Here is a 72089-nt window from a genome sequence, read left to right on the forward strand (position 1 = left end):
CCCCAAATATTCAGTAGTTGATCAAGTAACGCCAGAGATGGCGAGTCAAGCGAATATTGTTTTTAAACATAGCAGCTTTAGCAAGTTTTTCGAAAAACGAATCTATATTTTTGTAGATGCATTTTTTAATTAAAAAAATTCGCTTTCGTAATATAGCAAATTCAACAAAGGGCATCATTGTTGAACTATTTAAGTAAAACATCGATATACATACAGTTTTAAGGGCATTAATCATATATTTATCTAAAACAGAAGCACTATATCGTATAGTTTCAAAATTGGATTTACTACGGCTTCTTAAAGACACTTTTGTGAAACATATTGATTAGTTTGCAAAATATTCAAACTGAAAACATCTCCAGTCGGACATTATATTATAAAAACCGAAATGAGCTTGTGTCTAAAGTTCCAGTCTAATATTAATTAATAATTTCAATGCACTATATTTGCTACTAATAGAATATAATCGACTGTTTGCATAGATTTTGTTTGGATCTAGCTACAGAAAGTTATTTCATAAAGTTGAATTACGATTGAAGAACCCAAAAATTTGTCGCCGCAACTACATTTGGTCATGAAGTCTATATCACTGATTGGCCATAAATTCGGTAGTCACAACCAAACTGTTTTCTCTGTGAGATAAATCTCATTTAATTGCAAAATTCCAAAATGCTAATTTGTCATTTGATTTCACATAAAGTCACCAAAACATTATTTTACAGAAATGGCACTGGAAATTTTAATAATTTTTCCAATTCTTTAGAACTCACTTTTTCACATTTTCTCGTAAATTACAAACACTTTTTCATTTAATATTTTTGCACTTTTAGTTTCTAATATTCCAATTTTTTGTCGTATACCATCCGAGCCCTGTCTTTCTAGGCTAAATTCTAATTTGTTATCGTTTCTATGGCTTAAAATTTAAATTAAGCTTAAATATATTTTAATTTTTTTTTTGTTTCTAGTTGTCTTTGAAATTCGTTCGCTAAACTTTTGAAATTAATTAAAGAAAACACAAAAAAATTGCACTAAATTAGTTAGAAAGGTAAGAGAGGTTAAAGGAACGTATAGCTAGCTATCAAACTAAACTGCCTAACGTCTCTTTCTTTGAGGATAGGTGGTGCCATATGAAGTAACACTGTTGGGTATTGAGGTGTAGGGAGCACCAGCCTGCAAAGGCAAGGGGGCAATGTTAAGGGGAGTAATGCCAATGGGTAGAGGTAATTTCACATTAAGTGAAGTTAGAGGTGGTAATGAGGCTGATGGACCAGACGATGAGGGTGCTGCAGAAGCTGTTGATGCTGCTGATGTTTTGCTTGATCTGGAGCTACTGGCCGCTGCAGTATTACCACCTAACGTATAACCTTGATTGCTCAAGGCCAAGTTGAAAGCAGCATTATCCAAAGCTGGTGAGGTAAATTGTTTTGTAATGGCTGTGGCTGAACGATAATTGCTGGCATATTGTTGTTGTGGCTGTGTGTTGCCATGATATTGGTATTGATTCTGATAGGTCTGGGCAGCACCCTGTTGTGTTGCTGCTGGTGCTATGGTGGGTATGGGTAGCGAGCTTAGTGTTTTCGCTGAGGGATCATGGAATTGTTGTGATTTGGGTGGAGCTGGATAATGATAGTAGGCCACTTGATTACTGGGTGTTATACTGTATTCCGAAAATAAATTTGTTTGTCCAGCTTGCACTGTGGCCAATATTAGGCTTAATGTAGCACACTAAAAAATTATTTAAAGATAGATTTGTTTTAATTTTTATTTTAAAATTTTTGTTTATTTATTTTTTTTTTTGTATAAAAACTCACTAATTTCCACATATTTAGTTTTAGTTAGGATTTTTTGGTTTGCTCTAATTGAGGTATCTATCTAATCTGGCACAGTTATTTTTATGTTCTTTTTATGAAACTTAATTGCTTTTAAATTTGTTAATTAGTTTTTGTCTTTGTTATTTAAATCACTTTAGTTGTTATTTTTTATTTTTATTTTTGATAAACCATAAAAAATTCTTTTGTTTTTTTGAAGTAGTTTTTTTTTTAATAATAATTTTTTATACTTATTTTGAGTGGCTTAATTTTGAAATATTTTTGAATTATATTTTGTTTATAGGTTGTCGTTCGTTTAAGCTTAGTTAACTGATTAAACCGGCTTCCCTAACTAAAGATGCTTTTTATAGAAATTGATTGCGTCCATTGACGTTTCGGACAGTCACAAACCGAAAATAAACAACAACAACACAAAACAACAAATAAAACAACAACTGCTACAACATCAATAAACAGCAGAAATGAAATACAACAAATTGTTTGTTTTTTAATACCCACCATCGCAAAAGATGAGCGGTATATTGAAGTCGTTGTTGTGTTTGTAACAGATTGAAAAATTGTTTGGTCATACTGAGATCACATCTTCGAGTTCACGGTAAAATTAAACGGAAATGGGGCACTAAATTAAAGTCGCCCATTAACGACCTTTGACCCCTTTATACGAACAATCCAAAATCGTCGTGAATTGATGTTTTAGTCGGCCAAAAAAGCCAAGAACTGTAGGCATTACACTATAAAGATTGTTGTAAAACTCAACCGGAGTTTGCAAAATCATTGGCAGCTACTCCGCAGCAATTTATATATGTTTGAGAGCAGGTGGCTTCATCCAAAAGCAGGGATCATACTTGAAGACGAGAGACCTTGAAAGATGATTTTGCATATCCGAAATGATGCTTAAACGCTATAAAAGAAAATCATTTTCGCACCGAATCATTACATGCACAGAGAAAACAGATTCGTGATAGCAACCAAATTTGTTGCCAATCGAATGATTCTGTCTTAGTCACCGAATTTTACAGTTGTGGCTACAATATTTTGGAAGGGGCAACTAAAGTTTGGTTGCCTCAACTGAAATTCTTCTTTATCAACTGACTTTCTGTTGTTAGAACTGAAAAATTCTATGTGTGCAACCGAATCATTCGATTGGCAACAAATTCGGTTGCTATCACGAATCTGTTTTCTCTGTGTGGGATAAAAAATCAATCCATTACGATAAACCGAAGCGTAAGAGATCGTACGTGAAGCCCGATCAACCAGCCGAATCGACACCAAAGCCAAATATTCGTGGAGCTAAGGCAATTGTCTGTATTTGGTAGGAGCAAAAGGGTCCTATCTATTATGAGCTGCTGAACTCAGATCAGACCATCACAAGAAACCTATATGATGATGATATGATTCGTTTGAAGGCAGCATTGGTCGAAAAATGCCCAGAATATGCGGCCAGACAGAAACCATAATATTCCATCATGACAACGCTCGGCCATATATTGCAATACCTTTTAATAGTTATAGAACGTATTGTTCATTGAGAGCTCTTAGCTAGCATCGCTTATAGCAGCCTGACTGTCCATGAATTTGATGATATTGTTTAAATATATCGGCCTCATGGCAAATATTTAAATAAAAGACAAGAATTACCATCAAAGCAGTGGTCGGCATAATAATACATGAAGAATTGATTATAAAAACAAATAATGCACTTACTTTCTCTGTTGTAATCTGGAAAGCTATTAATAGATTATTTTCGTATTGTTTAAAGGTAAGTATCTGATCAATTTTTGCCCCTGGTTGCTTTGAGTGCCGACCACTATACATACTTAAATTCCATATTTCAATTACTATTATTCAACTCTGTCAATTACAAAATTCTAATTACACTATGCAACAAATGAAGACTTTTGAAAAAACACAAGATCATGACAGTATAGGTTCGACTCTACTACCAAAGGGTAGTAAAACCCTATACTCAGTTTGTCCATTTTGGTGACCGGTTTTTTTTCTGGGCCCCCAAAGTTTCTGAAAATCAGTGGGCCTCTAAAAAAGGTGACATCAGTTTTTGTTTAACAGCTAATTCAGACTTTGTGATACGGCTTAACTTTATATGGCAATAATATAGCTAAGAGTCCCACAAATAAATTTTCTTCAAATTTTTTTCATAAAAATTTAATTTTTGTGCACTTTTGTTGAAAAAATATAGGAAGAAACATTTTTTTTTTTACTTTTTTTAGAATAACTTCCAGGGACTTCAAATTTTTCAATAAAAATATTTAGCAAAGTTGTAGCTACGGTAAATCTAAATAACTCTTGTGAACATATCAATGCAATCTGAACATATCTAAGCACTCCAAATGGCTGTCAAAAATCACTTTATAGCTTAAAAATTTTAGTTTTTGACTATTTTTTGACTCTAAAACAAAATTTTTGTGTTAAGAATGTATGTTCGAGTGTATACTTCTCTATTGTGCTGGAATAACGAAGAATGGGAAAATCATTATCTGTATGATCCGGGCTCATCACTTTATCCAATCTTGATCACGCAAGACCGGCTTGATGCAAGATATGAAAAAACATTAAAATTTTTGAAAGTGGGCATGGTTTGTGGAGCTTCTGAAGAGTAAATATAAGCTTTTTATATAAGTGGAAACCTTATGACTTGTAGATTGACATTTTAATGCAACGAATTAATTTTGTGTTTTTTCGGATGTGATTTACCTTAAAAACTAACAATATTATAAAATGGTGATTTTCCAACAAGAAAAAAAAACTTTGAATTAATGAAAAATTTGAACAGTTACAGATATCATAATAAAATTCGGAAGTAATATAGATCTAAATGTTCTTAAGTCGATGGCATCACTAATGTTGCCATTCTTTGTTTTCAAACATCGAAATTTCTAAAACGGGGAAAATGTGTTCCAAAAACTGAGTTCTTTTTATAAAATAGCCCACTTTGACGTTATTTAAAGTATGATAGTAAAAACCTTTTGTATGTATATAAACAACATATAGGGCTATACAAATGTGATAAGTTTTTGAGGATCGGTGCTTTGCGTTTTTAAAATTTTTTAATCAAACCTAAAATTTTGTTTCAAAATTGGCCAAGTTTGGATAGGGGGGGTACAATGTCCGCTTAAGTTAGTCAGATTTTACTTTTTTGCATTAAGTTCTCTTTCCAGATCATAAAAAAATTTATATAGTCCCGAAGAAAATTAGTTTTTTAAAAAATATGGGGACTTTTTTGGGATAAAAACTTAAAAAACATACGCATACAAAGTTGAAATATATAAAAAGATGCTTAAACTTTGGATGCGTGTAACTTTTTATAGGGACGAAATAATAGTTATCAGGTTTGTTTTATTTTCTTTAGAATTTTATCGCAAATATACGTCATATATAAAAAAAAAATTTCGAATTTTCGTATATAAAATACAAAAAAAAAAGATCAAGCTAAATTTAAAAAAAAAAAATTAAACCTAAATAACTCTTGAACTAAAAAAGATAACCTACACACCTGTAGACCTTCTCAAGGACTATCTATATTTTAAATTTCAGCTCATTCGGATCATAAATGGCTTTTTGGCGATTTTTTTTTTAATGTGTGACATTGATGGTCCACTCACTGATCCCCATTCCGAACACCTCAGCCGAGTAAATAATACAGCACAACATAGAAGTGTAGACTTGATCATACTATTTTAACAACAAATCTTTGTTTTAGCCTCAAAAAAAAGTAAAAACGAAAATTGTTAAGGTACAAAGTGATCTTTATGTGCTATTTAGAGTGACTAAGGAGTGAGATCGAAAAATTCTTAACATACATATATGTTTATAAAAAAGAAACCACTAAACTTACAGCTTTAATTTTTTTTTTATTTGATTGAAATTATTATTACAATTTACAAAAAAAATTATTTTTATAGTTTTAATCACTAGTGATGAAATTTTGAACCTTTTTCGGAAACCCTTCCATTAATGTTTTTATAGTGCTTTCTGTCACTTTGCTCGAACATGTAGTCCATCTCCGTTTAAAATCTACCACACTTTTGGACACCTTTTTTGTACTCTTCAATTCTCTTTTAACAAGAGCCCAATATCTCTCCACTGGCCTTAGCTCCGGGCAGTTTGGAGGATTTGCCTCTCTTGGTACAAATACCACATTATTGTTCTTGTACCACTCAAGGGCTTGTTTGCCATAGTGACAGGATGCCAAGTCAGGCCAAAAATAAGTGGACACATTATGAAGTCTTATGAATGGAAGCAGCCTTTTTTGTAAACATTCCTTGATGTAAATTTCGGTATTTATAGAGCCCGTTGTAACAAATGAGTGGCTTCTTTTGCCGCAACTGCATATTGCTTGCCATACCAAGAACTTTCTGGGAAATTTTGTCTGCTTTTGGGTCCTAAACTTTTCTTCAACATTCCCTCGAGCATCAGCAACATAAAATTTTTGACCTGGAAGTTGCGAAAAATCTGCCAGAACATACGTTTCGTCATCCATTATGCAGCAAGAATATTTTTTTATAAAACTTGACTTCAATTTCCGTGCTCTGTTTTTGGCCTCTAAATTTTTAGTAGCGTTCCTGTCAGGAACTTTTTGAGCCTTGTATGTTTTTAAACCTGCATTAGCTTTAACTTTTCGTACCAAATAGTCCGAGCACTGAGCTAACCGGGCTGCTTTCCTACCGGATGTGTTGGGAGCTCTTTTGAAAATGCGTTCTATTTTTTTGGCTTTAGAAACATCATGTGGACCATTCCTTCTACCTGAACCAGGTTTTCTATCAACTGACAAGTTCTCCCGGTACTGTTTAATAACATTGGAAACAGTTTGACGGCAGACCTTTGTATGCTTGGCCAACTTTTTGTAAGACCAAGTTGGGTTTTGTTGAAAATATTTAATAATTTCAGTACGCACTTTTTTCTGGTCACTCATTTTAATCAGATTAACAAAAAAATTAATATAATTGACATTACACATAATAACTGACATGTTTTTCAAAGGTAACTTGATCAAAAAAAAATTCAAATAATACTTGGGTTAAAAAATGTAATGAAAAACGTGTGTTAAGAATTTTTCGATCTCACTCCTTAGACACGTTCAGAATGCATTGATATGTTCTCAAGAGTTGTTCAACTTTACCGTAGCTACAACTTTGCTAAATATTGTTAGTGAAAAATTAGGAGACCCTGGAAGTTATTCTAAAAAAAGTAAAAAAAAAAATTTTTTCTTCCTATATTTTTTCAACAAAAGTGCACGAAAAAGCTATATTTTGGAAAAAATGTTTAACAAAATTTATTTGGCGGACTCTTAGCTATATTATTGCTATATAAAGTTAAGCCGTATCACAAAGTCTGAATTAGCTGTTAACCAAAAACTGATGACACCTTTTTTAGAGGCCCCACTGATTTTCAGAAACTTTGGGGGCCCATAAAAAAATTGGTCACCAAAATGGACAAACTGAGTATAGGGTTTTACTACCCTTTGGTAGTAGACTCAAACCTATATAGTCATGATCGTGTGTTTTTTTCACTTCTTAAATAAAGGTGAGTGTTTAAAATTCGTTTTAACTCAATAAAAAAAATTCCTACTTGTTTTATTAAAGATTTTCAAAATATTTTATTGTCTTGAGTTGGTTGTTTGTTTGGTTGGCCTCTTCGTTTTGGTCTTTAAGTCTTAAACATTTGATTTTGCTGTTAATTTGTTTTAGGAATATTTTAATTTAATTTTTTTTTTAATTTTCAGTTTGCGTTTTTAGAGGCTTCTTTTTTTAATATTCGTACATATTTGCTTTTGATTTCTAGTTTTTTTTCTGTTAATAATTTTTAGCCGCTTATTAGGGTTTTTATACACGTCTTAAATTTGTGTGTAATATCTCAAACATATTAATTTTGTTGTATAGTATTTTTTAAAAACTTGTATAATTAAATTATTGGCATCACTTAAACATTATATGCAGTTGCTGCCTTTTTAAGGCTGGTGGCAGTGGTTTGTTGTTTAATTTTCTTCTTTTTTTTCGTTTAGCAATTAATAAATCTAGGAAATTTAAAATTAAAATCGTATTAATTTGCTCATCTTTTTAATTCATTCTTAATTAGACAAGTATACAATTGATGTTAGTTAAGAATCATGATATTTGTATTAATTTGCATGTTTATATTTGTTTTAATTCTTAAGTTACGCCCTCTGGCGGTATAGTTTGATTTTTCTTTATTATTTGAAAAGACAATAGCTGTCAGATTCTGATGATGGCTGTCAGAATGACAGTGTATATGAGACAAGAATGGAATGGTTTATGACAACTAATTTCTTATAATATTGGGTGTATGACTTAAAAATGCGGGATTCTTTCTAATGTGTAGCTCTTATTTTGAAACAATTGTACAATATAAATTTATTTAAAGTATTGGTCATTGTTTGCTATGACGCTTCCCCATCTTTCGGGCAAAATACGGATTCTACAAGTGGGGCAGAATGAAATTTTTTTGAAAATAAACTGGCATTTATAAACGGCTTTTATGGCATTTATAAACGTAGCCAAGAAGCATTCGTGTTTAAGTTCTTAAAATGGGCCTTACAAATGCTCCGGAAGCGGCGCTATGGGGTCTCAAAGTAGGGTACCTTCGACATGTAAAATATTTAAACACGTGCCATTTTTTTTTGTTTCCCATCCGATTTCAAAGATTTTTATAATTTTGAAAATCTTATAATTTCCGAGGCATTTCATAATTGAAATTTAAAAATTTTGCGTACTTTTTTAAAAATATAGGGCGTACTGTTGGACCGAATGGAATCGAATTTTTTTGTTAGTTAGACAACTAAATTATCAATAACAAACAAAATATCGATTACGGATCTAAAAATAAACGATTTTCAATTTAAAAATTAAAAAAATAGTAGATTTTTGTTATTTTTTGGGCAAAAGAAAAACTTTCTTTAAGAATATATAACAATTTTATGTTTTTCTGTAAGGTATCTTTACGGAGAACACTTTGGTATGAAAAACATGTCCTATTTTTCGCATACGTCGCCCACACGTCTTTCGGAATTTGACCTGTTTTTTTATCAGAATTTCAAGTTTGGGCCACATGTTCTAAAATCCCAAAGCCAAAGTATCAGAAAACGGAAAGCTGCTTCGGAAACCTTGATGTGTTCCCTATTTATCACCAAAGAATTTTCCCACCCCAAAGGAAATGTTCAAGTTCATTGGCAAAATGGTAAAAAATACCATTTTTGGGATTTTCGCTCCAATTTTTAAGAATTGCGGGATTCCTTTTGAAAAGTTTTTTTACACATTATTATTTAGAATGACAAATTTAAAAAAACGTTGAAAATTTCATAGAGTTTTGTTAATAAATAATGATTTTATTAACAGAGAAAACAGATTCGTAATAGCAAACGAATTTGTTGCCAATAGAATGATTCTACCTTAATGACCGAATTTTACAGTTGTACTACAAAAATTTAGAAGGAGTAACAAAATTTGGGTTGCTTTAACCGAAATTCTTCATTAACATCTGAATTTTTGTTAACAGAACCGAAAAATTCTATGTGTGCAACCCAATCATTCGATTGGCAACAAATTTGGTTGCTACTACACGCAGAGAAAAAATATAATTGGGCATGGTTACTGTAACCATTTAAATAGTGTTACAAGTTTTTTAACAATATTATAGTCACAGTAACCATTTACATGATTGTGATAACCATAATATGGTTAGTTTATGATTCACATAATTGTATCAACCATATATATGGTTACAGTAAACAAATATATGTTTGTGGCAACCATATTTATGATGAATAATTTTATCATAATATGTTGTTCTCAGATAAGCCTTAAGCCGAGAGCAACATAATATGATAAGTCCTTCATCATATGAATGGTTGTCACAAACATGTATTTGTTTACTGTAACCATATATATGGTTGATACAATCATGTGAATCATAAACTAACCATATTATGGTTACCACAATCATGTAAATGGTTACTGTGACTATAATATAGTTACAAAATTTTTAACAATATTGAAATGGTTACAGTAACCATGACCAACTATATTTTTTCTCTGCGTGTACGAATCTGCATTTTCTGTGTACATTTTTATTGAGTTTCTTAAACTAAAATTTGTATCAAAAATTTATTGCATTGATTGAACATAGGATTGCAAATATTACGAACAATTTGATCCAAATTTATTCCGAACTAATTTTTGTTTTGTTTATATAATTTAAAATTCAAAAAAATTTCAAGTCACTATCTCAATTAGATTCAAAAATATGCCACTTTAAATCTCCGTTCCTCAAAAATATGGCACTTTTTAACTCGATTACTTCTTGGCTACGCCCGATTTACTACTTTATCGATTACTACTTTATCCCGATCGGGCCAGCCGTTTAGAAATGCCAGATTTATTTCCAATAATTTTTTATTCTGCCCCACTGTGCAAGCCAATATCGGATACTCTGTTCCAAAGTGAAGCGTATCCCAGATAGAGCGTTCTGTAGCGATAGAAACACATTGTAGTCGGACGGGGCATGGTCTGCACTATAAAGCGGTTGATGCAAAACTTCCCAACCACTTCATTCTAAATAGTTTTTAACAGGTATTGCAACAGCGTTGTCATGATGGAATATTATTCTGGTCGATTTTCGACCAATTCTCGCTTCAAACGAATCAGTTGCGTTCGGTAAAGGATCCTGTGCAGCTCAAAATAGATACGATCCTTTTGCTTCCACCAAATACCTTAGCACCATGGATACTTAGCTTTGGTGTCGATTCGACTGGTTGGCCGGGCTCAACATACGATCTCTTACGCTTCGGGTTATCGTAATAGATCCATTTTTCATGGCAGGTAATGATTCGGTGCAAAAATGTTTTTCTTTTATAGCGTTCAAGCAGAATTTCAGGCATACAAAAAAGTCTTTCAATGTCTATTTGCTTCAATATGGTATCCGATTTCCCTGCTTTTGCTGCTTGAGTAGTTCCCTATGATTTTGCAAGCTCATGTTGAGTTTGACAACAATCTTCGTGGAGTAATGCCTCTAATTTTTGGTCGTCAAACTGCTTTGGATGGCCTGGGCGATCTTCAAAAGATATGCCATCTATTGTAAATCCCAATATAATTTTTCGAAAGCTCAAACTCGACTCTATAATTTTTATATACAAGGCTTCGTAACTGGGTCTGATGATGGGCACAAGTATTCGATCGAAGTTAGGTATCAGAGCAACTAGTCGATGAGTCAGTTTAGAATTTCTTGTTTTCGAATGTGAACAAAAGAGCGTAAAAATAAACACAATTCATTCAGTTTCTTGATGTTGTTGTGGATATTTTATTTTTTACCCAAAAGAGCACACAAATTAAATGCCTATTTTTGCGTACCACTGGTTTAGATTAAAGCATGTTCGGTTACAGCATTTATTATACCCTTCACCTTCGTGAGAAGGTTATATATAAGTTTGTCATTCCGTTTGTAATTTCTACATTTTTCATTTCCGACCCTTCTGGATCCTTATAGATAGCGGAGTCGATTAAGCCATGTCCGTCTGTCTGTCTTTCCGTCTGTCTGTTGAAATCAATTTTCTGAAGACCCCAGATATCTTCGGGATCCAAATCTTCAATAATTCTGTCAGACATGCTTTCGAGAATTTTGCTATTTAAAATCAGCAAAATCGGTCCACAAATGACTGAGATTTGAGGAAAAAACCAAGACAACCTCGATTTTTGACCTATTTTTGACATATATATGGATTACAAGACATTAATATAGACAATATGGATATCTAATGATAGATATTTCAAAGACATTTGCAACGACGTATATAAGACAATAGTAAGATGGACCTACAATGGGTCAAAATCGGAAAAAAAAATTTTAACCCGAATTTTTTTTCACAAAAAAAATTGAAAAAACAAAAAAAAAATTTTTAAATTTAAAAAAAAAAAATTAAATTTAAAAAAAAAAATTTAAAATAACAATCGAAAATTTTTTTTTCCAAAAAATGAAAAAAACAACTGGAAAAAAAATTAAATTTTGTTTACCTAAAAATATTTAAAATTTTGAAGTATAATTTAGTGAAGGGTATATAAGATTCGGCACAGCCGAATATAGCACTCTTACTTGTTTTTTGTTGGCTTTGAAAATTGACAGTTTTATTTTGGTACTGTGTTCAAAAATTGTGGAAAAATGTTTTTAAATGTAAAACTGATTTTTTAAATTTTATATTGCGATAAATATTAGGCCTGGTAATGCATTTTTGTTTAAAAAGTTATGTAGATTTGCACTTTACGACCAAAATTCCATTAAATCCGTTAAAAATATGTTTGTTTTAATTTCAAAATATGTTTTCTTGGGGCTAACTGATTCACATTAAATAGACAAAATGATTACTTTTATCCAAATAGTCTTATGGTCGTGAAAGGGTTAATCCTAATTTTTTTGGTTTATTAAAATTGGAAATATATACTATACTAAACAATTTAAAAGAGGAAGCGTTTTCTTATCGAAAAAATCGTTTAACATCAAATAAAGCCGGGTGGTATCAATCAATGATAAAAATCTAATTAATATAATTTTGTATAACTATTTTCGCCAGTTGGTTGTTTGGTTATTTAGGCCGGAATTTGAAATGTTTCAAAAATTTCGAGCAGAGTTCAAACTACTTTACATTATAAAGCAGTTAAAATGACAATTTAACTAATTTGTTAAATATTTTATGGAATTTTTCTCAAAACACATGTGCTGGTGTTTTCACAAACTATTTAATCTGATTAGCTTACAAAAACAGTAACAAATTATACAAAAATATTTCTATATATTTGCCCAATTCACAACTGGTGTTGTAGCGTTGTATCGTTGTATGTCGTAAATATTTTTCAAACAAATTTTTCGAAACAAAAACAAAACATTAATAAAAAAAATTACGACATACAACGATACAACGCTACAACACCAGTTGTGAATTGGGCAATTGTTTTTAAAAAATATTGAACATAAAATTTAATGAATTAATAATTTACTTAGATGAAATCGAAACAAGCTTCTGTTTGGGTTTTTAATTTAAAATTTTAATTTGCATAATACCACGAAATATTTCATATGTTAGTATAAATAATTTGTTTAATTTAATTTTTTATAATTTCAAAGCAGTAATACCACAATTAATGGGAAATTAAATTTAAAGGTTTTTTTTATATTTACGTAATTTTCAATTGAAGACGGTGGACGTTTATTTCTTGCAAATACTGTAGCTATCAGCTGTAAATATTGATTGGTAGTGATGTGGATTTTATGTGACATTCATTAATATGGCTGGATATTCAGGGCTATTCCTGTTATCATTTTTAAAATATTCTGTTATTTGGAAATAATTAATCACAAAAAATGTTAACATTATTTAAACGAATTTGCTTCACAATTAGAAATTAAAGAAAGACATTTTAAGACTTATTAATTGCTTGTTTTTTCCCCGAATAGGGCAGAATATTAGTTTCATGTTTAAATATTTGAACTATTTAATTATGTTTAAAGTCAAATACAACAAGGGTACTTGTATATTTATAAATTTAACCACAACTAATATTTGTTTTGCCAGTAGTTGATACATGCTGTTGTTTGCAGGCCATCCTCCTGCTCGGGGCAGAAGATTTTAGAAACAAATCGAAAACTTGTACCAACAAATTCATTGAAATACTTGAATTTTGAGGTTTGGTTAAACGAGCACGTTATTTGTTAAATATACACAAATATTTGTTGTTTTTTCATCTATCACAAAATTTTTTTTTATTTTTTGTCATTAATTAAGTGCATACCAAAACGTTAAAATATTTAAAAACAAAATACAGTTTTAATGTATGAAAACTTTTTTTTCGTGTGTTTTTTTGGCTAAAAAAGTAACGTTTATACAAAAAAAATAACAAGTTCAAAAAACCTAATTTATGTTTGCCCGTTTTTTTTTGTTTGTTTGAAAAACAAAAATAAAAACAAAATAAAAGACCAGTTATACAAATGGCCCTACAGAGTTGGGTTTTAAACAAATTAATGATTTAATTTAAATAAATAGGTTGTTGGCTATTGTGTGTGACCTCTTCCTTAGCTTAAAGGCATTTACATGGGAATCTTCCGCACATTTCTAATTAAATATAAATAGTTTTTGTTTGGTGATTTAACGGTTTAGAAGACCGTTTTATTACACTTTATGTTTCTGGATTGGTAAAGGTTTCAGTTAGAGAAAAATATTCTAAGAAAGGGGATTTTGTGTTCCAAACAATTTAAGTATACAGAGAAAACGGATTGGTGATAGCAACCGAATTTTTTTGCCAAACGAATGATTCTACTTTAGTGATCGAATTTTACAGTTGTGGCTATAACATTTTAGAAGGGGTAACAAAAGTTTGGTTGCTTCAACCGAAATTCTGCTTTATTAAATAGCTACCACAAATCTGTTTTCTCTGTATACTTATAATGCTCAAAAATGTTTTTAATTTGTTTGCATTTTGATTGTAAGATCTTTTAGAAGCGGGAATAATGTAACTTCTTATGTAGAAAAAAATTACTGACAAAATGAGAATCATATTGAATCTTTGTTTGACATGTTTTCAGTTGTAGGTTCATTTAAGTGTTCATTTATATTTACAGATCTCCAGTAAATAAGTACTTACATTATAAGTACACTCAGGTCTCGTTTTATGCGATAGATGCGTTCCAAAAAAAATCGCATAAATTGAATTCGCATAAAACGATACTCTAGCTTCATACAAAAACTAATTATTCGTTCCAAAATTCTGAAAACCCGCATAAATTCAGATTTTAATTAAAAAATCAGAAAAAAATCGCATAAAAAAATCAACAAAAATATATTTATTTAATTTACTTAAACAATAAAAACAAAATACGTTAAAAAAAATAAACAAAAATATTTATAATTACAGAAAAAGTGAAAATGATCCAAAAAAAATGAGCTAACAAATTTTTTAAGGAAATTCTGTAAATATTCATGATTAATCTGAATCACTGAATAATTGTCTGCATAGGTTTGGAATTGGTTTAACGTCACTTTGATCACTACATGAGATAATCATATTGTCATCATATGGTAAAATATCATTTTCATCACTAGAATTAATCTAGTGAATAGGGGACGAAATCGAAGAATTTTTAGGAGCTTAAACTTTGCGATTTTGAATTTTTAAGTTGCTTATGTAACTCTTGATATCCGGAAAACAGATCAGTCAGCCCGCGATGAATCATCAATTCTATTTCCGTATCTGAATCTATATTAAGAATTTGATTTTGTAAAAAACATTATATCAGTGATGCAAAGTTGGTTTAATTTAAAAATGGTAAAAAGGTAAGGCCCTTAAGGGCTCGGTTATGTAAATGAAGAATTAAAAAAAACTTTAAAAACCATCTAAAATTTCAAAAACTTTTAGAATTCTACAAAAAAAAATTTATTTAAAAATCGCATAAATTTTAATCCGCATAAAACGAGACCTGAGTGTACTTACATTATAACGATTATAATCCAGCCATTATTAAACTACTTCTAAGTAATACAGATGGAATGAAGTAGTAATTGAAAATAATTTTAATAATTTCCAAAGTTTTGCTGCGTCCTACGCCGTTAATATTGGATATGTCTTATATCGTCAATATAAAAGGAATTACATGAGGAATTTTGAACGCAGTTCTTGTTTTTAATAAATTATATGTCATTTTGATGAGCACACATCTGTCATCTGTTTCCACGTAGTTAATGAACATTATAATATAAACAATATAGTCTTTTTTGCTTTGAAAATGTCGACTTTTTAACCAACAAAACGTCAGTGCCGCTGAAGCACACCGATTGCTCACCAAAGCTTATGGTGAAAGTTTTCCGTAGGTATCAACGTGCGAGAAATGGTTTGTGCGGTTCTAAAGTGCACAGTCGGGCAGAATCAAATTTTTTTGGAAATAAATCTGGCATTTCTAAACGGCTAGTCCAATCGTGATAAGATTTGATTTGGCGTAGGCAAGGAAATGCTTCAGGGGCGACGCCATTTTGGTTCAAAGTAGGGTACCTTCAACACGTACAATTTTTAAACACATGGCACGTGTTTAAAAATTGTACGTTTGTTCGCCATCTGTTTCTATTTATCTCTTATAATTTCCGAGTTATAGACATTTCAAAACTGAAATTTTGAAATACCTTGGTCGGCGTTTTTAAAAATGTAGGTCGAACTTTTGGGTCGAACTTGTTTGTGTTAGTTAGACAACTAAATTACCAATAATATACAAAACCAATACAAAATTGACAGCAATATCGATTATAGACCAAAAAATAAACGGTTTTCAATATATAAATTAAAAAAAAATAGATTTTTGCTGTTTTTTTTTAGCGAAAAGGTGATTTAACTCTATTTTTATTAAAAAAAAAATTCTTTAAGAACATTTAACCATTTTATGTTTTTCTGTAAGGTATCTTATAGGGCATGTTTTTTTATACTTAAAACATGTCCTATTTTTCGAATATGTCGCCCCTACGCCCTTCGAAATTTGACCTATTTTTGATAAAAATTTCAACTTTGGGCCACATGTTCTAAAATCCAAAGCTGGGATCAGACAACGGAAAACAGCTTTGGAAACCTTGATGTGTTCTCCAGTTATCCCCAAAGTATTTTCAAAGCCCCGAAAGAAATGTGGACCCTATGTAAAAAATACCATTTTTGGGATTTTTCGCTTCAATTTTTTGGAATAGTGGGATTCGCTTTGATCATTCGACATGTTTTTTTTAGACTTTGTTATTTGGCATGACAAATTTAAAAATCGTTGAAAATTTCATTGAGTTGTGTTAATAAATAAAGATTTTATTACATATTTATTGAGTTTCTAAACTAAAATTTGTATCAAAATTGGATTGCAAATGTTAGGAAAAATGTTATCCACTTTTAATACGAACTACTTTTTAGATATGTTAATTTTTGATCTTCAAAAATTTCAAGTCAATATCTTTATTACATTCAAAAATATATCACTTTAAAATCCCTTCCTTCACAAAAATATTGCACTTTTTCATAATAAAAAATTTGTATAAATTTTCTTAATATTTTACAAGTCAATGGTTCTGACATTTTTTTATTTTCATGGGTGCTAAAGCATAATTTTAAAGTTTATATGGTAAAACATTTTTGATACATTTTTTAGGTTTTTCGGAAGAGGTCGCTCAAGTCGAGTTTTCTTCATAACTTTTTTTGGGACACACTAGCGAACTCCAAAGCTTTATTTATTTATTCATTATCTTTTTATGAGGTAACTAAGTTCTATCGTACATTTCTGGTCGAACTCGGTGCGCACAATGAGTTGAAATTGTGCTGGGTTCTTGGTTCAAGGGAATCTAACTTGATTCTCATAGGAACCTTTCTTTATTATATCTCCAGGATACTGGAGAAATAATTCGTTCATGAGTTTACTCAATATAGAAGATTTTAAACATTCATTGAGGAATTAATTTTATAAATAATGAATTCTCAAAGGAATAAATTCAATATATTTTAATTACAAAGGCAACCTATAAATTAATTCATAATGAATTTATTTACAGAATGGTTAAAATAACAAATTTATTTTGATTACGAAAATGGAATTTAGAATTAATTCTTTCGAACCTGTGGTTGAAAGCTCCAATTATTCTTTGTTTGAAAGGCTTTGCAATATCATCATTACCTAATAATTAAATACTGTGAAACTCACCTCCAAATTGCAATTAAAACTGTGAAAATTCTATATTAATTTAATTAATAATAATTTTACGGTCTTTAAAAGCGTTTAATTTTAATCTGAAAAAAAGAACTCTTATAATTAAAAATTTCATCATATTATCCGCATTCCTCACATCATAATATTATTTTTATATGTTTTTTATTCCAACATTAAAATATGTCTATAATTTAAATAAATAATTTAAGGTTTTATTTATTCAAAAAACAGATAAACACTTGGAAGCCACTTACGTATTAAATTTAATTTTGAGTATTTTTTTTTTGTTTTTATTTTAATGCAAAATAAACCGAACAAAATTTTAAAATAAATAAATCATTTTTTGGTATAATATTAAACTTCCTAGTCATTTATTTATTTAAAAAAAATACTTAATGAAAACATTGTAGATTAATAGTATTGAGGGTATGTTAAGTGTTAGGGATTAATTTGTTACCAAAAGTGATTGGTTTGAATTGAAGTGGTTTTATTGAGATTTTTATTGAGAGTAATTGATATTCTTTGCTCTAATACTGCCAATCAATTATAATAAATATAACTTTTTGTTTCACCTATCATATGAGTACTGTCTTTAAACTTCGTTTAAACCCTAGTTGGAGGAACACTAACATGTTATTTTTAACCCTCCGTTACTCGCAACATTTTTTTATTGTAAATTTTTTTAATCACAATAAATTTTAAGCTATTTTTTGATAAAATAATATTTTTACTGCAATTTTTTTTTGTATTGCTCTTTTAAATACATTGCATATAATATTGAAATTATGTTTTCGAAATAAAAAGTGAAAATATTATTTTCAAACCCGCCTTTTTTTATTGATATCAATTTGATACATTGCGACTAGTCTCGATTGAAAATGATTGCGACTAACGGAGGGTTAATTTGAAGTTCTATTTCCTCTATCCTTCTTTTTCTTTCTCTCTCTTTCCCTGTCTCAACAAGGGTTCGTTTTCATCATATGTACTTAACAAGTTTAACCACAAAACCTTCATAGTTTTTTTATGCTGAAGTTAAACTTAATATATTTTGTTGTTTTTAAAATAATGAATATTCATTATTCTTAATTTTTGGATTACTAATAACAAGAATATGTTATCTTTATAATACGTTAATATTCATGTATATTGTATGTTTATGTTTATTTATAGTTTTTGTTTTTATTTTAAACAAATTAAGATTTTTTCGATAGAAAAAAATATGTTGTTAATTAATCGTTTAAATTGATTTCCATGTTAAACGTATGTAAAGTTAATATTTAATAAAAATTAAACTATCATCACCAATAAATTTTATTCTTAATAAATTTTTTAGTAGTGTTAAGAGTTATAACAAACATATGTATGTATGGATATGAGTACACTGAACGCTCAGAACACTGAGAGAATGTATGAAAAAACCTTAAAATGTTTGGAAAGGGGCAGGTTTGTGGAGCTTCTGAAGAATAAATATAAGATTGTTATAAAAGTATTTCATACTGATGAAAACCTTAGGATTTGAAGATTGATAAATAAAATAATAATTTTTTGGGGAACGGGGTCTATCGTAAAGGTGGAAATCTTTCTGATTTCTATCCACTTGGGGATAGCCAGAGGTGATTCCTTTACTGAATTTCCCAAGCAGCTCACTACTTCCGGCCATTGGTCAAGTATTCCCAGGTTTCTCAATCTGACGACATCTAGAGTGAGAAGGCATTCACTTAGCTGAGTAACCTGATTGGCACTTTAATAATACCGGTCCCGCGTAAGAAAGTGTCACTGAAACTCAGTGTGCCACATTAGCCGCATGGCGGCTAGCCTGTCCAGATTCTGTTGGCAGCCCCAACACTGGGATCGGATGCGGAGTCCTAAACAGTTACCCATCCTAAACACCAACGATTACAGAAACCACAGCAAATAATAGAAACCAACAGATCATTTAGCAGGAAAAGGTCAACGAGAATTGGAACGTGCGCACACTTCTTGATACTTCAAGTTTGGAGAGAATTCACAAAATACACCCTGGTACTCCTAGGAATGTGCGAAGCCAGATGCAGGCGAATACAAAACCTCTGACAACCTCACACATTTATACTCTGAGAACCAACCAAAATCAAATGGTGTCGGCATACTACTGTCCAATGATGCCCGACATGCCATAATTAACTGGAAACAATGAAGGGATAGAATAATTCCTGCGAATTTCCGTACAAGGGCAAGAAACCTTACATGCGCGCAGTATACAGAGATATCTGATATTACAGAAAAGGACAACTTTTACAGTCATCTGTACCAAGTTCTACCCACAATATCACGAGGCAATATAGTTCTACTAATGGGCGATGTAAATGAGCAACTGGTACCAGACAACAAAGGCTGCGAGAAGATGATCGGTGCACATGGCATCGGTACACAGAGAAAACAGATTCGTAATAGCAACCGAATTTGTTGCCAATGATTCGATTGCACACATAGAATTTTTCGATTCTAGCAATAGAAATTCAGTGGATAAAGAAGAATTTCGGTTGAAGTAATCAAACTTTTGTTACCACTTCTAAAATTTTGTAGCCACAACTGTAAAATTCGTTCAGTAAGGCAGAATCATTCGATTGGCAACAAATTCGGTTGCTATTACGAATCTGTTTTCTCTGTGTAGAATGACGGAGAATGGGCGGCTGTTCACCTAAATGTGCAGCATCGCCAACCTTGTGGTCGGAGGTACTCCCCAATAGAGCAGTGCACAAGGCTACTTGGATATCGCCAAAAAGTACGGCAGAGAACCATATCGACCATAACGCCATCAGCTAAACTTGGCGCAGAAGCCTGCTTTTCCTATCACCACCTTTTAATAGCAGCTATTAATCTGAAGTTTGCTGCAATCCGAAGACCCGAAACATCAGCGAAGAAATACGATGTAAGGCATAACTACATCACAGAGCTTAAGGAAGTCTTAAACGTCAAACGAATCCAGTTACAGTATGGCCAAACATCCAAGCAAATTTTGAGGAAGAGCACAGACCAAGAAATCTTTATGCTATCACCAAAAAGCTCACTGATAAAAACTTCGCAACCGCAAAGCATTTAAAGAACAACATCCAGGTCGGAGCAACTTGAAAGGAGACAACACTATTCTAGCTTGCTGTCCAACCTATCCTTTGCTACTGCAATCATGTGTACTTGAACTAACCATTATGTAAGACAAGATATCCCAATTGAGGCTCCCGAATTTAAACACTGTCTCAGCCTTAAAGGTAAATAAGGCCCCTGGTACAGATAACATTACAACTGAAATGCTCAAAGCGGATAGGCAAACATAATCGTCCTTCCAACCACTGATCCAAACCTTCTGGTCTACTAACGAATTGGATCCCCAGCTCAAAGAAGGTATTACCGTAAACATTACCAAAAAAGCAACCTTACGGAATGTCAATATTGGAGAGGTACAGCTATTCTTAGCGCCGTAAACAAGATCATAGCGCACATTATAAATAACAGAATATCCCAAGCTATTTTGTCGGAAGTCTTGCACTCATCACATCAATACCTTGCGGAATAGTCCAACGAGTGGCAATCACCTTTGTATATGGTCTTTATCGACTTCGAAAATACATGTTCCAACTTTGGATGCGTGTAACTTTTAATAAAGACGAGATAAATGTTAGCAATTTGTTTTTATTTTATTCAGAATCAGAAATAGGCCCGCCATATCTAAAAAAATAAAAAAAAGATCGAACAAAATTACAAAAAAAAAATAAATAAAAAAAACATCAATATCTCTTGAACTATATATTTTAAATCTCAGCTCATTCGGATCATAAATGGAATTTTGGAGATTTTCAAAAAATTTCAGTCACGAGATGACCAAATTTGAGGGTCAGCCCTCTGGCTCCCATTCCGCCCACGAAGCTGAACAACTGTAAGTCAACTTGAAAACACCTCAGCTCCAACCTTGTTACAATATCTCCAATAGTACCCGAGATACCGAGTTAATTCCAAAAAAAAAAACGTTTCTAAACTACTTTGCGCCCCAGGTAACCTTACGGATATAAAATGATTATTTGCTTTTATATTTATACCCTTCACCTTCGTGAGAAGGGTATATATAAGTTTGTCATTTCCGAGTATATATATTCTGGATCCTTATAGATAGCGGAGTCGATTAAGCCATGTCCGTCTGTCTGTCTTTCCGTCTGTCTGTTGAAATCAATTTTCTGAAGACCCCAGATATCTTCGGGATCCAAATCTTTAATAATTCTGTCAGACATGCTTTCGAGAAGTTTGCTATTTAAAATCAGCAAAATCGGTCCATAAATAACTGAGATATGAGCAAAAAACCGGGACAACCTCGATTTTTCACCTATTTTTGATCTATATCTGGATTACTAAGTCATTAATATACACAATATGGATATCTAATGATATATATTTCAAAGTCCATTGCAACGTTGTAGATAAGGCTGTAGTAAGTTGGACCTACAATGTGTCAAAATCGGGAAAAATATTTTTTAACCAGAATTTTTTTTCATCAAAAATTTTGGAAAATACTTTTTTTTAAAAAAAATTAAAAAACAATTTCCAAAAAAAAAAAAAATTTGAAAAACAATTACAAAAAAAAATTAAAATTTGTTTATCTAAAACTATTTAAAAAAATGTATTTTAAAGTATAATTTAGTGAAGGGTATATAAGATTCGGCACAGCCGAATATAGCTCTCTTACTTGTTTTATATTATTACAGATATTTTAGAGATAACGGTAGCCTAGAGGTAACAGTAGCCCACCATTACTAAAAACAGACATTTAAGATCAAAAAACAGACCTCTAATTTAAACTCATTAATCATTTGTAATTTTGTTCTACATTTCCGAAAACCATTGTTATTCCCAACATGGTAATTGACTATTCAGACACTTGTATTGTAAATTGTTGACAAATGACATGTTGCTGTAAATTCAAGAAATATAAATGACTCTCACTCCTTAAAAGCTAAAACAGGAATGCGGATGTTATAACAAGGAACCACAAAAGAATTTCATAATATTGTTTGCAGCACAACGAAATAAATATTTTTTTTTTTTTAGTTTTTAGTCTTCTTTCCAACATCATTAAAACAAATCTTGTCTAAAACCAATCAACAATCAACCAACTGCCAGCATATGAAGAAGACACTTCAAAAAGTAAAACAAAAAGTCGTGCAACCACTTACAATGAACGACGACTAACTGATTAGCATGACAAAGTCATAAATATGTTTCTACTTTATGGTATTTTCGTATTATTGTTAACATTTCTTATTAACCAAAAAAAAAACCACAACATTATTATTAATAATTATTGCGTACAAATACAAAAAACACTGAAGACATCAAGTTATTTTATGTTGTCTTAGGTTAAACACTAATACAATAAATAAAACCAGAAATTCGCACCATCATTCTGACAACACCAACTTCAAAGATGTGACATTTACGAACAGGGAATGATGTCAAAAGCGGGGGGAACCTTTAAGTATCCAGAGGAGAGTACACACGAGTTTTTAACACTGATCTGAATGGTGTACGAAAATCATTTATCATTTAGTATGTTTTAAATGTTTGCTATGTGAAGATGGTGAAGTTGACGATGATGACGTTGATAGTGATTAATAAAAGGCGGAAATTATTTCATGTTTCAAATCTTTTTAATCTTGATGAATAATGAACGTTTCTACAAAAAAGGCTACTTTAATTTCAACATCACTCTATATTTACCGATACTATAAATAGGACAGGATTGTGATAAACTATTTGGTCATTATTACTAACACTTGTGGTATTTATACGAGTATATATAAGTTTTTCATTCACGAGTAAGTCTAATACTGAGAAATATTCATCTAAGTCCCCACAAATTCACCCAAAACTAAATCGATTTAGTAGATAAATAGTTCTGGAACAAGCAGAGAAACATTCTCAAAAAAATTTTGATGAATTTTTCAAATCTTTGGAATTTTCGGAAAAAAAATTCTAGAAAACATCTGAAAATTTTTTTCAAATTTATTGATTCAGGCTGAATTGTATTATCCAATAATTATAGCAAAATAATACAGCAGGGCGAAAAATGTATTTTTTTTAAATTATGAACACCATAATTAATAAGCCAAGGAAATGGTTGTCTTAACGAAATCCACGAAAGCTATCACCAACAAAGTCATCGGCAATACTTTTCACCATCTAGACAAAGGAGGTAAAACTCTACGTAGGCATGTTGTTGTAGCCCTTGGCCGAGTGAACTCGGGTCATTCCGGTGCATTCCGGCTGTCATGGGAACGTAGGCATCATGGTCGACGGTGTACAAATTCCGACAGTGAATCACCCGAAAATCTTGGGTGTCACTTTTTATAGCATTTTTACCTCCTCCTAAAGAAACCTTGCTAGCAACCTACAACACGATTGGCCGGTCAGTGATCAAGTGGAGAAATATTCAAAGCTGTCAAAATACAGCCTTAAGGACCGTCACAGGCTGCCTCCAAATTATCTCGGAATATCACCTTCACGAGGAAATTAAGGTTCAAAAGGCAGGGAACATAAGGTCATGCTAACGCAACAGTTCCTTCTGGGTTAACACCGGAGGAGTCATCCAAACTTCCACATCACACAGTTGTATTCACCCCCGAGGCATGTCAGACAAGACCTTAGAAAATACAAGGAGAGCATACAGAAGTATGTACAGGATCCATTTGATCGCAACTCGTATATGACAGCTTTGAACGACATTCGTAGAGACGTCATCAATTCCGCGGTAGCAGGATACCGTGTGAATGTCGCACTTGGGGGTCTCCCACCACCGATAGCATTCTCCGTAAAACAAAAGTCGTTCCGGAACAAATAAGATCAGGATAGAGCAACAGGCTTGACACCCTCCACATATTCAACTGTCCCGCTTTCTGAATTTGAATATTAAAAAATAGACTACAAAGTTTATTTTTAAGAAATAATTTTAACAAATTTGTGATCAAAAACAAATTTTTTAAAATTTTCATTTTTAATTCTGAAAAAAAAATATTCTTTTTTACATGTCTGTAATCATTTTTGCACCGAATCATTACTAGCGATTGAAAATAGATCCATTACGATAACCCGAAAGGTAAGAGATCGTATGTGAGCCCGGCCAAACGACCGAATAGACACCAAAGCCAGATATCCATGGCGCTAAGGTAATGCTCTGTATTTGGTGGGAGCCAAAGGGTCCTATCTACTACGAGCTACTAAAATCTGACCCGACCACGACAGAAAACCTGTATCGAACGCAACTGATTCGTATGTAGCGAACATTGGCCGAAAAACGCCTAGAATATGCGATCAGACATGAAACCGTAATATTCCATCATGACAACGATAGGCCATGTGTTGCAATAACTGTTAAAAACTATTTAGAAAGATGTGGTTTGGAAGAGTTTCCTCACCCGCCTTATAGTCCAGACATTTCCCTGTCCGACTACTATTTGTTTCGAGCGATGCAGAACGCTCTTTCGGGATACGCTTCACTTTGGAACAGAGTATCCGATATTGGCTTGATTCGTTCTTGGCCTCAATATATGAGCATTTGTTTGGCTCGGAATATATATGTTGCCAGAAAGATGGGAAATGATGATAGCTAACAATGACCAACACTTTGAATAAATTTATATTGTAAAAATGTTTCAAAATAACTCTTGATAAAAGATAAAAATTTGAAGAAATCCTGCATTTCTAAGTCATACACCGAATATATAAAAGAAGTTTGTTGTAGTTTTTGTATTGGTAGATTGTGTACTTCCATATAGACACTTGATAAAAATTCAAACTTTTTGTAGAAAAAGAATTATTCCAAAAGTGCGAATTTTACGACTGGCATATTTAAACATACACTAATGTATATAAAACTGCATTCACTTGGGGATTCCCTGCTTTTGGATTTTAAAACAAATAGGCTTAATCCGAAATTTCGACCAAAAAAGCGTTAAATTTTAAATGTTCTGTGAAAGACCCTTCACCATGAGTGGCAAGGGTATATATAAGTTTTTCATTCCGTTAGTAATTTCCACATTTTTCATTTGCGACCCCATAAATATATATTCTGGATCGTTATAGATAGCGGAATCGATATAGCCATGTCCGTCTGTCCAACTGTGTGTTGAAATCAACTTTCCGAAGCCCCCAAATAACTTACATATACGATTCACGAAATCGAGAAAATCGGTCCACAAATGGCTGAGATATAAGGAAAAAACTATGACAACCTCGATTTTTGACCTATTTTTGACCTATATCTGGATTACTAAGTCATTAATATAGACAATATGGATATCTAATGATAGATATTTCAAAGACCTTTGCAACGACGTATATGAGACCATAGTAAGTTGGACATACAATGGGTCAAAATCGGAAATAAATATTTTTTAACCCGAATTTTTTTTTCATAAAAAATTTTTTTTTTGTCATAAATTATTTTTCCAAAAAAAATTAATTAAAGAAATTTAAAAAAAAAATTTTGAAAAAACTTTTTTTAAAAAAAATTAAAAAACAATTTGGAAAAAAATTTTAAAACATTAAAAAAAAATGTTGAATTTGTTTAAATAAAAATATTTTTAAGTATAATTTGGTGAAGGGTATATAAGATTCGGCACAGCCGAATATAGCTCTCTTACTTGTTTTTGTTGAAATAATATCTAACCCCCATTAACACGAAGTCTGGTTATGCCTTAACTAATAGTTATACAGTCGGTTAAAATTATTTTTGTATGAAAACTGTCAGTATAACTATTAGTTAAAACATTACCAGAGTTCGTGTTACTGGGGGTAAGAAAATAAAAAAAAGTGTGGACCCAAATAGGGACTACGATTTATATGTGTATTTTTTACTATAAATCTTTCAAATTCAAAATTTCTGCTAGACTAAACTTTAAATTCAACTATTTTTTGAACTCTTTTAAATTATTGATTTGAAATTGAATTGAAAAGATAATTTTATAACAAAACATTTAATTTAAGTGGAAGTCGGAGTAAAATGGTCTCCGATATTTTAAAAATATTCCAAATTTAAAAAAAGAAGTAAGAGTGTTATATATGACGAATCTTGTATACACACCATCAATATGTGGTTATCTGATACAGGAGTTACATGGAGGGTAACATCAATTATGGACCGATCTTCTCAAAAGCTGGTATAGGGTTTAAGATTCATATAAAACTTGTTTATGTGCAATTTCTGTTCGTAATTTTCTGAGGGTGACCTTGTAAGGGGACATTGCTTGAACCTAGCTTAAACTAAACTTTATATTATTCACTTTTTATACCCTACACCACCATAGTGGGGAGGGTATTATGCGTTTGTGCAGATGTGTGTAACGCCCAAAAATATTGGTCTAACACCCACCTTAAAGTATACCGATCGATTTAGAATCACTTTCTGAGACGATTAAACGATGTCCGTCCGTCCGTCTGGCTGGTTGGCTGGCTGTCCATGTAAACCTTTTGCGCAGAGTACAGGTCGCAATTTTGAAGATATTTCGATAAAATTTAGTACATATAATTTTTTCGGCCCAAGGACGAAGCCTATTGAAACTGGCTGAAATTGGTCCATTATTTCACCTAGCCCCCATACAAATGTCCTCTCGAAATTGGACTTTATCGGTCATAAATCTTTAATTTATATATGTATCTACACAAATTTCGCTCCAAATAAGTTTTATATATACAAATTTCATGTCACCAAATTTTGTTACGAGCAGTCCATAATTAGTCATAGCTCCCATATAGACCCGCTTCCGAAAATCACTTTAAAGTGCTTAAATCACTTAAAAATGTTGGTATATACACAAAATTCAACATAAATAAGTTTCATATAGACATAAATCACACGACCTAATTTTATGGTGATCGGTCCATAATTGGTCATAGCTCCCATATAAGGCCCACTTCCGAAAATCACTCACGAATATAAATTATTGATATTTTAAAAGAAAAATATTTTTACTCATTTACTTGGTGTAGGGTATTATATGGTCGGGCTTGACCGACCATTCTTTCTTATTTGTTTTTATTTGGTTTATAATCTAGGCTTAACTGAACATCATTTGTCATTCAAAAACAAACAACTGAAAAAATAAAATAATAATTCAGCAAACCAGTACCTTACTAACGCGGTCAAAACTTAAACTCAAATACTCAACAGCTAACCCCATGAAAATTAATATGACAATCACATGAGCTAGTCAGAAATGTCAGAAAATTACTTTACAAAATATGTTGATTGTGTCCCACTGTACAGTAAGATAAAGTCTGACCAGGTGTTTGTATATTGTGTTTCTCCTCTTTTGAGGTTCTCAATTTCAAACACATGAACCAGGTCTTAATATGTATTAAAATTTACTTACAATATCTTTAACATTTAACACTTCTCTTGCGGTTAGTTCCTCTTAAAACCAATTTAAAAAAAGTCATTTAATTATTAATAACAATAACAACTTCTTTATAGATTAATAGCTTTATGTTAACAAAAACTAAACAATAATTATGAAAAAATTAACATAAAAACTTAATTTATAACAATCACTTAAGATTTTCATAAATCTCTACTGGTTAGTTTACCAACCAGCCACAGCGTTTAGAGGATTGGCCACGGGTACGGAAGCAGCAGCGGCTGCTGTTGTCGAATATGTGGTAGTGGTGGTAGTAATTGGTGGACCAAATTTAATCACAGTATTAGGAGCTGGAAAACTATTATAAGTTACGGCAGGGGGGCCATAAGCCACTGGTGCAGCAGCATTATAAAATGAAGACACGGGAGCTGGTGCATTATAAAATGAATTTACCGGAGCGGGAGTATTGTAAAATGAAGGTACTGGAGCAGGAGCATTGTAAAGTGAATGTACTGGAGCTGGAGCATTATAAAATGAAGGTACTGGAGCAGAAAAAGCAAACTTATGATGAGAACGTACTGAGGCATAAGAGGTGAAAGGACCAAAACCACCACCACTACTACTGCGAAATCTAACAACTGAGGGTGTAGAGTAGCCCACATTAGCATAAGGATGATGTGGTCTTAAGGGGGCCACGGGTGAAGGTGCAGCATAGGGTGAGCCATAGTGGTGTTCTCCAGCAAATGGTACGGATGAAGAAAATCCCGCATTATAACCCAACTGAGAACCTATAAAACCAGCTTTAACTCCAGAGCTGATCCAGATTAAAGTGACAACTAAAGGAATCTTTTAAGGAAACAAAATATTTTTTAATAAGATTGTTGTATTTATCGCTTCCTCCATTTCTCTCTATATAAATGTACTTACAATTTTGTTCATTTTCTGTGGGTTTAAAAGTTGGTGGTTTATTGATTGCACTTGAAGTTGTTTAATTATAATACTTAATTTGGTATGTCTGTTGGTTTATTATATACAGTTTGTTTTAAAATAAAATTACATTTTATAAACTTCAATTACAAGAAATTCGTGCTTTAAATAAGTCAGGAAAAAAGTCAGCAGCAAAAAAGTTACATAATAAATCTAATTGTTTCAAAGGGAGAAGTATGCTCATGGCAAGTTAAGTAATAAAGTTCAGTAAATAAACAATTTTTTGAATTTCTTGAATAACTAAAAAGAACTAGTTTATTTGTACAAAACAATTATAAAACAGATATGGCTATAATTCAAAAAATTTTTAAGTTATTAAAAATTCGCCAGGCCATTAACGTGTCTCAGGCAACTAGAACAAGAAATGTAGGAACAAAATTAACATACTTTGATAAATATTAAAATAAAAGCTAATTAAATATCCATATTTACTTGTATATGAGTTTTTGTCTTCGTAGGATACCGTTTACCTATTCGCAGGTATGATCAAAAAAAAAATTTTAACGGCAGTTTCAAAACTCGATTTTCAAATTTTTAAAAATTTTGTTAAACAAATTTCAGAATTTTTTTATCATCTCATTGGGATTTATTGAGAACATAATAGGGAATAAAAATGTGAAAAAATTATGAAAATATCTCGTATAGTTTTTCCGTACCTGCGATTTAAATATCGAAATTTTCGAGAAAAACCAATTATTTGGTAATTTTTTGGCGAATGAGCTCTATTTCCTTACTGTTAAGACTTTTAACAGTAAAGTCCAGATAATTCTAAATATACTCTGAAAGTTTTACTAAAATTGGAAAACGTTAAATCTTAAATCGTGAAGGTCAAATGTCAAATTTTTCAAATTTTCCAAAATTTGGAATTTCCAATTTAAAGATATAGAAATGTTATTTATTTTTGGGACGATTTTGATGAAACTTAAGAAAAATATAACGTAAGCTCTAGGGTTTATAATAACAGCACACGAATGGAAATTAACCCTTAATGGCACTTGGGGTTAAAATGACCTTAAACTTTTAAAATCATAACTTTTTTTATGGTTTTAGAAGTGCTATATATATAGAAGTGCTATATTAACCCTATATAGCACCCCAAGTGCTATATAGGGTTAATTTAAATTTTTCTGCTGTTTTTGTAAATACTAGGCTTTGTGTTATATTTTTATTAAGTTTCATCAAAATCGGCCCAAAAATATACAACATTACGATATTTTTCCAAGAGAAATTCCAAATATTGAAAAATTTGACTTTTGACCTTCACGATTTATGGTTTAACATTTTCCAATGTTAGTAAAAGCTTCAGAGTATATTTATTTAAGAGTCTTAACCTCAACCGATTTACCTAAAATTTTTTCATAAATTGAATTCGCAAAATTCTGAAAAACCGCATAAATTCAGATTTTAATTAAAAAATCATAACAAAATCGCATAAAAAAATCAACAAAAATATATTTATTTAATTTACTTAAACAATAAAAAAAAATACGTTAAAAAAAATAAACAAAAATATTTTTAATTACAGAAAAAGTTAAAATGAGCTAACACATTTTTTAAGGAAATTCTGTAAATATGCATGATTAATCTGAATCACTGAATAATTGTCTGCATCGTTTTGGAATTGGTTCAACGTCACTTTCATCACTATATGATATAATCATATTGTCATCATATGGTAAAATATCATTTTCATCACTAGAATTAATCTAGTGAATAGGGGAGGAAATCAACGAATTTTTAGGAGCTTCAATTGCTTCTTTTCTTGCTAAATAATTTGTCATTAAACTTTGCGATTTTAAATTTTTATGTTGCTTATGCAACTCTTGATATCAGGAAAACAAATCAGTCAGTCCGCGATGAATCTTTAATTTTCTTTCCGTATCTGAATCTATATTAAGAATTTGATTTTGTAAAAAAACAAACTATAACCATTATATCAGTGATGCAAATAGAGTTGTCAAACCGGTTTTCGAATTATTCGAAAAACCGGGTTTTTTCCAATTTTCCGGTTTTTTTAAACCGGTTTTTACAAAAGGACGGTTTTCAAGTTATTCGACAAACCGGTTTTTTTGTCTCGAATTATTCGACAAAATCGAATATTTTTTAAAATTTATTTTAAGATTTTATGCTATTACTTTTAATAATTTTAATACAACAAGTAAGAGAGCTATATTCGGTTGTGCCGAATTTTATATACCCTTCACCAAATTATACTTAAAAATATTTTTATTTAACCCATTATCGGCCACTACCAGAATCCGACGGAGCTTATTAAATTCCTTTTAAAGCCATGGTTTAAAAGCTCCAATTAAGAAAAAAAAATTAAATTTTTCTGTCCCAGGGTTGCCATTTTCCTAGTATGGCTTGGTCGAAAAATCGACCATTGGCCGAAAACGATATAATTTAAGAAATATAAATATTTGCAATTAATAAAAGAAAATCATTAGTTTGAAGGAAAATATTAAAGTAATGCGGTTTAATTTAAAATAATTATTATTTCTGAATATGTGACATTTAAAAAATGTATGGTATTCATCAAAACATTTGATGTGTAGATAAATATTGCACTTCTTACATGTAAATAAAGTGTGCTTCTTGCATAGCTTACACCGACTATGTTTATTCTATGCGCTTTTTGATACGGCGTGTACTTTCTCATTGATTCGAGGATTGTTCGTGGGATATTTCAAGTTCTCATTTTCAGACTCATTATCCTTTTCGTATGTCAATAGTTTACTTGTGACTTCAGAATGAAAATCAAGTTGCGATAATGGTTTGTTGTTTTGAAGTTTTTCTATTCTTTTATCACTTTCGGCTATGGAATTTTTATGGTTTTCTTCTGCTTGCGACAATATCTTTTTGCATTGACCAGTGGTTCAACTGTGGAGTTATTGTTATAACATTACTGTTGACTATCAACTAAAGGAACAAATTCTCCTCGCAACCTTTCTTTAAATTTTCCATTCTGTTTTCACGTATAGTTCCAATTGCATAAAATTTTGGCTCAAAAAGACACATAAGCTGATAAGAAGAACACAAAATTGTCAAAGGAAACAGTATGAAACTCCGGATCAGGTCAGCAAGCAAATTTAAAACTTTTTGGGCGCCAGGACATATGCTCTTACTATAAGATGTGGCTGAACCACTGTATAAAATACTATAAAATAGCCCTTTTCTGAACATAAGCACCACGACTTAAAGCCGAATCGAATTGGCTTTTATTTTATAAACATCTTACATGAGTGCAACAAAACGATCTGATATATCCAAATTAGTATTATCGGCAAGATGCAAATACCTGTTTCAACATTGGTAATGCCATGTCGGAGAAGACCAATAATGATCGATATGTGGTAAAGTATGATAACCAGACAAATATAAAATTCCAATGGACCGACGCAATTCTATTGGTAAAGGTTAGCAGTAGCATTATTTTCACGCGCATAGACATTTGTAAAAGCAACCATTTCCGCAATAGTGGAATTATCCAAATATAGTGCATAAATATTAAAAGGAGATTTAGGTCTCACAAAACAAAATGATATGCATTTATCACATAAAAATTACCCAAGGGTAAAAATAAAACATATGTTATGATTTTGAAGCATTTTAATATAATAAGAAAAGAAAATAATTAAATTAGTATGCATGACGCTATATGATGGGTTTCGGCCATTGGTCGAATTTTCTACCACTAAAAATTACGGCCTCTCAAAAATAAGAGTTTTATCATTTTGAATTTGATTTCTTTTTTTTTCTTATTATTTGGTATTTTGTGTTCAAGGAAAAGTAATAAAAATTAATTACTTTTATATTTTTTTAATTTTTTTAACATTTTAGAAAAGTGATTAAAAATTGCATTTTTTGCTCCATCAAAGATGTTAAAAAAATATAAAACTTAATTTTTGTTAAAACATATTTAAAAAAATATGGTCAGCTTCTTAGATATTCACTTACAAAGTTGCTGGTCGAAAATTCGACCACCAGCCGAAAATGGGTTAAACAAAATTAATTTTTTGTAAATTGTTTTTTAAAAAAGTTTTTACCAATTTTTTTTTTATTTTTTATTTTTAAAAAATATTTTTGGGGAAAAATAATTCATGACAAAAAAAATTTTTTTGATAAAAAAAAACAAAAAAATTGTTTCCCGATTTTGACCGATTGTATCTCCATCTTACTATAGCTTTATATACGTCGTTGCAATGGAATTTGAAATATCTATCATTAGATATCCATATTGTCTACATTAGTAATCCAGATATATATGTAGATAAAAAATAGGACAAAAATCGAGGTTGTCCCGTTTTTTTCCTTATATCTCTGGCATTTGTGGGCCGATTTTGTCGATTTTAAATAGCACCGAGCCGGAAGAATTCCCGATATATTGATGTATGAATCATGTATGTAAGTTATTTGGGGGCCACGGAAAATTGATTTCAACATACAGGCGGACAGACGGACATGGCTATATCGACTTCGCTATCTATAACGATCCAGAATATATTTACTTTGTGGGGTAGCAAATGAAAAATGTAGAAATTACAAGGGTATATACCCTTGCCACTCAATCCTTAAATTGACAAAAAAAAGGCTAAAAACCGGTTATTCGAACCGGTTTTTGATAGAAAAAACCGAAAACCGGTTTTTAAAAATTACGCTTTTTCGAATTATTCGAAAACCGGTTTTTAGAATATGTCGAATATTTGACAACTCTAGATGCAAAATTGCTTTAATTTAAAAATGGTAAAAAGGGCTCGGTTATGTAAATGAAGAATTTTTAAAAAAAAAAAAAAAACTTAAAAAACCATCTAAAATTTCAAAATCTTTTAAAATTCTAAAAAAAAAAAATATTTAAAAATCGCATAAAACGAGACCTGAGTGTATATGTTCTTTATAGGGTCGGATAATTATATTGTGGAAATTACAAACGGAATGACAAGCTTATAAAAAAATTAAACTGGGAATATACCTTCATTTTGATGTTCCAAATAAGATACCAACATTTACTTTTGGGTGTTTGAATTAAAAATGTAGGATTTATTCTTTGAATAAATGTATATTGTACTGTAGAATCACGACTGGTACACAATTTTAAATTTACATATGAAAATCTGTAAGTTTTCATATAATTTTTTATTATTTTTTATATAACAATTTTAAAATTGTTTTCCCGTCGTGTTTATTTTTAATATAGGTATACCTCCCTTTTAATTTATTATCTAAAAACCCTTTTTTTATTTTGCACGCATTTTGTGTCTTTTTTCTTTGCTGAGGCACGTTTTTTAAAGTGATAAGGAGTATTAATCAATTTTTATTGATTAATCGCCATAACTGACAAAATTCATCAAAAATTATCATATTTGCTTAATGCAATTTTCGCACTTTTACCTAAAAATAAAATCTTGGTCACGTTTTAATTTTTTATAAAGAAATTTTTGACAACTTTATTTAAAAATAGAGGGTCTACTAATCAATGATATATGTTGTACAGTATTGATTACTTCAAAAGTAGTTGCAAATATTTCATACATATTTCATTGTTTCTTAAAAGATGAATAAATTCCAAAAATTGAGTATTAATTCCCAGTAATATTGAGTGTAAAATCAATTCAAACCGAACATCCCAACACGCTTCAAACTCCACAATAAATTCTTAAGTGGTTAAAAAGTTTAAAAGAGTCTACGCATCGGATTTTAAAGCGACATTAACGGTTAATTGACTTCTCTAAATATTATTCCTGGAAAGCACTTTCTAAACTGAAATATAAAATAATATAAACTGATTATACTCTAGATTACATGGCGACACTAAAGGGACAATTGACACCAAATTATAATATCTAGAATAATATTTTTAATAAACTAAATAAACTTTTCCTTACAAAAGAAATGAAACAATAAAGCAAAACTTTATAAATTAAAGTCAGCCAAGTAACTAGAAACTAGGGTCATTATCAAAATTGCTGAATTGAAGCGTTTATTGTTTTAAGTTGTTTAAGATGTTTTAGTTAAAATATAATTTTTAACTCATATAGACTGTGAATTTCTAAAAGCTTACTTATATTGAAATAATTCAATTAATTTTAATAAATAAATAATTTCAATTGCTTTACATCCAGTTTGTTTTAATTAAATCAACAGCCAAAAATTACCAAAATTCTGCTAATAAATAATAATTAAATTCAGACATTAAAAATCATCGATTCAACTCTGTGACGCCGCAATAAATTGTTTAGTTAATAAAACAAATCATAATAATAACAAGCAAGAGTACCTTATTCGGCTGTGTCGAATCTTATATACCCTTCACAAAAGAATAATTTAAACCTCCGGCGTGTTAAATTTCATTTTCAAACTGAAATTACTCCTTGATGGTCCATGGGAAGTATACCCATGTATTCCAAGGAAATTTTATCCAGAATCATTTAAAAAAAATCAAAGCGATCTGAACAATAGTTTAGTTTTTATTGAGATTTAAATGTGTTTAGTACGGGAACGTGTGAAAAGGTAGTTGTACTGAAATTTCAACAATAGTTTTTTAGGAGTTTTTCATATAAAACTCATAAAAAATTAATAATGTTATATACAAAAGAAAATTTTTTTTCTAACATTCATTATACATGTATAATTAGTAAATAATAATAAATCAAAACAAAAAAAATGTTTAAAAAATGCGTTTTCATATAAAATTCCCTAAACTTCTCCTCAACCGTCGCAGGGTTAAGAAAAATATTAAAAACTATTTTTGGTGAAAAAATAAATTGGGATGAAAAAAAAGTTGGTAAATAAAATAAATTTGATGGAGAAAAAATTTTTTTGTTAACAAAATTTTTTTTATAAAAATAAGTGAAAACAATGGAAAAAAAGTTTATTCAAATTTATTTTTTTTTTTTTAAAAAAATAAGTGAAAATGATTTTTTGGTTATATCTCAGTCATTTGTGGGCCGATTTTCTCGATTATAAATAGCAAATCTAAGTTGGCCTATAGCGGATATATGGATGTGTTATCATGTGCGTAAGTTATTTGTTGGCTTCGGAAAGTTGATTTCAACATACAGACGGACATGGTTATCGAATCCGTCAGATATAAGGAGGATAGGGCCAATTATGGACCGATCCTCACAACATTTGGTAGAAAGATTTAGGTTCATATAAAACTTGTTGATGTCCAATTTCATCACGATAGTAATTTTTATAAGACAGTTATGAATGTTCAAGACATTTTCTGAGGGGGGCCTTGTATAAGGACTAGGGACAAATGTTGCCTGATTTTCGCCATTCTTTGCAGTATAATTTCAGAGTACTTAGAGCTAATTTGCACAACATTTTATCAGCATTACCGCATAATCAAGGATGACTGCTCAAACAGTATAGTCCCCATACATTTGTATGGGGACTAGATGAAATCATGGAATCATATCATATTAAGGCGCTAGCGTGCTTTCTAATAGAAAGATGGACAGACCGACGGACATAGCTAGATCGTCTTACAAGCTTTTGATGATCCAGAAAATATATATAGATTTGTTGGCCAATCGAATGATTCGGTAGCACACATAGCATTTTTCAGTTCTAACAACAGAAAGTCAGTTGATAAAGAAGAATTTCAGTTGAGGCAACCAAACTTTAGTTACGCATTCCAAAATATTGTAGCCACAACTGTAAAATTCGGTCACTAAGATAGAATCATTCGATTAGCAACAAATTCGGTTGCTATCACGAATCTGCTTTCTCTGTGTATGAATATTTCGATATGTTACAAACGAAATGACAAAATCAATATACCCCATCTTTTTTGAAGGTGGTTACAAAAACTTGAAACAATAATGATATTTTGAAGTCTGACAATTTGTTGTACTGGGCAATACGAATGTAATGTGCTCTACTTATACAATTTAACAAAATTAAAATAAAGATTATCTACCTTTTTGCCACTCAGAGAAAACAGATTCGTGATAGCAACCGAACTTGTTGCCAATCGAATGATTCTATCTTAGTGACCTTGGTGACCGAATTTTACAGTTGTGGCTACGAAATTTTGGAAGGGTTAAAAAAAGTTTGGTTACCTCAACCGATATTCTTCTTTATCAGCCGACTTTCTGTTGATAGAACCGAAAAATTCGATGTGTGCAACCGAACCATTCGATTGGCAACAAATTCGGTTGCTATCACGAATCTGTTTTCTCTGTGTAAGTTTCAAAATAAGGATTTTTGGTGAGAAATATAAAAATGACCACAGATTTTGGGTAAGGAAGTTTTTGATATCAGATTTTTATCAGATTTACCCCTTTTTTACAAGAAAAATAGAAATAGACTTCTCTCAGCCTCTAGTTCTGAGAAAATGGAATTCTTTGAGTGAAACGTAAAATTATATCTCTATTTGGTGAGAAATATAAGTAAATAAAAATGTTCATTAATTTTTGCTCTAGAGCGTCTAATTTACAAAAAAATTAACTTTAAAGATTTCACTCCAAATATGGTCATTTGGTGAGAAAAATTGGTGATCTCAGATTTTTTCCATATTTGCTGTAGGGTTTCTTGTTTTCGAGAAAAAAGGACTTTTAGTTTTTCACTCAAAATATTGATTTTAGTGAAAAATATAAGTGATCCTTTTTGCTCTAGAACCTCCAGTTTCCAAAAAGAGTTTTGGTGGAAAATCTAAGTGATTACAGATTTTCATCCTTTTTGCTCCAGATCCTCTAGATTTTCACTTAAAATATCGATTTTTGTTGAGAAACAAAAGTAAGCATAGTTTCCAAGCAAAGTGGACTTTTAAGTTTCTCATCCTTTTTGCTCTAGAGCCTCCTGTTTACAAGAAAAATTGACTTAGAATTTCACTCAATATATCGGTTTGTTGGGAAATATAAGTCATCACTGATTATTGTATGGACTTTAAAGTTTCCACAAGTGCAGAAAAACCTTTTTTATTTCTTTAAAATTTCCGCTTGATTCTAAAGTACACAAACTTGCCATACCAATAGTAGCGTAACACAAACAACAAATAAAGCCTAACCATACCAGAATTAATCAATTTGCTGCAGGCGTTTTTGTTTTATTTTTTGTCATTTACACCAAATATTTGTTTATTTATTTAATGTTTTATTTTAACCCATTTTGCTTTATATTAATGAATACACGCGTTTAAGTCATTTGTCACCAAAAAAATGCAAATTTTTATTTAAAAAAAAAAAAGTTTTATTTTTTGCAAATTTGCGTATTTTATTTATTTTTTTCATTTAGTATTTTTGTGCATTTTCTATTGCTCAAGGTTAACTTTTTAGTATATAAATTCTCTAGTATTTAGGTTTATGCTCCTCTAGTATATAGGAAATTGTCCATTTTTTTATAAAAGCCTTATATCTGTTAATTGACGTTTAAACAAATGGTAGACTAGAAATTGAAATAAATTAGAATTTGTTTTAAATTGTGGTTAGAAATAGTTTGAGTTTTTATTTTGTGTTGATAGTTTGTGGTTTAAATGGGGTAATTTATTTAAATTTAACGGATTTTTTTTTGCATTTTAGAAAGCAAATTTCTGTTTACCGGTTCAGTTATGATGATCTTTCAACTTTTTATTGTTTTAAATTCTTTAATTTTTCATTTCTTTTTTTTTTGAACGGCATGCATAATTTTAAATCTTCTTAGTAATTCTCTTCAACATGTGTATATTTTTTTAGAAGTTGTGAAATATTATTGTTACCCAGCAAAATTGTTTGTCAACGTGAACCAACATTGATAAAAATAGAATTATTTTTGTAAATATACATCAATAAAAATAAGAAACTTTAAAACTACGGAGTCAGTCTGTCCTAACTGTCTTATAACACAGTGCAACAGTAAAAAAAACACAAGATCATGACAGTATAGGTTCGACTCTACTACCAAAGGGTAGTAAAATCCTATACTCAGTTTGTCCATTTTGGTGACCGATTTTTTTTTATGGGCCCCCAAAGTTTCTGAAAATCAGTGGGGCCTCTAAGAAAGGTGTCATCAGTTTTTGGTTAACAGCTAATTCAAACTTTGTGATACGGCTTAACTTTATATGGCAATAATATAGCTAAGAGTCCGCCAAATAAATTTTGTTAAAATTTTTTTCCAAAAAATAGCTTTTTCGTGCACTTTTGTTGAAAAAATATAGGAAGAACAATTTTTTTTTTACTTTTTTTAGAATAACTTCTAGGGTCTCCTAATTTTTCACTAACAATATTTAGCAAAGTTGTAGCTACGGTAAAGTTGAACAACTCTTGAGAACATATAAATGAATTCTGAATGTGTCTAGGCACTCTAAATAGCACATAAAGATCACTTTGTACCTTAACAATTTTCGTTTTTACTATTTTTTGACGCTAAAACAAAGATTTTTTGTTAAAATAGTATGATCAGGTCCACACTTCTATGTTGTGCTGTATTATTTACTCGGCTGAGGTGTTCGGAATGGGGATCAGTGAGTGGACCCTCAATGTCACACATTTAAAAAAAAATTGCCAAAAAGCCATTTGTGATCCGCATGAGCTGAAATTTAAAATATAGATAGTCCTTGAGAAGGTCTACAAAAATATGATTTTATCTGTTGGTTGTCTCTTTTAGTTCAAGAGATATTTAGGTTTAATTTTTTTTAAATTTTGCTCGATCTTTTTTTTGTATTTTATATATGATGGGCCTACGAAAGGTCGAAATTTGTTTTTTATATACGACGTATATTTGCGATAAAATTCTAAAGAAAATAAAACAAACCTGATAACAATTATTTCGTCCCTATAAAAAGTTACACGCATTGAAGCTTTGAAGTTGAAGCTTCTTTTTATATATTTCAACTTTGTGTTTTTTAAGTTTTTTCCCAAAAAAGTCCCCATATTTTTTCTTTTATAAAAAACTAATTTTCTTCGTGGCTATATAAATTTGTTTATGACCTAAAAAGCGAACTTAATACAAAAACGTATAAAGTAAAATCTGACTAACTTAAGCGGACATTGTACCCCCCAGCCCTATCCAAACTTGGCCAATTTTGAAACAAAATTTAAGGTTTGAGTAAAAAATTCTAAAAACGCAAAGCACCGATCTTCAGAAACTCATCATATTTGTATAGCCCTATATGTTGTTTATATACATACAAAACGTTTTTACTATCATACTGTAAATAACGTCAAAGTGGGCTATTTTCTAAAAAAAACTCAGTTTTTGGAACACATTTTCCCCGTTTTAGGAATTGTGATGTTTGAAAACAAAGAATGGCAACATTAGTGATGCCATTGACTTAAGAACATTTAGATCTATATTAATTCCAAATTTTATTGTGATACCTGTAACTGTTAAAATTTTCCATTAATTCAAAGTTTTTATTTTTCTTGATGGTAAATCACCATTTTATAATATTGTTAGTTTTTAAGGTAAAATACGTCCGAAAAAATACAAAATTAATTCATTTCACTAAAATGTCAATCTGCAAGTCATAAGGTTTCCACCGATATCAAAAACTTATATAAAAAGCTTATATTTACTCTTCAGAAGCTCCACAAACCATGCCCACTTTCAAAAATTGTAATGTTTTTTCATATCTTACATCAAGTCGGTCTTCCGTGATCAAGATTGGATAAAGTGATGAGCCCCGATCATACCGATAATGATTTGCCCATTCATCGTTATTCCAGCACAATAGAGAAGTATACATTCGAACACACATTTTTAACAACAAATTTTTGTTTTACAGTCAAAAAATAGTAAAAACTAAAATTTTTAAGCAACAAAGTGATTTTTGACAGCTATTTAGAATGCATAGATATGTTCGGATTGCATTAATATGTTCTCAAGAGTTATTCAGATCTACCGTAACTACAACTTTGCAAAATATTGTTATTGAAAAATTAGGAGTCCCTGGAAGTTATTTTAAAAAAAGTTAAAAAAAAAATTTTCTTCCTATATTTTTTCAACAAAAGTGCACGAAAAAGCTATTTTTTGGAAAAAAAATTGATTTGGCGGACTCTTAGCTATATTATTGCCATATAAAGTTAAGCCGTATCACAAAGTCTGAATTAGCTGTTAACCAAAAACTGATGACACCTATTTTAGAGGCCCCATTGATTTTCAGAAACTTTGGGGGCCCATAAAAAAAATCGATCACCAAAATGGACAAACTGAGTATAGAGTTTTACTACCATTTGGTAGTAGAGTCGAACCTATACTGTCATGATCTTGTGTTTTTCCAAAAGTCTTCATTTGTTGCATAGTGTAATTAAGGGTGCATTGAGTTTAACTTCTTAAGCCTGACATGAAAATACTAGATATCCCCTATACTATACAAATGATACACTTTACACGTGACCAACACATCAATGACTATGATATGCTGTAAATCATGTCGATCATTGTATTGTGTCTTCAGTTAATTGTTTAATGTGTCTTAGCTAAAAGATAAAACGAACGTCGGACTTTGATCAGAGACTTAACAAAGCTGATACTACGGGGTTCAGGAGTCCATGGAATTACGGTACATGCTCCTGGAGTGACCAGTAACCCAATTGGGTGGAGAAAATACATGGTAAGTGGTGTCGCATACCAGCACAACAGTATGTATTAAAATCCACAAAACCGGCCTACAAATGGCTGAGATATAAGGAAAAAACCGGGACAACCTCGATTTTTGCCCTATTTTTGATCTATATCTGGATTACTAAGTCATTAATATAGACAATATGGATATCTAATGATAGATATTTCAAAGTCCATTGCAACGATGTATATAAGGCTATATATAGTAAGTTGGACCTGCAATGGGCCAAAATCGGGAAAAATATTTTTTAACCCGAATTTTTTTTCATCCAAAAAATTTTTTTTCTCATAAATTCTTTTTCCAAAAAAAAAAAAATTTTAAATATTAAAAATTTTTTTTTTTTAAATTAAGAAAAAAACATTTTAAATTTTAAAAAAAGAAAATGGGAAAAAACTTTTTTAAAAAAAAATTTGGAAAAAAAAATTTATAAAAACAATTTAAAAAAAAATAATTTTGTTTAAATAAAAATATTTTTAAGTATAATTTGGTGAAGGGTATAAAAGATTCGGCACAGCCGAATTAGCTCTCTTACTTGCTATTAAGCTTTTGATTCATATTTCACATTGAAACCTTTACGATTGAAGTTTTTCTATTATTTGCTGGGATAAATACATATACTGATGCTGTTTACATAAATGGACTACTTTTATGTCCTCAATTTTTCTCCATACGAAATCATCATGTTATTTATTTGCTACAAGTACCTGTACTCAACACATACATGTTGCCAGTAAATTGCAAGTGGCACAAGTTGATAAGGATTTTATACGTAATTTTTATTCAACAACAATTAGAAAAAATAAATCAAACTCAATACACAAGGGGACAGAAAAAAACGTAACACAGTCAGAAAAACAACATCAACAAATATGATTCTTCAACTAACAAGAGGCTGCACATGTTGTAGGATTAAATAACACAAGCGGCAACAATCACCAACATCTACCACTTGAATTGTTCAGCTCTTTGCTGCTCAATTAGTGATGCCTCTCAAGCAGGGAAAAGGTGTGCGATTGATTTCATAAACATTAAAAGCACGTGATAAGATTTTTATTATATTATAAGTTTGTTTTCTGAAAAAAAGAAAAAAATAAAAAATCTTCAAATATGTCGTTGTTGTGATTAAAATAAATTATTTATTTTATGCATAAATTATAACCAGACTTAAGAGTTTTAGGAATTTATATGAATTTTCGTGTGTTAAGAATTGATTGTTTTAAATATGTATATTAGCATATGACTGTTTTGACTAATTGGAAAGTTGTACTCAGTTTCGTCATTTATTTTAAAATATTCTGATTTGACGCACTATTGTACAGATAGATTGCATAATATTAGTTTATTATGTAAATTTTGAAAAACTTATTATCACTTTTTAAATGCCAGAGAAAAAGGTCAGTGTTATGAAAAATCAGATTAAATAATGCAGTTCATGATAAAACCAATATTAATAATAATGGTTAATATTGGAAAATAATATAATTGTATAAGATATACTTAACAATAATAATAATTATTATTATTAATGTTAAAAACACAGTACTGAGTAGAATGTTAGTAGGTACCCTGTGATAACTATAAAAAAGTAATTATTTATCATTTTTGTTGAGCATGTTCAAATAAAATATGAACTTTCTATGCATATATATTAAATGCGTTATAGTTCTCAGTTAGTTTATGTGAATTCAAATTTAAAAACTTGTGATCAGATCTTTAGGTAGATTTAGATGCGCAACTGAGAGTAAAATATATTAACATACTATTAACAATAGATGGCGTATCTTTTGAACGCGCTTTTGTTTCTAATACATTATATGTCATTTTGAAGGGTACATATCTGTCATTTATTCACACCATAGCTGTAACTTGTGAATAAAATACAAAATATAAATATTTTTTATATTATTTTAGTTTTTGTTTCCAATTATAAATATTTATTTTCCAAATTATTTATTAGTTAAATAAAGTATTTATCTAATTTATTAATAATATTTACAGTTAAATTTATGCATATTTATATCTTTTAAAACCAAATAAATTATAAATAAAATAATTTTATATTAGTTTAATTAAATTATATTGATATTTTTTTAGAAAATAGTAAAATTTTATATATTCAAATAAAACAAAGTTGAATAAAATTTAAATTTATTTTATTTAGATACAAATAAAATCAACTAATTTCTTTGGAATATTTATTCAAAGAAAACACAAAAAACTAAAATTATTCAAACAAAAAATGATTGAATAGAAATAATTCTAATAAAACTTTAGAAATATTTTTATTTCTCACAAATTTGAAACAAATAAATTTATTTTTCCAAAAATTACTGAATAGAAATAATTCTAATAAATGTTAAAGAATATTTTTATTTCACAATAATACTGATATAAAATGTCTTCTGATTGCATTCTGAGTTGAAAAAGTTATTTTCGAAACGAATTACAAATTTTTTTCAGATTTAACTTGTTTTTTCTTAGTTTGGGATGGAAAATTTCCGGGAAATTGGAACCCTAGTTCTCTGATATCTAATATTCTATTTTTAATAACTACTACTTAATCATTGATTATCACTAGAATATGGACAAAGATTAATGGTTTCAATTGGAGGTTTATTATTAATTTAAATTGTGACTAGTTGTTCAAAATGATCGTCTTACATGGCATTCCTCCTATGGCTATTTAATAACCCTGCAAGTGAAATTAGACGTTCAAAATATCGTTGAATTATTTTTGAGCATTGTTTTTGTTTATTTATAGCAAACGAAGGATCTTTTTCATAATCCTCGGGAGAAAAATCTTTATCGTTCGTTGTTAAAATATTTGACTTTATTTTCATAAATAAAATTATTCAAAGAAAATTTCTATGAATAAAAAAGTATTCTAAAATTTTTTGTTGAATATTTAAATATTTTTCTTTTTTTTTGGAGAAATAAAATTATTCAAAGAAAATTACTTTGAATAAAATCTATCAACAAATTTTCGAATAAGTAAAATAATATTTTATTCATAACTAGTTGAATAAACTAAATGAATATTTAATTTTTACTATAAAAATATAATTTGAAAATAATTAAATGTTTTCATATTGATTAGAATATTTTAAAATCTATTCATTATATAATAAATAAAATACAACTTATTGTTACTAAAATACAAATACTATTAGTATAATTTTATAAATGTTTATTAAAAACTTTTAAGTATAATTTATTTAATATCGTATTCTATTGAAATCAAATAATATTTAATGCTTTATATTCTAAATAGATATATATTAATTAGTATCCTATTTTGAATAATATAGAATGATTTCAATATCAATTTATTTTTTTAAATATAACTAAAATTCAAAAATAATTAAGTTTTTGGAAATATCTTGAATAAAAATATTCACAATTTACAGCTATGATTCACACTTAGTTATAGAACATTATAGTGAAAACAACAACTTTTTTTTTTGCTTCGAAAATGTCGAATTTTGTGCCAACATTAGGCCATATGCGAAAAGTTTAGCTTGACTTCTTTAATTTGAAAAAAATGTGCCGCTAAAGCACATCGATTGCTCACTGAAACTTATATTGAAAGTGTTCCATCGGTCTCAATGTGCAAGAGATGGTTTGTGCGGTTCAGAAGTGGTGATTTTGACGAGGAAGGTAAAGATTGCATAGACCAGCCAAAAAAGTTTGAAGTCCAAGAATAGGAGGCTTTACTCCATAAAAGATTTTTATGAAACTCAACAAGACCTTGCAAAATATTTGGGAGCTACTCAAGCAGCAATTTCAAAACGTTTGAGAGCAGCAGGAAAATTTGGTAACTAACAAATTGAAGCCAAGAGACCTTGAAAGACGATTTTGCATGTCCGAAATGATGTTTGCAAGCTTTAAAAGAAAATCATTACTTGCGATGAAAAGTGGATCTGTTACGATAACCCGAACATTGTATGTTAAAAAGTATTTAGAACGAAGTAGTTGGGAAGTTTTGTCTCACATCCAGACAGTGACCGCTCCGACTAGCATGTGTTTAGATCGATCCAGAACGCTCTCTCTGCGATACGCTTCACTTCAGAAGAGAATATCTGTATATTGGCTTGATTCGTTCATGGCCTCAAAAGATTAGCAGTTCTTTTGGCGCGGAATGTTGCCAGATGGGAAAGGGTCATATCTAACAATGGCACAGCATCAAAACATATTGATCTTCACGGATTTATACCTACACCACCATAGTGGGGAGGGTATAATGCGTTTATGCATATGTTTGTAACGCCCATTAGTCTAACACCCACCTTAAAGTATACCGATCGACTTAGAATCACTTTCTGAGTCGATTAAACGATGTCCGTCCGTCTGGCTGGTCGGCTGGCTGGCTGTCCATGTAAACCTTGTGCGCAGAGTACAGGTTGCAATTTTGAAGATATTTCGATCAAATTTGGTACATATTACCTAGCCCCCATACAAATGTCCTTCCGAAATTGGACTTTGTCGGTCATAAATGTTTAATTTTAAAGTTTAAAGTTTTATGTATACGAAATTCATGTCATCAAATTGTGTTACGATCGGTCCATAATTAGTCATAGCTCCGCTTCCGAAAATCACTTTAACGTGCATAAATCGCTTAAAAATTTTGGTATACACACAAAATTCAACATACTTAACTTTCATATAGACATAAACTACGATCTAATTTCATGGTGATCGGTCTATAATTGGTCATAGCTCATATATATAGCCCATTTTAAAAAATAATTCGAATTTGCAAAAAAAAAATGTCAAAAATTGTATGTCTTGAGTTAAAAAATATTTATTTTGATAGATATCCCACTCGCATCCCACTAAGCAACCAAAAGGGTCTTCAAGGAAAATACCTAAGCTTTTGAAAGAGCTAAAAAAAAAAAATTAAAAATGAGTCCGTTTTGAAAAAAAAAGTCAACAAAGTTTTTGATTTTACAAAAAAAAGTCAAAAATTTTATGTTTTGCGTTACAAAATATTTATTTTGATAGAAATAATCCCAATAAGCGAACAATTAGGCGTTCAAGGAAAATATCTAAGCTTTATTTTAAGAAAAAAATAAGGGCCCATTTTAAAAAAAAGTCAAAAAAGTTTTTGATTTCGGAAAAAAAATATTAAAATTTTTTTTAAATATTTCTTTTCGAAAGATTGAAGAAATAGCTATCTAAACTATTTGGAACACATTTTGCTAAGAACAATAGGTAATAAGTTACATGGATAAGAAAAAACACCTGCTTGACCAAAATGTCAAACATTGACCCCCTCTAACTCAGAGAGTTCTCGACCGATCTTGTTAAAAAATTGCGTCTGAGTTAATTTGCATTGGTGCAAATTTCATACCGATCGGAAGACATCGATTTCAAAAATTGGTTCACTTGACATGAAATGCCCCATATACTTAGTTTTTTGTTTTTTTTATTCATGTGCGCTGAGGGAGAAAATACTTTAAAAGGTGTTAATGAAAAGTTGAATAACTTTTTCAATTTTCATTCGGTTAAAAAAAGTTAAAACACTGTTTTGTTAAGAACTAAATTTACTTTATATATAATTATAAATTTTTATAACCTATCATAGAAAAATAAGCTATGAAAAGCAACTAAAATCAAAAAAAGTTGATAATTTTTTTTCTTAAATTTCTGAGTTGCTCAACATTTTTGCATGCCATTTGTTTATAGGCACCAAAAGGCAGATAATTTTGATATATCTTTTAGATAATAGGCTAGACTTTAATTCTGTGTTAAAACTAGTTCGACGGCAAACAGCGCCAATAGGTAAAATCCTATTGCGTAGGTAAGCCAAAAAACATTATATATTTTAAATGAATAAATTTCAAATGTGCTAACAACATATACAAAACTCATATACAAGATACCCTTTGCAATAAGGTATAACAATTCTAAAAAAATAATTATAAATATTAAAAATACGCCCTTGAATGTGCTATAATTTTAACTCCCCAAATCTTTAAAGTTGAAAGTAGTGTGTTCTGTCGCCATTTTCGAATACTTCTGTTGACATAATAACTATAATTTCTGCAAATAATTATTGCTTGATATCTTAACTCTACGATACAAGTTATTTTAAAGTTAATTTCAATCATTTGCAAAAATCAATTATGAGATGCATACAACTTGTATAATCCATTGTGACACGTCACAGGCACTTTATGTAGATAGTCAGGCAGAACTGAGAGCTTTGAGTTGTCCTATGGTACACTCGAGCATAGTGTTGAACTGTAAGAGGGCTCTAGAATGGGAACTATACATAATTGGGCATCAAGGAACTGTAATATACACCCAAATGGTGGTTATTTTAGGTAACAGGAGTTTGAGAATCCAAGTCTGTACTTATTTCCTGTCCTTCTTGGTCTGGGTTTTCACTGTATTTCTATTTTTATCACCTTACTTCTTTATTTTCAATTTTATTTCTTCTCTTTACATCTAGTTCTCACCTAGTTATATTTCTAAAGGGAATCACAATGGACCCTATGAGTCCCCGAGTGGAAGTGTACTTGTTATATCTATCTAACGCTTCTATGTATAATTTATACTATGTTTAGGGGAATGAAACTATGAGAATTTGTTTTCTAGCTATTGAAAAATTGCCCATACCCATTATTATAAACAGCACTATTTTCTATTTATTTATTTGTTTTGTAAACAAATAAAGAATTATTATATTTTAATTTTAATATATTTAATAACAAATAACACTGTTTACGTGTATATTTATTATCAAGGATTTAAATCATCTGCGGAAAAATATAATAAAATGAAAACAATCATGCAACCAACAAACTGCAGCAGTCATGGAGGAAAATGAATGATGATGAATGAATGGAATTAAATTAAATAAGAAAGAAAAACTCATGTCAATACACGGCTTAATCAAGTTATCACTATAAAAATAATATGAAAAGAGAAACAAAATATTTAAAAAAAAATCCTTTTACGTGCGGAAATGTGGCAAAATTATGTGCATTTATTAGCAAAGAGTTCATTGAAATATGACAAGGTCACAACAGTGAGTTAAATGGAAAATAAATTTTAGGACTTTTTGGAGGTAAAAGCAAATGGCAGACGCGGATCCAGGGGGGTGAAAAAAGGAAATTTCCCACCAAAACTGAAAATTTGTAATATTTAAAGAAAAATGTAAAATAAATTTTACTTTATTTCCCACTCCCCCAAATGGTTGACCTGGATCCGTGGCTGCTGTAAGGTAAATATTGTGGAAACTGTTATTTGGAGCCAGTTGAAGTTACCACCCTTCTATAAGCCTATGCAATACTATTCAAGTTTGATTTCTCAATAACAAAAATTAGCTTTGAAGTTTTCTTTTAATTTGCAGTTCCCACAAATTGAAATATTGCTCATGAGACCACTGTGCCGCAACAATAACACGTGCACACTTTGAACTTCCTTAACCTTTTGTTGCAAAGCTGGGTGTTGATGATTTTGTTATTCATTGCCACATTTAATCTCTCCTACTGAACGAATAAGTAAAAATAAATAGTTATAAAATAATAAGGGATAAAAGTGCGATTTACCAATGCGTATATAAAATGTAGTTGACAGCTGAATTATAATAAAGGGAGTTAGGCGATGGCGGCAATGGAAATTTATTTAGAATGAAAAGAAATAACAGTTATGAAGTTATGGATCAAATTGTGAGATAACATCGATAAAAATGTACACATTTTCATAAAATAATTTCCATTATTGTTACATTAGCTTAGTTTGTTATTGTAGTTTAAGCACTGAATCAAATTCTATATAAATAATGGTTTTACAAAACCCACAGTTAGCATATTTTATTTGTCGCTTCAATTGTGTTTTAGTTCGTTTAAAAAAAGTAGCAAACATTTATGACTTGGAAACTATAAACAACTTGTTATTGCAACTGAAGTACATGTAAAAAGTATTGTTATGTAGAGTATGCTTAGACATTAGACTGGGCATTGAAGGAGGAGAATATTGTAACAAGTAATTCTTGAAATTATTACTTATTTTCCAATATATAAACCTTTTTGTAGCAGCACAACAAGTCTCAAGAAGTTAAGCAGGCTGGGTCGTAAGAACAAAATAGATTGAAAGGAATTATTTTAAACGTTTGTGATGGTTTTCCTAATTGTAAATTCAATAAATAATTGGAAGCGTGTGCTATTACGTAAGTAATAGTAATAATAATGAGGCCAAGTAACTGCATTTAATAAATACTGAGAGTTAAAAATATTTAGTAATTGAACTACTATATAAAATCAATTATAATAAGGAACGTGTTATGTGTTTTTTTTATCGTTATGTCAAAAGACATAACTTCACAATAGAAAATTCCTAAAATGTATAGATAGAGCAATCCCTAACATCATTTTTTATCGAAATTTTGAATTTAGGCCAAGTTTTGAAAAATCCAATATCTGGGATTTCAAAACAGACAACAGTTTTAAATACTATGATGTATTTCAAATCCTTTATATTATTATATTACCAGTCCTGGACCAAGTTTCCAAAAATATGAAAATTGGGATTTTTTGCATTAGTTTTTATGACTTAAAAATGCGAAAGCTTTTCAATTTTTAAGATTTTGTTTTGAAATATTTTACAATATAAATTTATTCAAAGTGTTGGTCATGGATAGCTATGACCTTTTCCCACCTTTCTGTGGGAAAAGTTCAGTTGTGTTCGGTAGAGATTCCCTGTAATGGTCTAGCCAGATTTCAGGTGCTCATAATATATGGCACCCTTTTGCTATCACTAAATACAGAGAATTACCTTAGCGCAATGGTTTTTTGCCTTTGTTGTCGGTTTTTCGGACTTCACATCGCAAGTAAAAACACTTTTTTAGCGTTTTTAACGTTACTTTTCTAGAGTTCAAGCTTCATTTCGGACATGTACCATCGTATTCCACATTCACTATAAACACATTTACTATAACGTCCCCTTAATAAAACAAGTAAGACAGCTATAATCGGCTATGCCGAATCTTAGATACCCTTCACCAAATTGTACTTAAAAATATTTTTTTTAAATATTTTTAGGTAAAAAAAATTTTAATTTCTTAAATTTTAAAAATTTTTTTTTTAATTTTTAAAAAAAAATTTTTTTGGAAACATAATTTATGACAAAAAAAAAAATTTTTTATGAAAAAAATTTGGTTTAAAAAATATTTTTCCCGATTTTGACCCATTGTAGGTCCAACTTACTATAGCTTTATCTACGTCGTTGCAATGAAGTTTAAAATATCTATCATTATATATCCATATTGTCTATATTAATGACCAGGAAAACCGGAAATATGCTCTAAAAAAAGCGTTTTAAGCGCTTAAAATATGCAGTAAAAACATTAAAATATGCTCTTAAAATTTAAAAAATATGCTCTTAAAAAACAAACTTTTACATAATTTTCAACCAAAAAATATACTTTTATTTAAAAAAAATCAATACAATTGATTTCTAAAAAGGTAAAGTAACATAAAATAAACAAAAATAACAAGAACTAAAACAAGTATAACAAAAAATAAATACAACATAAAAACAATAGGAACTTAAGCTATGAAAAGGCCTCGAGAGGTATTTTTTGATGATATTTTATATAAATATAAAGTCACTTCTTCAATTTAGGTTATTATTGCAATCAATTACAAAATATTGACTTAAATTTTCAAATAAAGATCGTTGTCTATTGGATCTGAAAACATTTTTATACATAGAAAATGTTCCTTCGACATCAACTGATGTTATAGGAGCAAATTTAAAAGACATTATTTCTTTAACACTTAGAACGGTTAAGTTTGAATTAGAACTAAAATTTATATCAAAAAATCTATTTTTCAATTTTGAATTTTAAACAAAGGAAGTAAAAACCTGTAGCACAACAGCGAGAAGTAAGTAATACATAATTTGTTTTTGATATAGTCAAAATATGTTATTAAACAGTAAAATATGCTCTAAAAACGCAAAAATATGACATAAATATGCTCTTAAAACAAATATATGCAAAAATATGCATTTAAGGGTAAAATATGCAAAAATATGCACTAACAAATCGATGCCAAAATTCTTAAATAGTTCTGAAACGTGTAAATATCTTATACATGTGCTCATTAGACTCACCAGAAAAAACATGCATTTGCATATTTTGGTTTCCCTGTTAATGACTTAGTAATCCAGATATAGATCAAAAATAGGCCAAAAATCGAATCCCGGTTTTTTCAAATTTGGTCCTTGAGGCTCCGCCCCACCTTAATGTTGAAAGTCCGAATTTCAAACTTAAGCTCATTAACAACTCCTCTATAGTCGTGAGAAATTTTATTAAAATCGGATTATCGGTTTGGAACTTACAAATTTATTTGCACTTTTTTTATTTTTAATTTCAACCACTGTGACATAAAAGATCGATTTTTGGTTCTCGCACAACCACAATATGAGATTTTGAACCATCATCGGGTAAAGTTTATTGGTAATCTTCTCCGTTTGCAAAGATTATTTGTTAGTTAGATTTGTTAGTACAAAATTCGACATTTTGAAAGAAAAAAAAAAATTTTGAAATCTTGAATAACTAAGTGAGAATAAACGACAAATATGTTCCCTTCAAAATGACATATAAGTTATTAAAAACAATACCACGCTCAAAAGATACGTTATTTATTGTAAATCCCGCAGTTTAGGTCATACACACAATACCTATTTAGAATTATATTGTTACGTTTTAACCTTTTCAAAACGCTGGTTTATTTCCTTTAAATAAACCGGATACTTTTGATTGCAAATAAAAGCCGTTTAGTAGTTTAAAAATTTTAACAACTATTATGATAATGTCTAATTTTTCGACCTTTTTTATTATTAATTTTATTTATTTTTATTTAAGCTTGAGGTCACTTTTTTTATAAATAATTATATTTATTTATTTATTTTCAATATTTCGCTACTCTTTGTGTAGCATCATCAGGAAAATAGTTTAATAAATTAATTATAATAACAAATTGTTTTTTCAATATTTCAATAAAAATTGTCAAAATGAAAAAATTTTAAATATTACACAAACAAAAAATATTTAGAACAAAAAATATTTAACTTCTGTTTCTGTTTTTATAAAATGTACAACAACAGCAGAATTAAATAGTCACTCAATGTTGTTTTATACACGTTTATAAATTCGCAGAAATACAGACACAATTTATAATGTACACGAATTTACTTGAAAAACACAACACACTTTAAGGCACTCAGTTGATGTTTATTCGAAAAGCGTCTGTGATAAACTCACTCACGACTGCAACCTCTGCCACTATTTATAACACTGCCATCTGCACTCTAGATTGTTCTTTAACTGTCATAATTCGAATATTCTAGATCTTACTAATACATACGCCATCTGTGGTGTACTTTCTACAATGTTCTTTAACTGAATATTCGAATTCGAATACAGCGTTGCCAACTTACGATCAAATCAACTGAAAGCTTTCATTTAATAATGCCCACAGATATGTTACAGTTTGCTATTACAGCACTGTTATTTGAAAGCATTATGCTACTTTTTAATCAGCCCTTAAAATCGTTATATTTGAATTCAAGTACAATTTCGTAACAATATATAGTCTATCTATGTAGTTTTTTTGTTGAGTTTTGTTTCAAATTAGCGATTTGAATGTAACGATCTGTAGCGACTGTCAGCATGGCGACACTAAATTTAAGCTAGAATTCGAATATACTAGTTTTAAGATCAATGTAGAAATAGAGCTTTCAAGAAGCAGCTTGATGGTAATTCAGTGTATATAAATTGGCCTGGAGAACACCAACCAGTCTAGTCTAATTTGAAGCATCTTTAAGTAGAAACAAGCCGCCTTTAAGTGTGCTGTATATTCTTGTACATTATAAAGTGTGTTTTTATAGTGTGTAATTTAAGTGTGTAAAACACATAGTGACCATTTAAACTGTTGTTGTTGTACAGTTGAATAAAAAAAGAGTTGTTGCAATTTTAAACTACTAAAATGCTTTTATTTGCAATCAAAAGTATCCGGTATATTTAAAGGAAATAAACCACCGTTTTTAAAAGGTAAAAACGTAACACGATGCAGACGATACCAATGGCAGGAAGGGTGTAAAATACGACAATACTCAACTAAATCAACTACTTGAACTAACTAAAAATTAATCTCATTACATTAAGAATTACTTTGGCAAGCTCCGTACGAAGGAAACGATTACAATGCATACAATTCATGTAAATTGTGGAAACTTAACAACGATTTTTCAATATTTCACATATTCATTACTATGTTATTAATACCAGAACCATTGAACCAGCACTGATATTAAATTTACGTCAATTTCTCAAGAAATATTATGCATTTGAGTATAAAAATATGTACATGTATCCATTGGCCTGGTAGCCTACAATTTTCCAACAAATTGGCATGTGTTGTTTGTGTTCTATGATTGATGATTTTGACAACCCTTGACCAACTTCGACGCAAATTTTTCTACTTCCTGCTATTGCTAATCATAGATATTATTGCGACTCAATAAAAATAGTTCTTGGGAAATTGCCAGCATTTAATGATGGTATATAGTAAGAACAGTCAACAGAATGCTAAAGAATTGAACACCACACCACCATAATTTATGGAAAAGTTCAATATTTTAATAAGTAGTTTAGTTGCCAACAACAGGCTTGAAGTGTTATCCTGGCAGACGATGTGTGCAGGATGGCCAAAGCTATTTTTGTATCGCATTTTATATGCAGACGTCTGTGATTTATTTAAAACTAAATAAATAGAAAATAAAAATCTGCGCATTTTATAAATTGTTTTAAATTACGTTGCATTAAATGCATTTAAGTGATTAAATATAATTTATTAGTATTATTGATATTAAAGGAAAAGTGGAAGAGAAATACTAATGATAATTAAAAAGATGCAAACTAGAGAATATTAATAAACTAACCTGCAATTTCCCAACAAAATTTGTTTTATAAACATTAGATAAATTTAAAAATGTATTATGAATAAGACTTTAAAATTCATATTGTTACGTTTTAACCTTTTTAAAACGTTTGTTTATTTCCTTTAAATAAACCGGATACTTTTGATTGCAAATAAAAGCCGTTTAGTAGTTTGAAAATTGTAACAACTCTTTATTTATTTAAAATGTACAACAACAGAATTAAATAGTCACTCAATGTTTTTTTATACACGTTAATTAATTCTCAGAAATACAGACACTTTATAATGTATTCGAATTCACTTGAAAAATACAGCACACTTTAAGGCACTCAGTTGATGTTTATTCAAATAGCGTCTCTGATAAACTAAACTCACGACTGCAACCTCTGCCACTATTTATAACACTGCCATCTGTACTCTAGATTGTTCTTTAACTGTCAAAATTCTAGATCTTACTAATACATACGCCATCTGTGGTGTACTTTCTACAATGTTCTCTAACTGAATATTCGAATTCGAATACAGCGTTGCCAACTTACGATCAAATCAACTGAAAGCTTTCATTTAATAATGCCCACAGATATGTTACAGTTTGTATTACAGCACTGTTATTTGAAAGCATTATGCTACTTTTAAATCAGCCCTTAAAATCGTTATATTTGAATTCAAGCATAATTTCGTAACAATATTCATGATGGGAGAGCTAATGGTAGGTTTCTCAAATGGTATTTTTTGAATTTTCTTTAATAATGAACCTAAAATCAGGAAATTAAACACACATGATCCTGACTGATCATTGATAAAATATCATTACTAATATTTGATTTCAATCATTGTTGCCATTAGGAGTTTTGAGAAAATACAAAATACTAACTCTAGCTTACAATAAAAGCTTTATTTGGATTCAAGCCAAGACAACAACCATTTAAGCATGATCACTACACTCAGCGCCATCTACTACCAAAACTTCACACTTACTGGCAAAAAAGATTTGAAACTTTTAAGCTACTAACTAATTCAGCAATAGCTGCTGCTTTAACAAAATTATTGTTTAACATAAACCAACATTAAAAACAATCTAAATAAATTTGCCATTTGTTAACATAGAAAAATTAAATTGAGACAGCAGCAAAAAAAACAAACAAACTAAAATAATCAAAAATACAATAGATAAGTTAATGGCAGTAGTTTGAACATATAATTTGCATGTTCAATATGTAAGATTATGAATGCAAAAAAAAAATAAAGACAAATTTGTTAAAACATAAGAAAAAATAAATAAAATTTAAAACAAAAGAATTGTAATCACCCACCAAAAAAAAAAGACAAAAAAATAAATAAATTTATGAATATGTTACAATAATATGTGGGAAAATTTCAATCAGATTCCAATTCTTGTATACTATGCATAGTATTTGTTTGTTAACATAAATTCATTCAGTTTTTTAACAAACATGTGGATTTTTTTTACCAACAATAAGCAGACTTACAAGAGTTGGTTGTTTGGAAAAAAAAAATTTTAATAATTTTTCAAATAGTAATTTCGGGGGTAAGGTTTTATTTGTGTTTTTTTTAGTTTTAACAGTTTTTCGGTAATGGAAATCTGCGTGGGCAGATATTGTTTAATATGAGGTTTATTAAAAATTTGTAAAACAAATATTAACCAGTAGCTAAATAGTCATTGGATAATTATGTGGATAAATATAATAAAATGTTTATTAAACAAAATAAAAAAACATGGTTTTTATATTGACTTAAATATTCGGGATATTTTAAAATGTTTAGATTTTATTTTGAAACAATTACATAAATTCAAAGTAGTGGCCATTGTTAGCTATGACCTTTTCCCATCTTTCTGACAACATATGGATTCCGAGTCAAAAGAACTGCTCACGGTCTGGACTAGAAAACGGGTGAGGCAAAACTTACCAAACACTTTATTCGAAATACTTTTTAACTGGTATTGCAACATGTGTCCGAGTGTTGTCATGATTAAATATTACTGCTGCATGTCTGGCCGTTTTTCGGACAATTCTATCTTCAAACGAATCAGTTGTATTCGGTACAGGTTCACAGAAAGAATTAAATTTCTGATTCAATCAATAAATTCACCCAATCAGACAAAATATTGTTTGAATTAGGACCTATCACAAAATTTATAAATTTAAACACAAAATTTTGCAAAAATTTATTTGAAAAAAACACAATATTTTTTCAATTAAAAAAATATGATATTGAATAAAAATGTTGTTTGAATTTACACACAATTTCAAACAAATATTTGTTTAAAACAGACAAAAATTTCACTGATTCTGGTTTTCTGGAATATCATACTTTTACTGATTCAGTGAAATGTTTGTATGGTTTAAATAATATTTTTAAACAATGGTATAAAAATAAAAATTTTTTTAAAAATAAAAATGTCAGAAAATAAAAATAAGAAAAAACTACAAATAATAAAAGAAAATAGAAAGGTAAAGAAAAAGAAAAAACATTAAAAATGCTATTATCTGTTTATCAGACAATTCACATATTTTTGTAAGCCTTTGACAAAACCAAAACTGCTTGTAATAAAATATTTTTAACCAAATGGGAATTATATCCACACATCATAAAAACACACATTCAAACGAAATTACTCAATGTGACTAATATACACATGATAATAACAAACACCCTTATTTACTTGCTTGTGTTGTTGTTTTATCCCAAGTCAAACAAAAACATTAATAGAATCTATAAAAATATTAATAGACAAAAAAAAAATTAGTTTCAGACAGGCGATTGTTTGAAAATATTTTAGCAATAATTCTTTCTGTGTTCCCTGTGATGGTCTGGCGAGATATCAGCAGCTCATAATACATTCGATCGTTTTTCTCTCACTAAATACAGAGAATTACCTTAGCGCCATTGATATTTGGCTTTGGTGTCGATGCGGCTGATTGGCCAGGCTTCACGTACGATCTCTTACGCTTCGGGTTATCGTAATGAATCCATTTTTCATCGCAAAAATGATTATCTTTTATACCATTCAAACATCATTTCGTATATGCAAAATCGTATTTCAAGGTCTCTCAGCTTCAATTCGTATGGTACCCAATTTTCCTGCTTTTGGATTAATCCTGCTGCTCGCAAACGTTTTGAAATTGCTGCCTGAGTAGCCCCAAATGATTTAGCAATCTCTTGATTTTAAGTTTGACAACAATCTTCATGGAATTATGCCTCCAATACTTGGTTTTCAAACTTTTTTGGCCTGGCCTGGCCTGAGCCTTACCTCTTAAATACCTTTTAAGCTCAACTACCGTTACCACTAAGCTACCGTTAACGATATAATCGTAAATAACGTTACCTAAATTTTAAAATATAACAACCAGGATCGGCGCTATGAAGACTCAAAGTATGTGCCATTTGTATGTTTCCCATCAGCTTTCAAACATTTTTTATTTTTGGAAAGTGCTCGACTAGTTCTTGAAAACACATGCTTGCGCGTGCTATTTATCTCTTATAATTTCCGGGTCATAGGCATTTCAAAATTGAAATTTTAAAATTTTGCCCTACTTTTAGTCATACATTTGCACCGAATGGACTCGAATTTTTTTTATTAGTTAGGCAACTAAATTACCAATAATCCATAAAAGATTTCAGAGCAATATCAATTTTGAATCCAAAAATAAACTATTTTCAATTTAAAAATTAAAAAAATAGTCGATTGTTCCTGTGTTTTGGGCGAAAATGTGTCTTAACTCATTTTTTATTAAAAAACAAGTAAGAGATCTATTTATATTCTTATATACCCTTCACCAAATTATACTTTAAAATAAATTTTTTTAAATATTTTTAGGTAAACAAAATTTAATTTTTTTTAAAAAAATTTTTTTCCAAATTTTTTTTAAAAAAAAAATTTTAAATTTTTTTTAAATAAAATTTATTTATTTTTTTTTTTTAAAAAATTTATGACAAAAAAATTTTTTGATGAAAAAAAATTCAGGTTAAAAAATATTTTTCCCGATTTTGACCCATTGTAGGTGCAACTTCTATAGCCTTATCTACATCGTTGCAATGGACTTTGAAATATCTATCATTAGATATCCATATTGTCTATATTAATGACTTAGTAATCCATATATAATAGATCAAAAATCGAGGTTGTCCCGGTTTTTTGCTCATATCTCCGTTATGTCCGTTATGGACCGATTTTGCAGATTTTAAATAGTAAACTTCTCGAAAGCATGTCTGACAGAATTATTGAAGATTTGAATCCCGAAGATATCTGTGGTCTTCAGAAAATTGATTTCAACAGACAGACAGACGGACATGGCTTAATCGATTCCGCTATCTATAAGGATCCAGAATATATATACATTATAGGGTCGGAAATGAAAAATGTAGAAATTACAAACGGAATGACAAACTTATATATACCCTTCTCACGAAGGTGAGGGATATAAAAAACATTCTTTAAGAACATATAACAAATTTATGTTTTTCTGTAAGGTATCTTTTCGAAGAATATTTTGGTATGAAAATTATTTTTCAAATATGTCGCCCCTACGTCTTTCGGAATTTGACCTATTTTTTATAAAAATTTCTAGTTTGGGCCACATGTTCTAAAATCCCAAAGCTTAGAAAACGGAAAGCAGTTTTAAAAACCTTGATGTGTTTTCTATTTATCCCCAAAGTATTTTCCCATTTTAGGACCATCAAATCACATTCGAACTAATTTATTTTTGTTTAAAATAATTTTTGGTCCTACAAAAAAATTTCACGTCAATATCTTAATTAGATTAAAAAATATGCCACTTTAAAACTTCGTCTTACAAAAATATTGCAAATGGTCAAAATCTTTGAAATCGGATGGGAAACAAAAAAAATGGCACGTGTTTAAAAATTATACATGTCGAAGATAGCCTAATTTGAGCCCTATAGAGCCGCCCCTGGAGCATTTGTAGGACCCATTTTAATAACATATACTCAAATAGTCCTTGGCTATGCCCACCTTTAATTTTATCCCGATTTCGAAAAAATTTTGATTCTGCTCCACTGTGGAGTGTTATATTCGGGTAGAGATCTTAAATTTTTTATATATATTTTGTAGCCTAGTGTTATTTTATGTATAAGACAAGTAGTGGAATCATATTTTTTCATGAATTAATAGAGGTTAATAATTTTTTCTCTACAAGTCAACGCCACAACAAAAAAAAATAAAGCAATTGTTTATTATAGAAAAAATCTCTAATTAAATGTGCATTAAAATAATTACCAAGAAAAAAAAAATAATTTTTTTATACAAAGAAAATCTGATTTCAAAGTGTCAGTAGGTATTTAAGCTTTTTTATGATTTCTTTTCAAAAGTTTTTGTTTAATTGTACAAATATTTATACATTAAATTTTACATAAAATTGCTTTTTGCCAATAAATAAAAACAAATAATTAATTTTGAAATCAAATCAAAGCAAATAAATTGAGTAATATGCCGAAAAGTTGTAAAACATAGATAAATTCCTTTCAAATGAAGCTAATATTTTAATAAAAAACACTAAAAACATAATCGTTATTTCTTTAAAAACTTGCCACGAATTGAAAACATGTGTCGCCATTTGGAACTATTGATCGCAGAGAAGTGATCTCAAGTCTTTTGTTTTGTTTTTGCTACCATTGTTTAATTTAAAGCAGAGTTGGTCAAGCTGCTTGTGAGATGTAAGTGAAATTTATTTAAAGCTACACGCAGAGAAAAAATATAGTTGTCCATGGTTACTGTAACCATTTAAATAGTGTTACAAGATTTTTAACAATATTATAGTCACAGTAACTATTTACATGATTGTGGTAACCATAATATGGTTAATTTATGATTCACATGATTTGTCAACCATATATATGGTCACAGTAAACAAGTATATGTTTGTGACAACCATTTATATGATGAATAATTTTATCATAATATGTTGATCTCAGATTATGATATCAATAAGCCGCCGCACGTTGGGTTGAATCATGGTCAAAGTGGCGCTTAATTGATTTTTTAGAATTAATATTTATTTATTAAATTTGGTACCGGGTAAAAGTAAACAAAATTCTACATCACTAATAGCTAAAATCGTTATTCTAGGTTGTATACTTTTTCAGCAGTATTCTGTCAAATTGGAAAAATTTTTCGTATTTTTAGATAAAGTAATAAAAATGGAAATTAAACACAAGTAAAATAATTTTTATTTTGTTTAAAACATTTAAATGCTAACTTTTTATGATGGAACCATCAACTTCAGATATTTGGGTATATGAATAAGAATCTTTTATTTAGATTGTTTTTGGAAAAGTATTTTTATTTTTTTTCTTCTAAATGTTCCAAATTTATAGTATTTTTAATTTTTGATGGATAATAACTAAATATGTTTGTAGTTGTTTGTTTTTAAACTATATAATAAAAAAAACTACAACATTTAGGCTTTTATTTAAACAAAAAAAATGTTGCGCATTTTTGCGCGCCTTTCTTTAAATTAAGATTTTATTAAAAGACTCGACTGCACTGTGGCGGAAATGAAAAATTGGAAATAAATCTGTCCGATTTTAATAAAATTACCCATGGCTATAGAGGAGGTGTAGCTAAGTTTAAGTTTTAAATTTGGAGTTATATCACTAATACGCGCCGAAGCCTCAATGCCTCAAAGTGAGGTAACTCGGGATGAGAAAAACACCTGTTTGGTCAAAGAGTCAAATTTGGAATCCCTCTAACTCAGAGAGTTCATGACCGATCTTGTTGAAAAATTGTGTCTAAATTACTATCCGATAGGACTATCTTTGGTGCAAATTTCGTCCCGATCGGAAGACATCAGTTTTAAATTTTTTTTCAATGGACTTGAAATTTTTTTCTTTTGTGAACATTTTTTTTATAAAATTTTTTATTTAAAAGTTTTTTTATTTTTTTACTTAATAAGGCATAATCTTTAAAAAAAAAATATATAGAAAAAATCTAACATTATTGCCTGAGTTAAGCGTCACTTTGGATGCGATTCAACCCCATGTGCGCCGATAGCAACATAATATGGTAAGTCCTTCATCTTTGGAATGGTTGTCACAAACATATATTTGTTTACTGTAACCATATATATAGTTGATGCAATCATGTGAATCGTAAATTAACCATATTATGGTTACCACAATCATGTAAATGGTTACTGTGACTATAATATAGTTAAAAAACTTGTAACACTATTTAAATGGTTACAGTAACCATGGACAACAATATTTTTCTCTGCGTGTAGCAAAACACGGTGTGCTTTGCTACCGGTATCGTAATGAAATAAAATGTTTGAATAATCACGTAATAGTTATCAAGATATTTAGAAATAACTGTTTACATTGTATGGGAGGTGGGTGACTCAACTTACTGCATGAAGTTTACTTCATGCAGTAAACTTCATTACTGCATGAAGTTTACCTCCCTCTGGTAAAACTTCATGCAGTAATACGAAATTGAAGACTTTCACAATTAAAATTCTCAAGATATTGAAAAATAACTATTTCCATTATATGATAGGTGCCACTCCCACTAATACAATCCCGCCCATTTCCAGCCAAACTTCGTATAGCGATATGAAATTATTTCGTACAAAGTTTAAATACTTTTACGATTTTTGTTCTTCAGATATTCGAAATTAAGGATGTAAATTGAATCGGAGGTACCACGCCCATTTTCAGCTAAACTATGTACAATAATAAGTGAGACATGCGGGTGAGATATTCGGGCAAAAGCTTTTGTTGTAAGTACTTGCCTCTCATGACATCAGCATGTTAAAATAAGTAAGAGAGCTATATTCGGCTGTGCCGAATCTTATATACCCTTCACCAAATTATACTTAAAAATATTTTTATTTAAACAAAATCAAAATTTTTTTTTTAATGTTTTAAAATTTTTTTTTCCAAATTGTTTAATTTTTTTAAAAAAAAGTTTTTCAAAATTTTTTTTTTAAATTTCTTTAATTAATTTTTTTGGAAAAAGAATTTATGACAAAAAAAAATTTTTTGATGAAAAAAAATTCGGGTTAAAAATTATTTTTTTCCGATTTTGACCCATTGTATGTCCAACTTACTATGGTCTTATATACGTCGTTGCAAAGGTCTTTGAAATATCTATCATTAGATATCCATATTGTGTATATTAATGACTTAGTAATCCAGATATAGGTCAAAAATAGGTCAAAAATCGAGGTTGTCCTAGTTTTTTCCTTATATCTCAGCCATTTGTGGACCGATTTTCTCGATTTTAAATAGCGACCGAGCCGGAAGAATTTCGGAGATATTGATGTATGAATCGTGTATGTAAGTTATTTGGGGGCTTCGGAAAGTTGATTTCAACACACAGACGGATAGACGGACATGGCTATATCGATTCCGCTATCTATAACGATCCAGAATATATATACTTTATGGGGTCGCAAATGAAAAATGTGGAAATTACAAACGGAATGACAAACTTATATGTATATACCCTTGCCACTCATGTGAAGGGTATAATAATGAGTTATAATATCAATGTTTAAGTAGTGAAAAGTAATGATATTAACATTTTAACTCATTACGTTGTAATGTAAGTTTTCGCTGTGTTGTTTCGAAATTCATGCATAAATTTTGCAGACAATATGCATTGTCTAATGTAGTGTCACATAATCAATTTATTGGAAAAATTTAAAACGATTGAAGTAAATTAAAAATTCACTTTGAAACTCATGAATGATTTGTCATTATTTTTTGTTGATATCTTTACAACTTTTTTGTAAAAGTCAGCAGCCGCCTTATAATACAAGTGACTTTTTGTTCAACTATTTCTGTGTGTTTTTTTTAATTTAATAAATGTATGAGTACTTTCCATGATTAATTTAATTTAGATTATTTTATCTTTCAACATGAAGTTCATGTTTTATTGCACGTTAATTGACTAAACAAGCAGCAGACAAAGACAAAGCTTTAAAATACTCGTATTAATGTAAGTATGGATGGAAGTTAGTTGCAGATTTTGTGTCTGTTTAAAAAGCCACTTGATAAAAGGCCTCGGCTTCTGTTTTTTTTTACATTTAATGACTTTAACAATTCTTTATACATATGTTTGCAGTTTGTTAAAATTAATGTGTAAAACAAAAATTAAATAGTGATATAATTGCTGCTTTAAATTTAATCTTAATCATTACTTGGAGTGTTTTAAATATAGTCAAAATAAAAATTAAGATAGATAAAAATACTATAATGATGTGCGAATGAACAAAATTTAATTTTATTTTAATTAAAAGAAACAACTTTACTGATGACTAGGTATAAAATTATCAAAATTTTAAGCTCTAGAGGTCATTAGTTCAAATTAGAGTTAAATTCGTGAATCATAATTTAATCAAGAAATGAAACTATTTTGTAATGTTATCATATTTGGTATTTAGTTTACATTATGTAAAACAAATTGTGAAGGTCATCAAAAAATTAGAATTGTAACGGAAACTGTTGTTGGTAAATATTTTTAATTATACATTTATCTGGAAATATTTTAGGTTTGAAAAAAGGTAATAAGTTGATTTTTAAACTATTAAGAAATTAAGATACTTCTCTCAGAATTGCTCCAGTTACTAAGAAAACCAGTTCACGATGTATTATCAATTATTTAATTTAAATAAGTTGTCAAAGAATTTTATATCTTACCAAAAACTTTCGTTGTATAGAAATTAAATGTCCAACATACCTGAAATTGAAAGAAAATGTTGTGGTTAATTAATCAAAATTTCTTATTTTCAAATTATTTATTACGATACTTTAATAGGGAAATTGTTAAATTAATATTACACTGAACAATAATACTTTTTTCAATATTTTGTAGTTTTCTACATTATCATGCAAACCAAACCTAGTATAAAGCAAGTAAGAGAGCTATATTCGGCTGTGCCGAATCTTATATACCCTTCACCAAATTATACTTCAAAATACAAATTTTAAATATTTTAAGGTAAACAAAATGTAAATTTTTTTTAAAATTTTTTCCCAAAATTATGACAAAAAAATGTTTTGGGTGAAAAAAATTCGGGATAAAATACTTTTTTTCGATTTTGACCCATTGTAGGTCCAACTTACTTATAGACCGTTGCAGTGGACTTTGAAATATCTATCATTAGATATCCATATTGTCTATATTAATGACTTAGCAATCCAGATATAGATCAAAAATAGTCCAAAAATGTAGGTTGTCGGTTGTATCAACCGAGCCGGGAGAAGTTATTTGGGGGTCGGAAAGTTGTTTCGATATACAGACAGACGGACATGGCTTATGGACTCCCCTATCTGTAACGATTCAGAATATATATACTTTGTGGGATCGCAAATAAAAAATGTAGAAATTACAAACGGAATGATGACAAACAGATACACGCAGAGAAAAAATATAGTTGGGCATGGTTACTGTAACCATTTCAATATTTTTACAAGTTTTTTAACTATATTATTGTCACAGTAACCATTTACATGATTGTGGTAACCATAATATGGCTAATTTACGATTCACATGATTGTATCAACCATATATATGGTTACAGTAAACAAATATATGTTTGTGACAACCATTCATATGATGCAGGACTTATCATAATATTATGTTGCTCTCGGCTTAAGGCTTATCATAATCTGAGAAGAACAAATTATGATAAAATTAATCATCATAAATATGGTTGTCACAAACATATATTTGTTTACTGTAACCATATATATGGTTGATACAATCATGTGAATCATAAATTAACCATATTATGGTTACCACAATGATGTAAATAATTACTGTGACTATAATATTGTTAAAAATCTTGTAACACTATTAAAATGGTTACAGTAGCAATGCCCAATTATATTTTTTCTCTGCGTGTATATAACTTGCCACTCATGGTGAGGGGTATAAAAAACGAAACTTTGTTAAAACCAAAATTTTATAATTATTGCTCTTTCACATATACTGGCAGTATTATAATTCAACACGCTTATGGGAGATGTAAACAAATCAAAATCCTTGAAATTTTAACTCAAGGTGACTCAACTCTTTTTTATTAAAAAAAAAACTTTCCATAAGAACATATAACAATTTTATGTTTTTCTGTAAGGCATCTTTATGGAGAATATTTTGGTATAAAAAACATGTACTATTTTTCGAAACATTGGGCCACATGATCTAAAATCCCAAAGCTGGGATCAAAAAAACAGAAATCCTCTTTGGAAACCTTAATGAGTTGCCTATTTATTCCCACAGTATTTTGCCAGCCCCAAAGGAAATGTGGACCCTATGGGCAAAATTGTAAAAAATACCAATTTTGGGATTCCCTATGACCTTTTGCCAATTTTTTTACACTTTCTTATGAATGACAATTTTAAAAAAGTTGAAAATTTCATTTAGTTTTGTTAATAAATAAAGATTTCATTACATATTGCATATTTATTGAATTTCTAAAATTAAAATTTTAATGGGATTGCAAATATTAGGAACAATTTGATCCACATTTATTCCGAACAATTTTTTCTTGTTTAGATAAGCAAATTTTTGGTATTGCATGGTCTGGATTATAAAGAGGCTGAGGCAAAACCTCCCAACCAGTGCTCGGTTTAAATTAATTAGTTGCGTTCGGTATAGGTTCCCTCTGATGCTCTTATCAGATTTCAGCAGCTCATAATATATAGCACGCCATGGATATCACGCTTTGGTTTCGATTCGACTGATTGGTCTGGCTTCACATACGATCTCTTACTCTTCGGTTTATGTATGAATGAATGTATTTTTCATCGCATGTAATGATTCGGTGTAAAATTGATTTTCTTTTATTGTATTCAAGCATCATTTCAGACATTCCAAATCGTATTTTAAGCTCTCTTGGCTTCAATTTGTGTGATACATAATTTTCCTGCTTTTGGTTGAATCCTGCTGCTCGCAAACGTTTTGAAATTGCTGCTTCAGTAGCTAACAATGTGTTTGCAAGCTCTTGTTGAGTTTTACAGCAATCTTCATGGAATAATGCCTCCAATTCTTTGTCTTTGAAGTTTTTTGACTGGCTTGGCCGATATTTGTATTCCGAGTCAAAATCACCACTTCTGAACCGCACAATCCATCTCTCGTTGAAACCGATGAAACACATTCATTAGTGAGCAATCGATGTGCTTAAGCGGAACTTTTTTCAAATTAAAGAAGCAAAACTTCCCCCATATGACGCTTTGTTGGTAAAAAATTCTACATTTTTGAATTTTATGTTCAATAATTAACTCAGAAGATACGCTATCTTTTGTAAGATCCGCATTTATAAGTTTGATGTTTATATAAGAATTGTCATAGCTGAATATAACACTCTTACTTGTTATACCCTTCACTTTCGTGAGAAGGGTATATATAAGTTTGTCATTCCGTTTGTAATTTCTACATTTTTCATTTCCGATTTTTTTTGCGATTTTGATCTTGAAGATGAAGCTTTTTTAATTTTATATGTTCACAATGTTTGTTCTTTATGACAAGGGCTATAACTTTGCCTCAGAGAGTAAATCAAAATTCAGAACTGTTTGAAAGATATGAGCCTGAGAAAATGATCACTTTTTTCCAAAACTGTGCAAAATTGGGAAGATACTTATATAATAATCAGGGCAACCAAAAATATGCTCTAAAAAAAGTGTTTTATGCGCATAAAATATGCACTTAAAAACGAAAAATATGCTCTTAAAAATAGTTGGTTATTGTTTGATTTCAATGTTTTATTAAAAATAATATAAGAAGTAAATAAAAGAAGTAAATTTGAGGATATTAAGAATTTCTCAAAATGTTTCTATTCTACATAAAGCTTTAAAATCTACTTTTTTTATCATTTGAATTATGTTTCGAAATCACTATAGAGAGCGTTTATAATTGTTTGGTAAAAAATAGCAGTTGATTTTGGTGCATTCATCATATATGAAGATTAATATCTAAATTTGACTTCCAAAATTTAAACAGAATTATTAAAACTGCGGAAAAATAAAAAAACCTTTTTTGTATTTTTATTAATGGAACTCAAAATACCGTGACATTTCCTATGTTTCTTCCTTTCTCAGCAATTGATTGTTTCTTAATGATTTCCTAATATCTTTGTTACAATTTGTGTAAATCTATCAACGTGCTTTGAACGTGATATTTTCTATGGATCATAATATTCTGAACATTTACTGAAAAGTTGTTTAATTTTGCATTAATGGTAAACTGTTAATGCCCAACCATAACTGTCTCAAGCTGCCTTAATTTCCCATTTTCTTTTAATTTTTTATGTATTTTTTACTATTTGTTAAATTTTGATATTTGTGTGTGAATATTTTTAATTTAATTCAAATATATGGAAACTAAGATCCCATAAGTCAATGAAAAAATGAAGATAAGTCGATTATGGGTACTCTAATTTTTCTTTAAGTAGCTTAGGCAAATTATCATTGGACCTTAACAAAATTGTGAAATATAGAAATGAAAAACTACAATACAAGCAATAAAATTATATTTAGAAAACAAAATAATGAAAATAAAGAAAATATGCAACAAAAATATGCAGTTATGAGTTAAATATGCAAAAATATGCTATAAAACGCAAAATTTGCAAAAATGTGCAGTAAAGAGCAAAATATGCAAAAATATGCACTAACAAATCGATGCCAAAATTCTTATAATTGTCTGAAGCGGATAAATAACTAACTCATATGTTTATACGACGCACAGCAAAAAATATGATATTGCATATTTTTGGTTGCCCTGATAATAATAAAACCACTTTTTCAAAAAGTTTTCAAACATTTTTTTTTTTCGTATTTTTTATTTACAATTTATTTAAAACAAACATATTGTTTGTTTTTTTATTCTTTATTTACATTTTAATATACATAACGGAAACAAACGATTTCATTTTTATACAATAGTAATTATAATAATTATTTTAATTCGGCTAGAAAAAACTCAAAAAATCTCAAAGAAAACCATAAACGAAATATGAAATAAATATACAGGTACACACACTCTCTTCTCTCTCTCACATTCTCTCTTTCTCTAGTGTTTGTTTTAAAAATAAATCTAAAATATATTTAAATAAAAAAGAAATAAAGTACATTTGTAATTTACAAAAAAACTCTCTTAATGATGAATTTTCGTTGATCGTTTATACTTTTGCATGATTTTCAATACTTTTAAGGTAAAAACAAAGAATTTAACTGTTAAATTATCGCCCTTAACAGCAATGTATTGTATATATTCATACAAAATTCAAAAACCATGTTATATGACAAGATTTAAAGAAGAAATGAGTTGAGTTGAGTTAAATTAAATTAATTAAATGTAGCATAATGATGAAGTTAAAGAGCACAGTATTAAAGTCAGAAACACTTTCTGTTTTTTTTTACGTTGGCATGTGAACACAATAAATGAAATTTTCAAACGCGGAATCAATTATTTAACTTAAGAATTTAATGATAGATGGAGTGACCATAGCTGGCATGGCCGAGAGCCAAACCATGACCATAACCATGACCCAAACCATAGGCGGGAGCAGCAATGACAGCTGGTGCAGCGTATGACTTAATGACGGGGGCGGCTACAAGAGCAGGAGCAGCATGTACTACGGGATAGGCTTTTTGAGAGATTTTATAGGTGTTGGCATAAGAGGTGGCCACGGGAGCATGTACAAGGGCGGGTGCAGCATAGGTCTTAATTACAGGGGCTGCATGGACAATGGGGGCAGCATAAGATTTATAGACGGGAGCAGCAACCACGGCAGGGGCATGATAAGAGGTAGCATAGGCGGGAGCAGTCAAACCATAACCATGGCCCAAGTAGCCAGCTGAGGCAACGGCGAAGAGAGCAGAGAATACAGCGATCTATTAGGAGAGAAATGTAAAAATTATTGTTGAGACAAGTAAGAAAAATAATTTTTAATTTTTTATGTTGAGTATTTGTGTTTAATTTTAGAAATATTTATTTGTATGTGTGTGTAAAACATGCTTACGTCCACAATTTAATAGCAAAATGAGTAAGATTCGTTTAAAATATTTATCAATGTCCTAAGCAGTTTAGTATTGAAATTCATCAAAATCGGTTCAGTAAAAAAATAGTTATGAACCAATATATGAGACAACTCAAATTTTATGTTTTTCACAAAACTATTTTTAATGTTTTTACAGATGTAGCTTCTTAGTTTGTCTATGCACTAAATGTTTACGTTTGTAGCAAAGGCCACTACCCAAAACATCTGGTCACTGTTTCCGAACTAGAAATTTTACCTATCATTTAGGATAATCTCTGGAACTACAAAAGGACAGTAAGTGACTCTGAATCAGACGGTTTCACAATTATCCGAATCGGAACACAGCTATACATGACATGAATTTGGGTGTATGACTTAAACATGAGGGATTTACAATACGTCATTTATTCTCACTTAGTTATTAAACATTATAGTGTAAACAACATTTTTTTTGCTTCGAAAATCTCGAATTTTGCAGCTGAAGCACAACAAAGCTTATGGTGAATGTGTGACATAGGTAGAAGAGGTGATTTTGACACGGAAGACAAAGATCGCCAAAACCAGCTAGAAAAGTTTGAAGACCATGAATTGAAGGCATTACTATATGAAAGTGGTTGTCAAACTCAACATGAACTTGCAAAATCGTTGGGAGCTACTCAGTCTGCAATTTCAAAAAGTTTGCAAGCAGCAGAATTCAGGGAAATTGGGTACCATAAGAATTGAAGCTGAGAGACTTTAAAAGACGATTTTGTATGTCTGAAATGCTGCTTGAACGCTATAAAAGAAAATCATTTTTGCACCAAATCATTACTTGCGATGATAAATGGATCCATTATGATAACTTGAAGCGACAACTCTCGGCTACTGGTTGCAATATCTGTGAAAAACTATTTAGAATGAAGTGGTTGGGAAGTTTTGTCTCAACCGCCTCAACCGCCACAGACCATGCTCTGTCCGACTAGTACTTGTTTCAATCGATGCAGAAGGCTCTCTCTGGGATACGCTTCACTTTGGAACAGAGTATCCGCTATTGGTTTGATTCGTTCTTGGCCTCAAAAGATGAGCAGTTGCATTGGCACGAAATCCATAGGTTGCCAGCCAAAAATTTGCAAAAATCCCGCATTTTTAATTCCTACATGGAATATTTTCAAAATTTTGGGGGATTTAATGTAGAAATTCTGTATTTGTGAACTTTTTCAATCTAGACTAGACCTGAACTCATATAAATTCAATATTTATTTAATTTTAATAGGTATGGATACAAAATTTGTTTTATTAATTTTTGAGTTCAAAGATTTTACCTTGAGTTGAAATAATTTTAATTTATTTAAATATAAGAAGGTCTGACATATAAAATTGCTGATCCAAGTTAGATTTTGCGTATACATTTTGATTTTACTAAACAAATTTATTAATGTTTTCGTTTTATTTTGTATGAGAAACCTTGACAATTTCAAATTTGTTTATTTTATTTTTTTTTTAAATTTTTTAGTAAAAAAAATTTTATGCAAAAAATTGTTTTTTTAATTTTTAAAAACTTTTACATATGTATATACCCTTGAATTGAATGAAGAAAAAATAGTTTCATTCAATGTGGCTTAGATTTGATGTAACAGAACTTCAACCCTCCAAAACTTCAATGAATTTTATAATGAATTAATTCCATAAAAGCCTAAATGTTTATTAGGAATTTTGATTTAAAATTTTTGTGAAATAAGCGCAAGCTGAACAAGTAAGAGATCTATATTGGGTTGTGCCGAATCTTATATACCCTTCACCCAATTATATTTTAAAACAATTTTTTTTAATATTTTTTTTTTTCAAAATAGTTTTTAATTTTTTTTTCCAAATTGTTTTAATTAATTTTTACAAATTTTTTTTTGAATATTCTATTCCCAAAAAAAATTTAAAAAAAATCGAGTTACACCAAATTATATTTTAAAACAATTTTTTTTTAATATTTTTAGGTAAACAATATTAAAAAAAAATTTCTCAAAATAGTTTTTAATTTTTTTTTTAATTTTTAAAATTTTTTTTTTCGGATTATTCTATGAAAAAAATTTGAAAAAAAAATTTTTGATGAAAAAAAAATTCGAGTTAAAAAATATTTTTCCCGATATAGACCCAACTTACATCGTTGCAATGGACTTTAGATATCCATATTGTCTATATTTATGATTTAATAATCCAGACAGTGAAAAATGAAATAAAAAAACAAGGTCAATACCCTACACTAAGTAAAAGAGCAACAACATTTTTCTTTCAAAATTTCAATAATTTATATTTTTGAGTGATTTTCAAAAGTGGGCCTTATATGGGGGCTATGACCAATTATGGACCGATCACCATGAAATTAGGTCGTGTGATTTATGTCTATATGAAAGTTAACTATGTTGAATTTTGTGAGTATACCAACATTTTTAAGCGATTTATGCACGTTAAAGTGATTTTCGGAAGCGGGTCTATATGGGAGCTATGACTAATTATGGACCGATCGTAACACAATTTGGTGACATGAATTTTGTATATATAAGACTTATGTGGAGCGCAATTTGTGGAGATACATTTATAAATTAAACTTTTATGACCGATAAAGTCCAATTTCGGAAGGACATTTATTTGGGGGCTAT

At 29.8% G+C, this 72089-nt stretch overlaps 2 protein-coding genes across 2 annotated transcripts in view; both read right to left on the bottom strand.

Annotated features, from left to right (window-relative positions):
* Positions 1–998: 998 nt before the first annotated feature.
* LOC135955314 (mucin-5AC) lies at positions 999–28882 on the bottom strand. The gene is made up of 4 exons (XM_065505667.1): positions 28871–28882; positions 28177–28789; positions 27959–27999; positions 999–1725 (listed from the first exon to the last, which is right to left on the bottom strand). Exons 1-4 carry the CDS (start codon positions 28880–28882, stop codon positions 1093–1095), a joined length of 1299 nt encoding a protein of 432 aa, XP_065361739.1. The 3' UTR covers positions 999–1092.
* A 40020-nt stretch (positions 28883–68902) lies between these two features.
* Positions 68903–72089, bottom strand: part of LOC135953072 (cuticle protein 10.6) — a 5086-nt gene continuing 1899 nt past the window's right edge. The window contains exon 2 of the mRNA XM_065502730.1: positions 68903–69313. Coding sequence (XP_065358802.1) covers positions 68903–69313 — 411 coding nt within the window. The remainder of the gene's footprint in view (positions 69314–72089) is intronic.

Source organism: Calliphora vicina, chromosome 3 (assembly GCF_958450345.1).
Source record: "Calliphora vicina chromosome 3, idCalVici1.1, whole genome shotgun sequence".
Lineage (NCBI taxonomy): Eukaryota > Metazoa > Arthropoda > Insecta > Diptera > Calliphoridae > Calliphora > Calliphora vicina.

What these genes read in the sequence shown, in the direction of transcription:
- LOC135955314 (XM_065505667.1), bottom strand. An exon ending in TCCTCTAAACGCTGTGGCTG is followed by an intron (nt 28,000 to 28,176) that starts GTTGGTAAACTA and finishes ATTGGTTTTAAG; the next exon opens with AGGAACTAACCGCAAGAGAA. An exon ending in TGTTAAATGTTAAAGATATT is followed by an intron (nt 1,726 to 27,958) that starts GTAAGTAAATTT and finishes ATAATTTTTTAG; the next exon opens with TGTGCTACATTAAGCCTAAT.